Genomic DNA, 72,089 nt, shown 5'->3' on the forward strand with positions numbered 1-72,089 from the left:
GAGTGAGTCCAATCCTAAAAAGTGTTTTTTGGTGCTAAAGTAAAACTTAAACTCCAATACTACTTGCATCTTACAATCAAATAAACTAAATTTTGTCTGTCTCTACTAACTTTTATAGAGAGTCCACCAACATGCATTTCATTTATGATTAATTAGTTATATTGTTAGATACATATATGCATCCTTGGTTTCAAATTTAAAATCAAGTATGCATCTACGCATATTTTCATCCAAACAGAACTCCTTTGGAATTGTGTTCTCTAACATTAGTTTTCAAATGATAGAAATGAAATCAATTTCAGCATTGCATTGGATTTGCTCTAATGGAAAGGAGAGTGTAAACGAAAGATAAATGTAATAATTTTTCATGACCGTGCATGTGTAAATTTGAATATAAGACAAAGTGAAGAATTTATTTGCTAAATGATTTGGTTCAGTGTGCATATAGTCCAAAATAAGTTTGATTCTCTTTTTTGGTTAAATTAACCCAAAACATGTTTCTCTGAGTTTTGGTTTCATATGTACCAGAGAATTCATAGCGCCAGCTTTAAAATGATGTGCCTTCTTTGGACGCTTCTCTCTTGAGATGTACACCAGATGGGGAACACCTTCCTCCGCTGTTATTATCTGCAATATGTTTATATTTATTAAAAAGTTTGCTACATATAACTAGCTGTAAAAAAAATTCAGAAGCTAGCAGGGGCTGAACCACGAATAGAGTTTAGGGGGACTGAACCGAATAATGTTCAAGCTAGCTTATTCTTCTTCTCCAGTTGTTACATATGCTATCCATAGTATATACTACTACTATACTATTATACATAACAAGCTTATACAAATACCCAGGTCAGTAATAGTAAGTTCACTGCATATAACATATAGTCATATATACATGACTTGGTCAGAAAAACAAATTAAAGAATAATGTTAATATAATTCGGTCATCGTTTAAAACGTGTTCTAATTCTAATTTGTCGCTTTAATATATTGTAACTAATATATTATTTGGCTAATTGTTTTTCTAAAATATGGTACGTGCGTATATGCAATCACAATTTAGTAGTCACGATGAATCTACGTATAAGCAGTACACTACCTTTACTATGGCGGGATGGTTCTTTTTGTCCATCTTTGGGTAATCTTTGCAAGGAGCACAGGTTTTTGACGCATCTTCAATCTTTTGGCATAACATTTCATACTCATCCTACAAAACAGTGCATATGAGATTAACGGCCACCTCTAGCACAAATGTGTTTCTGCTGTAAGAGTGACAGTTAAAAGTGTAACAGAAGCATAGAGATGACTAAAATTAGTTATAGGAAGAATGAATATGTGTATGTACTCACCTTGACCATTTTCCATTCCTGTTGAAACTCGAATGAATCATCTTGAGATGGTATGGAGGAGGTAGCAAAATACCGAAAGGGAGCTCTCATGCTGATATCATATTTCTTACAAAAAGGAAGCCATATCTTGGCGAATTTTGAGGTTGCAACAAGAGCGTTATATGTTAGAGGTGAAGCACCATCGTCGGACAAATAGCATGCTAATTTTTCAACTGGATAATCAACTGCTAACAATGACAATACAGTGTTCATTGTCAGTATAGGTGGTTCTAGTTCAGCGTCAGCAGTTGTAATAAACATGTCCACAGCTGGTAGCTCAGTTTTCCTACAGCCGGTAAATACAAAGCATTAGGATAATCCATAAAAAATGAATATGCTTGTTGAGAAATTTTTCAGCGTCAAAAATTCCTAAATTCCAGAAGATGCATAATCTTAATTGCATACAGTATCAGCAGTCGATGCATATTCTTTACTTGATACATAAAATAAAATCATTCTCCTATAAATGCAACACACACTCATATGCTTACACACTCTTCGGTCTACACTATGTTGCTAGCATGTCTATAATGCTGATTTTCAGAAATAATAATACACTACACTAACTGTTTCAAGAGTCGATCCGGATATTCAATGTATTCGATTTGATTCCATTTGATATTAATAACGAGAATCCATATGCAAGTGAAGAATGACTCGCATAGAAAGGCAACTATGGAAGGAATTCCATATTGTTTTAGTGAGAGAAAGCGATAAGTGAGGAGCGAGAAGAGGAGAAAGAGGAGCAAAAGCTCTAGTGCTAGGGATTTGTTGTTTCTAAGATTAACTCTTTCATAGAGTGTTAGAGAGCTCTTGTTTGCCATTGTTCAACTAAATATCTTTCGTGTTTATACTTGGAGCACCCAGACTCTTAAGGAAAATGTAGCTGGAGAGCAAAGTTGAATCCTAGAGGTGCTAGAGATTATGAGGGGTGTATTTATTCAAGATTTTAAGGATTTTTTAGGATTTTTGAAATCAGGGCTATTCAATTTGGATTTTGAAAAATCCTTTAAAATCTGATGGTATTCAACTAGGATTGTTTAAAGTATTTTCAAATTTGAGGGTATTCAATTTAGATTTTAAAAAGTTCTTTGAAATCTGATGGTATTCAATTTGGATTTTAAAAAATCCATCAAAATCTGATAGTATTCAAAATTTCATGGAGTTTTTTTTATTTGATAATTTTGTGGATTTTGATGAATTTGCTAGTACATTTTTTATCCTTTGAAATCTCTCTGAGATTTTGATGGATTTGAGAAAAATTTAACTAAAACCATCAAGACTCTACAACATTTTCCATCAACTCTCTTAATCAACTCTCTTAAAATTCATGTAGAATTAAAATCAACAAAAATCTTTCAAAATTCATAGATAATTATCGATCCTTTAAAATCTAGATTGAATACACCCCTATCCCTATAGATAAAAAATAAGAAACAGGACAATAAAAATCAAATTTGCATCACTATCTGGCTCCCATCTAGAAGATCTCTAGGACTGGCCAAGTAAGATGTTCAAAGCCTATAATTGAGAGTGGACCACTATGAAGAAGTAGAAAGATTATATATGAATGGTCGATATGGAAGCTTATGATTTCTTAATACATTCGAAAATTGATGATGTACATGATGATGTCACCCTTTCCGGAAGATAACATACCAAGTGATTTCCCCCACCACCTAAAAACTCCACACACTTATCACAGGAATCGCAAACAATATCTAAAATGCACAATCATGTTATGACATCTTGTAGAAATTTCAGAGCCAACAATGAAGGAATTATACCTCAGAGATCTTAAATTGTTGAACAGTTCAAAATTTTACGCGTCCATTACATAAAAATGGTTACAGAACAGAACAATTATTTGCAACCAATCATGTAAATATATCAAGGTATTAATAAATCCTAGCGTGTCGCTTGTGAGTAGTCCAGTAGTCATATACCACCAGTATTAGTAGTAACTGAGTAAGCTGATAGCATAGGCAAAATAAGAGAAAATGATTACGCAATCCGAGGTCAAATAGGATAGAGTTTGTTAGAAGAAACAACAAATAAGATCATAAATGAAGTAGCTGACTAATCATTTTCAACTGCAACGACTACATATAATGTAGCAGGAGATTTATAAATGAAGTTACAGAGAGTTTGTAGTAAAGAGAATTCAGGTGAGCTGGACATTCACCGAACATCTGGCCTGCAATATCAGAATACACATCAAACAAATAAACACTTGATCCAGGATATCAAGAGTTTGGATGATTATTATGGGTACGTGAATCGTGAATGAGAACGGAATAACGAGAACGGGGATAAAATATTTAAAGATATATCGGGGTACCATAAATTTTAGTTACCAACATAAAATGAAAATCGGCTCCCATTTCTTACCTGCAAACCGCTAATTTTTTTTTCTACAAAGTGTACATAAATATTATTTAATTATATACACTAATCCCAAAGAAATCAAGTAAAATTATAGAAGTTAAATTGTAAATAAATTTTTATGTAATTATAGGGAATTGAACTATGGTAAAACTAAATAATTTAAATTATATAATAAATTTTGAATAATACGTAGTTGTGAGAAATTAAATCCAAGATTGTTGTGAGTTTAATTAGTATATGTACCATATTGTTCTCATCCCTAAAAGAAAAATCGCCAATATATGGTCGATCTTAGGCCAATATCTCTTTGCAACATCAGGTCCAAGATAGTTTCTAAGGTACTAGCTATGTACCATATTGTTCGCATCCCTAAAAGAAAAATCCCCAATATATGGTCGATTTTAGGCCAATATCTCTTTGCAACTTCAGGTCCAAGATAGCTTCTAAGGTACTAGCAAATCGTTTAAAAAAAGTGATTGATCATATCATCTTTGAAGAGCGGAGCGCTTTCATTCCAGGCCGCATAATTTCAGACAACATCATGATATCGTTTGAGATTATCCACTACATGAAACGCGAGACTCAAGGTAAAAAAGGATGGATGGCTTTGAAGTTTGACATGAGCACAGCATACGACGGGGTGGAGTGGAGTTATGTCCGAGCTATGCTTAGCAAATTGGGATTTAATAGCTCAGTTATTAATCTTTTTATGCAATGTGTAACTACAGCTCGATACAAGATCATCCATTCTGGGAAGAAGTTTGGAGACATAATTTCGCAAAGGGCCACCGACAACGCGACCCCCTATCATCGTATTTGTTTCTAGTGTGCATAGAGGGATTATCAGCCATTATAAAGTTCTATGAAAATCATGGTTTGATAAAAGGAATCAAAGTAGCAAGGGTCTTCAGTGTCACACATATTTTTCACGGACGATAGTTACATATATCGTCACGCCACTAGAAATGAAGCAATGCAAGTTATGAAAATTTTAGCAATCTTCGAACAAGCCTCGGGACAAAAAATTAACACGGGCAAGTCTAGTATTTTCTTCAGCCGTAATGTAAAGCAGGAGGTAAAGGATGAAATTTTGCAAGTGTTAGGGTTTTCATGAAGCAGACTCAAATACTCAGTACCTCGGATTACTGAATTGTATTAGTAGAAATAAAATAGTAGCTCTGGGGTACCTGAAGGATAGAGTTAGAAACATGATTCAGACTTGGGATGGAAGTTTGCTAAACAAGAGCACAAAAGAAGTCCTCCTCAAGACGGTAACTCAAGAAATCCTTACTTATGCAATGTCAGTCTTCCTTCTTCCTATTGAATTATGCAAAGATATGGAGAAGTTAATGTGTAAGTACTGGTGGAAATCTAGAAAAAAAAGAGAAAAGTATAAACTGGATGAACTGGGAGAGAATGAGTGTTTCAAAAATGTACGGGGGACTTGGTTTCAGAAATCTTTATGAATTTAATGTCGTTATTTTGGGAAAACAGAGTTGGCGCCTCGTTACAAAATCAAATTCACTTGTTGCTAGGATGTTTAAAGAAAAATATTACCCAAACGACAGTTTCCTGAGTGCCAAGCTAGGTGCAAATCTGATTTTCATTTGGCTTAGTATCTTAGCAGCTCAGAACATTCTAAAGCAGGGTATGGGTTGTAGAGTAGGAGATGGCAGCTCAATGAGCATAGTGAATGATTCATGGTTGCCAAGCAGTGACAACCCGTAAGTCTTGACTGAAAGCGAAGCCATTCAAAATTATAAAGTATCATCATTAATGATTCCAGATGAAAGAAGATGGGATGAGGACATGTTAAAGGATATCTTTATCCAGCGTGATGTTAATATTATCTTATCCACGCCTTTATTAGAAACTAACAGGGACAGTTGGTATTGGAGAAAAGAGAAAAATGGAAATTACTCAGTCAAGGCATCTTATATTCTAATACAAGAAGTTAAATCTATAGTGAATCAGTATGGCAATCATTGCTTGTGGATACGATTGTGGAATTTAATTACAATTCCACCAAAAGTAAAGAATTTCATGTGACGAGCTATTACGGGATGCCTTCCAACTGAAAGGAATATGTCCTAAGTCCAATCATTAATTAGGATTTAGGAATAACTCTTTATGTAATCTGTTTTGATTTCATTGATATTAATAAAAGACTGGTTTTGTTTTTATTACGGGCTTTATCTATTTAAGTGTTTAAATAAGATATATCATAGTTTAGAGTAAAGCTTTTTATGGATTATGATGAGATCATAATAGTGAGACCTAAAAAGATGATAACTCTAAACTTAAATAGTTCCTGGTCATAGGATTACTAACTGGTAATTAATAATCCGTAAATATCGGTACATACTATGCTTGCTTCATTATGAAGGATGTCTGTTCTCATAGACATTTGTGTGGTGACACTATAGCTAGTATGTAGGTGCTTATTATAGAATAAGTTCACTGAACATGACTCGCACAGCTGAACAACTGATGGAGTTCACTCACGTGTTAGCAGTTGTTCACATAGTGATAGTTGTACAAGTATCCTTAGACTTGAGGTCATCATAGTCATCTTGTGTACACTGAACTATGCTTTGGTTTAGTTCTTAGTCTCCGGGGACAATTATTAGGGCTCTTCTGGGTATAGGAATTTGTACACGAAGATAGTGTCTGATAAATAAAGGATCTACCCCTTCCAGTGAAGGAAGTGAATGTTCAAGGCTGATCCACTTATGCTAGTTCAGGAATCTCTGGCCAGAGTGAATGAAATTAGAAAGGAGTTTCTAATTTGCATAGAACTACGCATAGTAAATGGTAAGCAAGTGATTAAATTAGATAGGCTTGACACGAGATCCATGCCTTGTATTTAATCGGGACATTGTAGGGTACTAGGGTAGAATGAGTTTATTGTACGGTAACTATTCACTGAATAGGTTCTTGGTATTCTAAGCAGTGAATTCATATTATCCGGATAGTCGCGATATGCTGAGAAGTATCCCTCACGATGTAGAATAAATGTGATTAATTAATTAATCATATTTAATAAATTAGAGAATTTATATAAAAAATGATAAAATAGTTTTATTATTATTTATTTCTACTACCGGCTTAATATTGAACCTACAGGGTCATACCATAAAAAGAGAATGATTTAATGGTGGAGGAATTAATTAATAATGGCTAAATAATTATTTATTTGTGAAATAAATAATTAATTGGCAAATTTAATAATTGATTAAATGAGATTTAATTGATTATAAATTAATCAAGAAAAGTTCTTAATATTATTAATTAAAGGATTTAATTTTTGGAAATTAAATCAAGAGAGAGAATTATTTCTAAAGTGTTTAGAAAAAGGATTAATAATTAAAAGGTGTTTTAATTATTAATGAGAATAATAAATGGGATAATAATAATATTATTTATGGGAAAATTTCAGCTGAAAATTTTGCCTATAAATACACTATTATAGACCCTATTTTTATTCGAACCCACATCAAACCCGAAAACCCAAAAAGTTTGGAAAACCCAATTCTCTCCACCTCCTTCCTCCTCCTTAACATCGTTTTCTTGGTGGATACCGGTGGAGTGCTTCACACTTGAGGAGCAACTGCTAAGGATCTCTGATCGTTGTCTCCGAATTATTTTTAAAGGTTAGATTCGATCCCTCGAATTTTTATTCACGATTTATATGCTTTTATTTGGATTTTGTATGTGTAAAAGTGTTTTGCCATGGCCCCGCTGCGTTAAAAATCAAACAATGGTATCAGAGCAAGGTTGTATGCATATAGATCTGTGGTAAAAATTTCAGAATTTTATATGCTTGTATGAATTAATTATGATTTTTACAAGTTATATTATGGATTAATTTTGTCTGATGAGAAATCGTTTCTCAGAATAATTTTGAATGTTGATCTGGGTTTTACAAGTGTTGTAGATCGTCTGGGTATTTTTTTCATAATTTTATGATGTATAGATTTTTTATTATGAATTTTTGAAGTTCTTACAATTAAATTCGTAATTAAATAAATCATATATATATATATATATTATCTGTAAGCATATATATATGTACATCTGTAAGTCATCTGTACTGTTGTCTGCTGCTGTCTTGTCTGTCTGGAATGTACGGTTGTCAGGTCAGGCACGGCGTTCGAGGAGGTAAGCTGTCGGCGGCTGCAAATAAAAAAAAAACAGGGGTGTAACGCATTCCGGGAATGCGTTACACACCTGTGGCGCATTCACGGAATGCGTTACACCCTTGTAACGCATCACCGGATGGCGTTACAAGGCTTGTAACGCGTTCCTGTAATGCGTTACAGCCCGTCTGTTGATTTTAAAATTGATTTTCTGGGAGTTTCGTAACTCCGTTTTAGGCGTGCAATATACCGTTGGATTCGTTTTTTCGAGACGGATCTAATGGAGTGATCAATTTTAGTTTATATAAAAGTTTTGAACTGTTTATATTTCCGGAAGTGTTTTAAAGCTGGTTTTAACTGTTTTAATTGCTTTTAAATGCTTCATGTGATACATAGAGATGTATAATGCTTAGACTAATGTGCTAGATGATGTAACATGCCTACCTTTATGTTTATTCATGTTGATATATGTGATATATGCTTAGTTTATCATGCGATGATAGATTTAGGTGAACTTAAATGAACATAAGGCGCTTGTTAGACAACCTAGTATAGTGAAATAGTTTCATAACCTTAATAACAATATTATGAATACAATCATGAGATTCTTGTGTTTGTGAAACACGTAATTGAATATGAATTTTCGATATGAGAGAAAGGATGATTCTGTCAACAACAGATTTCTATCTGTAAGAAAGGGTTATTAAGTGACGCCTCTTGACAATGCTCCACCCGATCTGGGAATCATCTGATTATTGATTATTGACTTGAAATATTTAATTTAAAAGGAAGAATCTCTTTATAATATGATTATGATTGTAACGTAATATAATCCCTCTAAAATTAAATAATATCAAGTAGTAATTGGCCAATGATACAACGGGCTTGTGTCGGTCATAGCCTTCCAACATGATAGAAAGTAGTTCTTATTTTTAAATCTTTGTCGTTTCGTGCCACAGCCGAGGGCTTTGATTTTGAAATAAGAGATACTTGTCTATTACATAGAGATGTGTACATTGAATAAGAATCTAAAGGTCGTTACGTGCCACAGCCGTGGGCCTTTGGGGACTGATTCAATTGTACGGAATGTTGGGTTAGACTTGACTTAGAATATTGAGTTTGTCGTGCCACAGCCGTGACTCAATTATTCAAGAGGTTAAAGTTTGATTAGGGAATAACATTAGATGTAATTGACAAGAGTTGTCTGCCTATTGAACATTACATGGCGTTTCGTGCCACAACCGGGGTTGTGTAATGGAAGGTAGGATCCCTATTCCCACTAGCATTATGAATGCTTAATTTTTCATGTAGGGGGTTGAATAAATTAGGAAAACTAGTGGGAGCCACTTATGAATAAAGACCCGATTCATATAGTGTTTTGAAATGAAATCGAATATTTGCTAAGTGTTGTTATGTGTTTATCATTTACAGATTTACTTTGTACGTTATGTCTTCTGCACTATCGCTCAGGAGTACTAGATGCTCACAAATTGACTGGTCCTAATTATGCTGACTGGCTTCGAAACTTGAGAATTGTTCTCAGGATTGAGAAGCTGGAATACGTGATTGACTCACCTAAGCCTACTGAACCTGCTAGTGATGCACATAATGATGAACATGTTGTGTATCGTAAGTGGATAGATGATGCAAATGTTGCTCAATGCATCATGCTAGCTTCCATGAACATTGAGCTACAGAAGCAACATGAGCATATGGATGCTCACACTATCCTCATGCATCTACAAGAGTTGTATGATGTGGCGGAAAGGACAGCTCGATATGAGATATCGAAGGAGTTGTTCGGTTGTAGGATGTCTGAGGGATCATCTGTGAATGACCATGTACTTAAGATGATCAATTTGATTGAACGTCTTGGACAACTTGGTTTTGCCATGGATGGGGAGCTGAGCCAAGACTTGGTCTTGCAATCGCTTCTGAGTTCGTTCTCGCGGTTTGTTGTGAACTTTCACATGAATAAGTTGGATGTCAGCCTGCCTGAACTCCACAACATGTTGAAGACTGCGCAATCGAATATTCCCCTAAGAAGAGTTCTGTTCTTTAAATTGGTGAAGGTTCCAATCCTAAGAAAAGGAAGAGGAACCCTTCCAAGAAGAAGAAAGTAGGTGAGAAAATGCCGGTTCCACCAAAAGCTGAAGACCCCAAGAGCAAAGTTGTTTGCTTTCACTGTAATAAGGTGGGCACTGGAAGAGGAACTGCAAGGTTTACCTTGCAGAATTGAAGAAGAAGGGCAGTGAGACTACCGCTTCTGATTCAGGTATGTTTATGATAGAAGTGAATATGTCATTTCTACTTGGGTATTAGATACCGCATGTGGTTCTCATATCTGCAATTTGTTGCAGGGACCAAGGAGAAGTAGGACTCTTGAGGAAGAGGAGGTGATTCTACTGATGGAAATGGAGCAAGAGTTGTTGTTGTAGATATAGAATCATTTCATTTACATAGGCCTACGGGCAAGACTATTGTTTGAAATAATTGTTATTTTGTTCCCTCGATTGTGAGGAATATTATTCCCATGTTAGACTTGGCTGTATTTTCATTTATTATTGAGAATAATGAATGTTATATTCTTAGAGATAATATTCTTTATGGACGTGGTACTTTAAATAATGGTCTGTATAAATATGACATAATTTACTTCAGATTGAACAAACTAATAAAAGAAAAGGGATGATGAAAATCCCACTTCATAGTGGCACTGCAGTCTCCATTTAGTGGACATGGAGAGAGGGCTGCAGATTTGCTAGGAATGGTACACACAGTTGTATGTGGACCAATGTCTACGCAAGCCATAGGTGGATTTTCATACTTCATTACTTTCATAGATGATAGATCTGGATTCAGATATGTATTTGATGAAACACAAGTCTGAGGCCTTTGAAAAGTTCAAAGAATATAAGTATGAAGTGGAGAAACAACCAAACATAGTATTATAACTCTTCGATCAGATCGAGGTGGTGAATACTTTAATGGAGTGTTTCTAGATTATCTCTAAGTAAATGATATAGTCTCCCACTGGACTCCTCCAGATTGGTATCTGAAAGGAGAAATCGAACTTTGTTAGACATAGTTCGGTCCATGATGAGCTATACAATTCTTCCAGTATTCCTATGGGGTTACGTATTGGAAACCTCAGCATATTTACTGAATAAGGTGTTTTCCAAATCTGTTCCTCAAAATCCGTATGAGATATGGAAAGAAAGGAAACCGAGTCTTAAACACGTTAAGATTTGGGGATGTCCAGCTTATGTCAAGTAAGTTGACCCAGATAAGCTGGAATATCGATCCGTAAAATGTAGTTTTGTGGGATATCCTAAAGAAACTTTAGGGTATTACTTTTGCACCGATCATCGGGTGTTTGTCTCCAGACATGCTACCTTCTTGGAAAAGGAGTTTATCCTTGAAGGAAACAGTGGGAGCAAAATTGAACTTGATGAAGTTCAAGAAGCACAAACTACTACAGATCGAGTGGAAACACCTGTTCTGACTGAACAACCTTTTGTGGAACAGCCCATTCATAGGTCAGGGAGAGTGTCTCGCCAACCTGAGAGGTAATATGGTCTTGTCATTGAGAATGACAATGAGTTGTCGATCATTGATGATGACGACCCTGTGACCTATAATGAGGCTATGAGTAGTGTTGACTCGGAGAAATGGCATAGTGCCATGAAATCCAGAATGGAATCTATGTATACGGTATACAAAAGATAGATTATAGCAGATGGCCAGGTGGAGACCTTTAAGGCCAGGCTTTTGGCAAAAGGATTCAAACAAAGGCAATGGATTGACTTTGATGAAACCTTTTACCTGTAGCCCTGTTAAAATTAGTTCGGATTTTGCTTGCGAATGCTGCTTACTACGACTATGAAATCTGGCAGATGGCCAGATGGTTTTCTTTCCAAGGGAAATGAAAACCTAGTGTGTAAGCTACTGCGAACCATATCTGGTTTAAAGCAAGCTTCTCGAAGATGGAACATTCGTTTTGATGAGACAATCAAAGAGTTTGATTTTATCAAAAACGCAGATGAACCATGCGTCTACAAAAGGGTTAGTGGGAGCGCGGTAACATTTCTTATATTGTATTGAATTAGAGTTGACACACATAACAACATAGCAGACCCACTCACAAAGCTGCTTTATGAAAGTCACTTTGATCGTCAAGATGGGTATTAGATACCAGAGTGATTGGCTTTAGTACAAGTGGGAGACTGAAAGGAATATGTCCTGAGTCCAATCATTAATTAGGATTTAGGAATAACTCTTTATGTAATCTGTTTTGATTTCATTGATATTAATAAAAGACTTGTTTTGTTTTTATTACGGGCTTTATCTATTTAAGTGTTTAAATAAGATATACCATAGTTTAGAGTAAAGCTTTTTATGGATTATGATGAGATCATAATAGTGAGACCTAAAAAGATGATAACTCTAAACTTAAATAGTTCCTGGTCATAGGATTACTAACTGGTAATTAATAATCTGCAAAGATCGGTACATACTATGTGTGCTTCATTATGAAGGATGTCTGTTCTCATAGACATTTGTGTGGTGACACTATAGCTAGTATGTAGGTGCTTATTATAGAATAAGTTCACTGAACATGACTCGCACAGCTGAACAACTGATGGAGTTCACTCACGTGTCAGCAGTTGTTCACATAGTGATAGTTGTACAAGTATCCTTAGACTTGAGGTCATCATAGTCATCTTGTGTACACTGAACTATGCTTTGGTTTAGTTCTTAGTCTCCAGGGACAATTATTAGGGCTCTTCTGGGTATAGGAATTTGTACACGAAGATAGTGTATGATCAATAAAGGATCTACCCCTTCCAGTGAAGGAAGCGAATGTTCAAGGCTGATCCACTTATGTTAGTTCAGGAATCTCTGGTCAGAGTGAATAAAATTAGAAAGGAGTTTCTAATTTGCATAGAACTACGCATAGTAAATGGTAAGCAAGTGATTAAATTAGATAGGCTTGACACGAGATCCATGCCTTGTATTTAATCGGGACATTGTAGGGTACTGGGGTAGAATGAGTTTATTGTACGGTAACTATTCACTGAATAGGTTCTTGGTATTCTAAGCAGTGAATTCATTTTATCCGGATAGTCGCGATATGCTGAGAAGTATCCTTCACGATGTAGAATAAATGTGATTAATTAATTAATCATATTTAATAAATTAGAGAATTTATATAAATAATGATAAAATAGTTTTATTATTATTTATTTCTACTACCGGCTTAATATTGAACCTACAGGGTCACACCATAAAAAGAGAATGATTTAATGATGGAGGAATTAATTAATAATGGCTAAATAATTATTTATTTATGAAATAAATAATTAATTGGCAAATTTAATAATTGATTAAATGAGATTTAATTGATTATAAATTAATTAAGAAAAGTTCTTAATATTATTAATTAAAGGATTTAATTTTTGGAAATTAAATCAAGAGAGATAATTATTTCTAAAGTGTTTAGAAAAAGGATTAATAATTAAAAGGTGTTTTAATTATTAATGAGAATAATAAATGGGATAATAATAATATTATTTATGAGAAAATTTCAGCTGAAAATTTTGCCTATAAATACACTATTATAGACCCTATTTTTATTCGAACCCACATCAAACCCGAAAACCCAAAAAAGTTTGGAAAACCCAATTCTCTCCATCTCCTTCCTCCTCCTTAACATCATTTTCTTGGTGGATACCGGTGGAGTACTTCACACTTGAGGAGCAACTGCTAAGGATCTCTGATCGTTGTCTCCGAATTATTTTTAAAGGTTAGATTCGATCCCTCGAATTTTTATTCACGATTTATATGCTTTTATTTGGATTTTGTATGTGTAAAAGTGTTTTGCCATGACCCCGCTGCGTTAAAAATTCAACACCAACAAAAGACATGCTTCTTATAAAGCAAGTTAACGTTAATGTGTTTTGTTCTTTGTGTAACAGGGAAGCAGAGACTACGAGCCATATTTCCTAGAGTGCCCTTTTGCGAAATTATGCTGGGAGATAGTAGGTGTTCCTCTTAATGATGCTTCATACGACTCGTTTCAGGAATGAACTCTAAATATATTCAATGAGTGAAATGCAGCTAAATGACAAATTGGATCCATGCTTTGTTGGAATGTTTGGAAGTGCAGAAACGATTTAATATGGAATCAGAAGTGTTTAGAGGTGCAAGAAGCTGCAAAATTATCTAGAGTGGTTCTTAGTCAATGGAAAGAAGATCAAGACAAACTTTTCGATCGTTCTTGGGGATTATTAAACCAGAATGATGGAGATGAGTGATGGACCTTACCAACAGAAAATCAGACTCAGGTAAATACTGATGTTGCAGTTTCATTCCTTTTAATTTCTATAGCTATGCGTTAGCTTCAAGAAATCATAAGGGAGATTTAGTAGAGGCTCGATCGAGCTATAAAGAAGGTACCATTTCTCCAAATTATGCTGAGGTCGGGGGAATTCGAGAAGCGTTAATTTGGATTGAAACTAAACAAATGGAGAATGTGATAGTTGAAACAGATTGCTTGGTTGCAGTCCAAGCAATTCGAAGTAGTGTTGAGATGAATTCATACTTTGGTGCTTTAATCCAGGAGTGTAGAGACTTATTGAAGACTGTGAACGACAAAGGTGTAATCATTAAGTTTGTTAAATAATCTGCGAAAAGCTTAGCTCACGCTTTAGCTAGCTGTAGTTATTCTGTAGCAGACCGCATCTGAAAAGCGAATGAAGCTTACCCAGAAATCATTCATGTACTCAAAAAATGATTTAATTTAATAAAGTTTATTTCCCAGTTGGAAAAAAAAAATTAGTATACGTACCGAATTTTGTTACTTCTGTATTTTATATTTTAGGGTTCGATTTAACAGTTTTTGCTTATTAAATCAAAATCTAAATAAAATATAAGTTAATTCGTGCTAGTAATGAGATGGACAGTAACTATTAGAATGTAAAGTCAACAAAATCTACTGAGAATATTAGTCAAATTAGTTTTAATTATAATTTAATAATATAAAATCTAAAATTAATTATCTAATTATCTAATTCTTACAAAAATTTGATAAATTTGATACTTTTATTTTTCAAGTAAAACATAGTTCACTTGTTAATAAAAAGTATAGATTAAAAGATAAAATTTATAGAAAATAAAAATCAATTGGTGCGAACACTAACTATTATAAAACAAAAGGTATACTAGAATAGCTGGGGGATTGTTAGGAATATATTGTAGACTTGATGATAACTTACCAAAATACTCTAAGTAGATAAGTTAAATGTTAATTTGTAGTTTTTAACGGATGATCACGTTATTTATCCGTTGAAAGAGTAGCTTATATTAAATAAGTTTGTAACACATTCTGTATATTAGAATAGTTGGGAGATTTTGGAGTTTTAGTTATTTTTAAGTCATGTTGACTACTAGCAAAATATACAAAATAGGTGGGATAATTGTATATAGAAGATGCCTTGTAATTATGTATAAAAGAAAGAGTATCAACTGTTATGAAACAACTTCAACTTTAATCAACAAAGCTTCAACAAATGACCCTATAAAGCTCAACGGATAATTCTGCATACTTTCAACGGATGAGCTAGTCAAGTTTCAACGGATAACTCCTATGAAGCCCCAACGGATAACTCTTATGAAGCCTCGACGGATAATCAACTCAAATTGCAGTTTAAAGGGACTTGCCAGTCACATGGGTTGATATTATATAAAAAGAATGTGGCAGCCTGATTGCAGATTTTAGAAGAAAGTGAAGCATTTTCATTTTAATGCAAAATAGGGACGTTCAAAGATGATTTATCTAATTGGATTGCATTGGATAGAGAAATGAAGAAACATGTTATTGGGCCTAGCTGATAGATTTTATGTTTTGTCTTATTTCACATGTAACTTGGTGATATATAAACCAAGAGTAGCAAGTATTTAATTTCTAAGCATTACATTCAATTTAGAACAATAAAGTAAGGAAAGTTGTATTCTTAGTCTCTTAAATTCTAAGTTGTAAACACTTGTAAGCAGCTGTGTGCTAATTGCATCACAGAGATTTCTTCACATTTATATATATATATATATCTCTGGTGGAAATATCAATCCACCAGAAAGTTTTTAAACACCCGTTTATTTACTTTGTGTTCCTGAATACTATTATTGTTTATCCACACTCAAGCATATTCAAACACAGTTATATATATTTAGTAAGAAATTTTCAAAATTTTAAAAAGGTAACCAGAATTCCATTTAACCCCCTTCTGTAATTTTGTTGATAGATTGTTAGGGAATAACAATTGGTATAAGAGCAATCTCTTAACACGCAAAGAGTTTAAAGATCAAGCAATCTAGCAACATGAGCAGAAAAGATGTTGGAGTGAAGATCTCACTTCTGGATAAAGACAGCTATCATCACTGGAAAGTGATGATGCACCTTCATCTACTCTTTCAAGATGAAAGATATGTTGACTGCATGGAGAAAGGAACTCATGTTTCTCGCAGGGCTGCAACAGATGTTGAAGGAGCTGTTGAAAATGAGAAAACAACTATTTTGTTATTACAATTATCAGGTGAATATCAAAATGTGATATTTTGTTATTTTGGTACTTTTTGCTGTAATAAAAAATAATTTCGCTTATTAATAAAAAGGTCAGATACTCGTTAGGTTCAATTCTTTACGAGTACTAATTTAATATTGTATATGTTCGTATTTCGCATGGGTTATGAGATTCAATTTTTACAAATACTAATTTGAATTTATAATATTGGTTCATGCGAATCGTGCTTCGCACAGGACTAATTAATCAATAAATTAATAATTCACCCTAAATTAATATTTTAATGTAATTTTCGGGTCACGGGACAGGAGATTGTATATATTATTAATTTGAGAATAAGGAACGTTAAATATATATTAGGTAAGTTGTCTAATTAGATATTACGGTTGTACTGCATAATTTCCCTTATTCTATATTATTAATGTAACTTAAATAGCAGCGTTCACTTTATATTTTATATATAAAACAATTGAATGTACCATTAGTTTAGCGATAAAACATAGGCTTTTATGTATTATATCTCGAAAACGTTTTATTATGTACTTAGCTCACTGATGAATTAGCCGGTTCGGGCCGGTCCGGTTCCGGACCAGTGCGGTTTCTGAAAATTATATTCGTGCTCAGTTCGTTAGTATATACGATTCGAGTCGAATAATTATTCGTCGTTTACGAGTCGAATTAGACGAACTTTTATGAGTCGAATAGCGTACGGAGCCAAACCGCTCGTTTGGCCGGCTCTAGGTCTAACTAACTGCATGACTACAACACCGGGGCACTGACCATGCAATCTATTTATTTTGTAACTTCTCCTATATATTCATGCATATAAAAGTAAAAGAAAATTGTGTTATTTTCTTTGAGTCAAAGTGAAGGGAGAGATTGACAAGGGAAGGCGTAGTCGTCGAAGTTAAAGTGAAGACCTCGTAGTGTAAAATAGACCACAACAAGTAGAAAAAAGAGGAAGAGAAATGATCAGACCTTAGTTTCTGCAATATTATACCAAATCCAGATTTATTTCTTTTAATAACAAATCTAAACACTAAACACTCACCTTGTATTTGGTCTTCTCTTCTCCTTAGTCTCCACATTCTTAGCCGAGTCCATTGCACTACCGTTTCAAGACTCCCCTTTCTCTCATTCCATCACTTGTTTGCTTCTTGGTATAAATTTGTCCAATGCCTCAACTTAATTAGTGGACTCACCATTGATCATCTCTATTCACATTCTTCCCTCGTTTCGTTTTTCGTTTTCGGTACCACGAGCATTAGTATCTTCCTCACCACCACTACCACAGTGCTTATGGACTCGTCTCCACCATCCGAAACTTTTCACTTTCCAGTCAATCTTAACCGCGTAACAGATGATCATGAACAGAATAGGCCTGATGAGATGGACTTTTTTGCGCATAAAAGAGAAGATGATCATGATCATGATCAGTCTAAGGTGACAGACAACACTAGTGATGCTGCTAATCACAGAGCCTTCTCTCCTCCCCCTGATTTGGATTCCAACGTCAATGTAATTTCACTAAATTTGTTGTACTTGATCGTTTTATAAATTATTACATTATTTACGATAACAATCTTCATGGATTACCTAACGAATGTATCTCTTAATAGACTGGTTTGCATCTCCTCACGACGAATACATGTAGTGATCATTCGGTAGTTGATGATGGAATATCACCCAATTCCGAAGATAAAAGATCCAAAAATGAGGTACTTTACTATCAATGTGATGATCTTGTCATTAAAGGACTCATATATGTTAATACTGCAACATAAGATTGTTGATTTTGTTGTAGCTAGCTGCACTTCAGTCAGATTTGGAACGTACCAACATCGAGAATCGTCGACTGAAAGACTTGCTGAATCAAGTTACAAACAATTACAACACTCTTCAAATGCATCTAGTCACAATTACGCAACAGCAAGGTCAGAAAGCAGCTGACGATCACGAACTAGACCAATTCAGTGATCAGCGCGCTAACATCAAAGCTGACCTAACAAGGCAAAATAGTAGTACTAGTATGGTACCTAGACAATTTATCAATCTGGGGCTAGGAAGTCAGATTAGTACTGAGACAGATCATGCTTCTTCCCCTGAGGGCGGTGATCCTAGTAACATGGACCATTTATCTAAAGAAGATGATGCGGATCCAGGATCACACAACGTTTGGATGGGAGGTAACAAAGTTTCTAGGCTAAATCCTACAAAAAGTGTCGATGAAGCCACAGAGGCAACGATAAGAAAAGCTAGAGTGTCAGTTAGAGCACGATCCGAAGCACCAATGGTAAGTTTAGGTAATTAAATTCAATTGAATGATGATACCGAAGTAGAGTTTGTCCATATATAGGACACCCTTCATCACAATATATAATGTAAATTGGCTTGATGTCAGATGACAGATGGTTGTCAATGGAGAAAATACGGGCAAAAAATTGCCAAAGGAAATCCATGCCCTCGAGCATATTATAGATGTACCATGGCTGCAGGATGCCCAGTTAGGAAGCAGGTAGCCTTGATTTGTTATCTATATATGCTCAGTCATATTAAATTTTGAAAGATCACACTAATATATGTTGCACTTCCATACACTAGCAATATTTACAAACATGCAGAATCATTCGTAAATGGATATTAGAGCTATTTATGCAATTAGGTACAAAGATGTGCTGAAGACAGGAGCATCCTCATTACAACATACGAAGGAAATCACAACCACCCTCTACCTCCAGCTGCCATGGCAATGGCATCGACAACATCATCAGCAGCACGAATGCTACTTTCCGGGTCAATGCCAAGTGCAGATGGTATGATGAATCCAAATGTACTTGCCAGAACTCTCCTCCCTTGTTCTAGTAGCATGGCCACTATATCCGCTTCTGCACCATTTCCAACAGTAACTCTAGACTTAACACAAAATCCAAACCCCTTGCAACTCCAAAAGCCACAAAACCAGTTCCAGCTCCCCTTCAACAATACGCAACAAAATCCAATGGCAGGCATCTCGCCAGCTGCTCTCCTTCCTCAGATATTTGGTCATGCATTATATAATCAATCAAAATTCTCTGGCCTGCAACTGTCTCAGGATATGGAAGCTGGTACGTCGCAATTAGGCCAGCAGGCACCTCAGCTGGACCACTCTTTGACCGACACGGTGAATGCACTTACAACTGATCCAAATTTTACTGCAGCTCTAGCTGCTGCCATCTCATCTATTATTGGTGGAGGATCTCATCCAAATGGAAATGCTAGCAACAATGTCAATGCTACACAGTCAACCACCAGCAACAACAATGGAGTATAACTATTAGCAACAACACTACGCTAGCTACTAGCAATTTTGGCAGAAGTTAAGTTAGCATTTGGAGCTTTTAGATAAAGGAGAGTTGAAGATTTGATGTTTTTAGTTATCCACTAGAAATGTTGAACAGGGAACATAAAAGCTCATCATTTATTTAATTTTCTTCATTCTTTCTTATTTCAATAATGAGATTTAAACTGAAGATTGGCGCACAAAATATGTAAAATCCTCCCCCAAAAAAATATCATTCATCTTTTCACAATCTCTTGAATTCCAATTTGAGAATTGTTTAAAAAAACATTAGATTATAGAGTAATACTCCCTCGTCCCTTCCAATTGTTTAAATTTCTTAGCAAGTGTCCGACACGTATTTTAAGGTGTATAAAAAGTATAGTTATATAACTTATTTTTACAATTTTTATTTTCTGAATAAAAGTTGAATGTTTTAATTTTTATTCAGAAAAACAAAATTATAAAAAAAAATTACAGAACTATACTTTATATGCTCCTTAAAATGCGTGTCGGACACTCTCTAAAAAATGTAAACAATTAAAAGGAACGGAGGGATATATTTTTAAGTATACGAAATGGCAGTGTGAAAATGAGATTTTTTTTCCTTCAAAAGAAAATTTGTAATACATGCGGATTATGTCATAGAAATCGGAATTGGTCAAAAATATTTAATCGATTAATTACATTATCAATAAATTATCAGTAAATTATCTATTTTACCAAAAATTGTGTTATAAAGCAAAAATTGTTATTTCAACCTAATAATTTTTGATTTGCGAGATCTGTAACCACGGCTTGCCAGCAAAATTTCTAAAGTCTAATATTGTACTTGGTCAACTGCCCATCCAGGTGTCCGTTGTCCACCCAATAAATAAAGAAAGAAAGGAGAGCGTACGTGCGATGCAGAAGTTGGTATGAGTTTATGTTAAGCATGTGGAAATTATTAAGCATCGATATTGCTCCAATGAAGATGCAAATGATTAAAGAAAGTTTGTTACGTGAAACGGAAAGGCCCCGAATACGACACGTGACTTTATCTTCTCGTGATCATTTGCTACCTTGCAAACCACGCGTCATAGATCCTCTTCGACAGCATTTTTATGAATTAATATTCATTTACATACGTTTTGTCCAACTGAGTTCTAATTTTTTTAGGTTTCGTTGAGGTCCTTGTTATTACAAGATTGTTACTAATCATCTTTTTGATATATTAGTGTGATATATTTTGATGTTTTTCTATGATGGGTTATAATACTCCCGTAAAAACAAGATGGCGCGAGTGAATATCGCAAGAGCTAATATTTAACAATAAAAATTATTCATATCTTAGATGTATTTGTTACAGAGGTTAGGGGTGGCAGGCAGGTGCGGCCATCATCTCAAACCCCGGTATAATCATGAAATTAATATTAAAATTTACGGAAAAAATTATATATTAATATATTTAGTATTAAATTATCGTTATTTCTAAATTTCGTCCCCTCAAAAATATATAAATTTTATAAATATGGTACTAAAATTAATGATATTTACAATAATTATGAATTCGTTTACGTGAATTCAAGTATATTTGTATATTAAAATTTTTTAAAATAGCTTCTATTAATTTATTTAATATATTATCAATTATAAAAATATATTAGTTACACCCAAAAAACAATTCGCCCCCGCACCCTCTCATTTCTGGCTCAGTCCCTGTTTATTACTCTAATATTAGTTAAAAACCGATAATATTGAATATTGTGCTATCTGATGACATTTATGTAAAAATCAATTATAATGCTACTAGTTTCACAACTATTATAAGTTGAATTACTCGAGATGTAATTGTCATACTTCTTACATTAAACAATTTAGATATTTTATGGGTTAAGTGATGTGAAAATATACTGACTATTATTTTAACGTATTTTTTATTTCACAATTAATTGACAGTCGGGAGGTTTGCTCGCGCTTAATTATAATGAGCTTTTCACTTAGTTCGTACAAAAAAGACAATAATTGAAGATAACTTTTTGTTTGTTTCTCTGCAAGGAATGAAAGGTTTTGCTTGATTTTTATTTACAAAGAGATTGTATTTTAGTTTATGTTATTTTTATTTTCACTCCCTAAGAGGAAGATAAAGTAAGTAATGAAATATATGTATAGACGGTGTCTGATTCAGTTTCGAATATAAGGGTAATCAGATTTTTTTTTAACAAGTTCAAGTCGAGTATTTGGCATGTTCGGCTCAAAATAAGCTCGAGCTTGGCTCGAAAAAAAATTCAAAAATACGATCTTATATATTAGATTATTGAGAATATTTTCGGCTGAAAATTCTCTCTTAATTGTTACAATTGCAACCGTTATAATAATCGACAATTTTACCTACATATAAACCCCAGAATATCAATAACTTTGTGTAAGGTTATAATACGATCAGGGCGAACTCGCGAGCTCACCCGGCTCGAACTAGTTTTACTGGGCTCGACTTGTAAAATTAAACGAGCCGAATTCGGGTAGCGTTTTAGCCTCGATTTAGTGTAAAATTATACGAGTTGACTCACCCGGCTCGTTCAAACCGACTCGTTTAGTTAAATGAGCCAGCTCGACTTGACTCGTGAAAATTAACGAGTCGGTTCGGGCAGAGGTTTAGACTCGTTTAAACTAAACGAGCCGGCTCGACTCAATTAAACCCGGCTCATCCGTACCGAATTACACCCTTATCTTTATATTTTTCAACCATCTTTTGAGCGAGGTCAAGAATACTATTCAAATTTTGAAATTCAACTTTGGTTTTTGTGTCAACTATATAGTTAAAAAGCTGATCTTCAAATGATTAGAAGACGTATTTCATTAAATTCCGAAGGATAGAATTTTAATCAAAAATTGATAAAGAATTACGGGGATTAAGACATAATAGGCAAGAAATGAACTTCATATTAACTTCAATATAATTATATTAAAATTAAAATTAATGTTGTTAAAGTGGTTTAACTAGAAATACTCGTTCAATATATATTCATATCTTTTTTTGTAATCTATTCCTCAATTCTACTTTCATCTGTAACTCATAATATTTTTAAACAAAAAATGTATAATTTTCACTTATAAATGTTGACCCAATGAAAAGATTTTTGACATCAAGAAGTTTTTGCAAATATTAAGGAGGGTCATTTTTATTTTTATATAATTTGAATATACATATTTAACTAAACTAAAAATTTAAAAGGGTAGGATGATTCTTGGCTCCAGAGATCCGCCTCTGCATATATATTCTTGTATGCTAGAAAACAGACAAAAGCCCTATAGACATGCATTACATGTCCTTTTTACACGGCAGACTAAAATGTAAGGATTACGTGCGTCTAACATTCAAGCTAACATGAATGGGAGAAAGAGTGTGAAAAATGGCATATTTATGGATCTGTTATTCTGTCTATCATTGTAGTTACAACTCACAGCTTGTTGGTTACATCTCTCCGGGCCATGCTTTACTTGACAAACTTGGTGTTTGATCCTGCTTTGATTTTGTGTTGACTGTCGGCATTTGTATCATTGCTTTTCGAACCGTAATGTTACGCTAATTAAATTACCCCAACCCCAAAAATTATAACTTAAGTAAACAAATAAAGAGATACTCCTACAGTTGTTTAACAGATTTGGTCACTACTTACTTTCTCCTTCTGGAACCCGGATCACATATTTAGTGCCTTGGACCCTGTTAACTGTTAATCATCACACTTTTGTTTTTGGCTTACCGACATAAACATTAACATTAGTTTCTTTAACTATATCTTCGTAATTAGGATATATTTTTATACAAATAACGGCGACAAACATGTGATCTATTATATACAAAACCTAGAACCTCGGACTTACGCCAAATAAATGATAACATTTTTTTTAAAAAAAATACCGTTCAAATTTCAAAATTACTTGATTTTTTTTAGAAAATTGATAGTTACGAATAAATTAAAACAATGAATAAATGTTTATTTTATTGGAATAATGTAAATTATGTTTCTCTACAATTTTATTAAGTGCAACAAAATACAGCATAAATGAATGCAAAATTGCATTATCAGCCAAAAGAAGGAATATTAACAAATTAAACAATATTGTGAGGTTGAAGACATGCTCCTCAAATAAATAATAAAACTTACTTCAGTATCCTAAACAGATTCTTACATTATCCTTACCTTGGCATTCCTACACAAAAATAAGATTATTCAATAAATATTGAAACAATCCAATCTTGAATATCCAACTTATTTTTACCAAACTAAAAATCTAGAAAATGTACACTCAATAACTTTTATATAACCACATGTCCATTTCTCATTTTGCCAAGCAGTCCCTCCCCTAAATTCCAACTCCCCAACCACATATTGCCACGTCTCCTAACATAAGTGAAAAAGCACATTGAGTGGCCACCTATACATTGCCTACCCAACCAACCAATGGCACCAATTTGTTTTACATGCCCACTTATATATACTTTTCACCCTAACCAACTACTATGACATCAAACATTCAAAAACAAGTTCTGTTCACTGCAGGTTTCTTGTAATACAGAAAAATGGAGTGGAAAAGAGGCCGGACTATTGGCCGTGGATCTTCGGCCACCGTCTCGATGGCTACTTCTTGCGGTTGTAACGACATTTTCGCGGTGAAGTCGGTGGAATTATCTCAGTCAGAGTTGTTGCAAAGAGAACAGAGTTTTTTGTGCAATTTAGCAAGTCCTTATATTGTGAGCTACAAGGGGCGTGACATTACTAATGAGAATAATAAGCTTATGTATAATCTTAAAATGGAGTATATTGCAGCTGGCACGCTTGGTGATGTGATTCGGATGAAAGGTGGCAAGCTAGACGAGAAGACGATCAAGTGTTACACATACGAAATTTTACAAGGCCTGCAGTACCTTCATTCAGGTGGCATTGCACATTGTGACATAAAAGGCGCGAATATTTTAATAGGCGAAACGGGTGCTAAACTTGCTGATTTAGGTTGCGCTAAGTTGGTTAATCCGACTGTAGCAGCGACAATATGTGGCACGCCAATGTTCATGGCACCAGAAGTGGCGCGAGGCCAAGAGCAGGGGTTTCCAGCTGATATCTGGGCACTTGGCTGTACAATCATTGAAATGGCCACCGGGAGATCCCCGTGGCCTAATATTAGTGACTCAATGTCGATACTTTACAAAATTGCATATTCTGGAAAATCGCCTGAATTTCCAGAATCTCTGTCTCAACAAGCAGTAGATTTTCTTAGCAAGTGCTTCAAGAGAAATTCAAATGAGCGGTGGACGGTTGAACAACTTCTAAAGCACCCGTTTCTCGAAAATTCCAGCTTAGGCAGAAAACAGAATCAAGAATTCGACACAAACTCTCCAACTAGCATTCTTGATCAAGGGGTCTGGAATTCAATCGAAGAAGAATCAGGATTTTTCGTCCAAACAAGGTGTTTAAATTCATGTCCTGATAACAGAATCGGACGCCTGTCGACAAATTCAAGAGTGGCACAGTGGACATGGGAGGAAACTTGGATCACAATGAGAGGAAATAATGATGGAGATGAAGACAAAGGAGTTTGTGGGTCAAATAACAGCTATGGTTGGTGATGAAATTGAGCTGGAAAGTTGTATTGTTGGGGACTAGGAGATGTTAGTGTATTAGATATTTAATATCTTAGGTAAGAATGATAGTTGCAGGAGTAGTATGGTAAAAAAAAAGGATTCAAGTGTAAATTCAATTTTGTTCTTAATAATCGGATTTTAATCTCCTCATCGAAGTAGCCACCAAATTTAAAATCTGTCTTTCGAATCCTAAACTGAACTTTGCTACGACGTTAAAAAGTATCACATATGTATTCGAATGCAACTGTATTCGGTATACATTAGTCGGTGACGCTGAGTAAAAATGTGTCGGCACCTCAGAGATTAGTGACTTGTGCATTCCAACCTACAATAGACTACATAGTACTTGGAAATTTAGTCAGCCTTGAAAAGAGATACGTAAAGAGATTTCGTCTTCCGACACTCAATACTCATCATCAGGTCACAAATAACTACATTCCCAGGTTCATAAGTTTATTACAGAAAGCCAAGTACTACACTAGTAATGCTTGATAGTAACATTACACTGAATAACTGAGTATGCAAGTGACATGTCCAAATAAACAGTCTCAAATGTCGCATATCCTCTTGCATATCTGAATTTCCCTGTACCTGCAACTACCGAGACTTCTCTAACGTTATCAATCTGTCGGCTAGCTCCTTGCACTTCTAATGTACTACCGTTGAATTTACTGTTGGTAAAGACAATTGATATCAAAACATGAGTGTTGGAACCATCTAATGCAGAAGTCACATATATGCCTTGTGCCCTGGCAATTTCACGGGATGCCTTATCTAGTCCTTCAGTGATGGGATCGTCAGTGCAGAATATGCTTCCGAAGCTGAAGAAGGACCAAAGGCGGCCGGGGAGGCCCGTGATAGGGATCACAGTGGCGTTGGGCCCCGCCGACCAGTCTTGGAAGTATAAGGTCATGGTGGTAGTTCTAAGCTTAGAAGCTTCAGAATGTGAACATATGAAAATGAGTAAAAGCAATGGCAAACAGAGTTTGGTGGTCATTGTCAATAGGTTTATGATGCTATTAGTATGCAAGGAATGAATTGAGATGCAAATGGTAATTGTTTGATGTTTTTAGTTGTGAATTGAGGTGATATATAATAGACTGTCAAGGGTAGAGGACAAAAAATGGGATTGCCATATCATTGGTTAGAGTAACTGTCAAAGTAGTACATGTTAGTTTAGAGAATGTCTAACCAACATGCTTGTATATGCTACCCTCAATTGTTTTCATCTAATTTATGAGCTTTCTATGCCCATTTAAGGCCCGCAGGCCCGGCCGAACTGGGCCGGGCTTTTTTCCGGATCATGCTTTTTTCCGGAACGGATTGGTTTTCGGGTTTCGGATTTTTTAACATCTCTACTTCTATCAACTATACATATAAATGGTATATACAGTTACCTGTATATTTAGAGTAAAAATGGATCAAATACTACGAATTTAACTAGGAGAGGAACAAAAAATACCATGTCAGAGAATAAAAAAGGCCAAATACCAGAAACAATTTCACACCAGAAACTTTAAAAATGCATCTTCCTAAAATGTGGTATATTAGCCCTTGGGAAATCTCTTATTCTTTGATAAAACATGAAGCAACTGACTCAAATCAGTAAACTACTCATATTGATAAACAAAGCAAATAACCTGATAAAAAGGAACCGGAAGTAAATTGGCAACATAAAGCTGAACACACAAATAATACCTTATCGGTTTTCCGTCACTTTAATATTGACAAACTCAGGGAAGGCTATGATGTTTCCTCCGCTACTATTTTTGCACTCAAATACATTTTCTTACTGTAAAGCTAGTCATATCTCTCCGGTACGAATTACAGGTGGTCCCACATAACAAAATCTAAGGATTGGTAAAATTGATATAGAGAACTCCAAAGATTGGTAACATTGATATAGAGAACTCCACTTTTTGACACCGGGTATTACTTAAGTCACATGTTCTTCCCATCAGAATGTGATGAACCTTCAACAATAGACTGCAACTGATTTCGAAAGCTTTGGTTCTCTTCCTGCAACCGACAATGTTCTTGGAGAAAACCTTCAGACTGACTTTTGAGAGCCCCTAAACTGGATTCAGCAGATTTTACCTCTTTGTCTTTCGAGGCACATTCCAATTCTAGCTCTTTGATCTTTGCCCTCAAAGTAGAAATCTCTTCACCTAAACCTTTCACTTCCTCTACACCACTCTTGTTATCCTCGAAACTACGATTTTGTTTCTTTGCAGTTTCCATGGTTTTTCTAAGCAGGCGAAGTTCCCTTATATAATGGTGTAGTTTATCTATCATAAAAGATAAAAATAGCGAGAATCCTGCATGTACAAAAAATTCCAAATCAATGTGCAAACACAAATTAGTCAAACTCAATAAATTAATCTTTGTTTCTCCACCCATATAAATAGGCATAGAAGTATATTAAACTATAAGCTGTGTTCAATTTATAATTCAATAAATGACCAATAGATAATTGGTATATCTTGTACAATATAACAGCATTCAGAAAACATGCCAAAAGGAAAATTTTCGGTTGACACTCAGAGGACTAATTTTGTCGACCAGTAACAGATTACTGATGCACAGAGCTTCCCAGGTAAAATATTTGACCAAAAAAAAACAATGTGAATTTAAAAAAATAAAGATCATTTTACTATTGGGGAATTTAAGAGATGCGTTCATAATCCTTACTATTTTAATGTGTCATAAGATGTCCTAATTTTATTTTAAGCCCGCTACACCAATATTGGTCCAAATCTTCATCTCAAGAAATATGCGGCTCTTCAAATATTAGCTGAGGTTATTAAGAATATTTATAGCTTATACAATAATTGAAAACACATAATCTTTCCATCATTTCCTCCGATAAGAAGATTACACTAGGTTAGTGGGAACTTGAAGTGAAAAATAATTTTAAGCCGCCCTAAAATATTAGCAGGGGTGATTCTCACCTAACATTGGTACATAACCATCACAAAGGATTAAGCCCTGTTATTTTACTAGCTCGATAAGCTGTTTAGCTAGTGTATAAACTGAATTTTTGCAGACAATCTACTATGTGGTATGTACACTCTACTTGGAATAATATGATATCTATATGCTTCTCTCAGCTTATTTTATTTAGATCTTCATCCTTGATTCTATGGACCCAAGTAAGAGGCACGCCCTAATTTGAAGGAGATTATACTTCTTGATTAACAGAAATCGAAGTAAAGAGAAGACAATGCACCATGCTTTTTCAAGTGTCATGTACCAACAAGCTTTGTTCTCAAGTAAAACACATATAAATTCATTCAAAACTGGATTCAGTTATACTCACCAGACAGGCATCAACTCTGGAGCACGGAGATTATAAACACATATAAACATATGATATAATCAATTTTTAACTTTATTACAATAGTACATTGGTCAGTTATAGTAAACATGTCCTAGCGGATGAAAAATGTTTGGTCCTAATAACAAATTAAGCGGTGATGTGTAGGATGCCAATTCAGGTGTCTTATTAGACTCTTGGTTTTAAATTGTTATACTACATACATATGGAAAAATCTAAACTTCACAGTAGCTCATATTGTTGTTGTCCACATTCAATTGCATAACTATTTACTTCCGGAACCGATGCTCACAAAGGAAGAATGATTACACCTAAACTCGTAACATACAATGATCATCAGTCTGACAAAAAATAGCGATTTCCATAGAAAAATCCTAAATTAGACAAAAGAATAGAAAAACTAAAATGCACAAACAATTCACAAAAAAAATAGAGATAAAAAAAAAAAAAAGTTACCCATGAGAGAAGCTTGGAGCATATAATTAGCGAGGAGAATCTGATCAGTGGGATTAAGAGATTCAAGAGGACGTGTCTGAATGTCTCTAACAGCATAAACATAGTACATCATTATAACAAACAGTGTGGCGGCTACAGATTTAACAACAAGTGGGGCCCTTCCTCGTTTAGCACGATCAATACCCATGATCAGAAGCTTTCGAAGTGGGTTTCTGAATAAGAGTAACATGATGGAAGCCATTTCGGACAACATCAACGTGAACAACAACTGAATCATCTTGTGCTTGTGTTCTTTAAATTAATTAATTAATTAACCTAGAAAAGAAATAAGATGGAGAGGGTATGTGTATATATAGGGAGGATAGATAGATTCAGAGGAATCTAGAAGGGTTGGGTTGGTTTGGGTTTTGAATGACGATGGGATTAGAGATTTGATTTTGGGGGTAGGTTTTGCGTGTGTGCCGACGTGCTTGATTACGAGTTTTTTTGGTGTGTGTTCTTGTATTGTATACACGCAGGATGGGTCAACACGTGCCTTTCTGCTTTATGGACTTTCGTTTTAATTGATTACACTAATTTTTTACGAATTTTTTTTATAAAAAAATACCATTTATTCAATTTTTTTAATCAAAATACCTTGTTTTTAGAAAAAAATAGAAAATTTCATCATTTGAAACATAACCAAATCAAATATATAAAAGCACGGTCAATGGAAGATATGATATACGTCACATTTCCTTCATTCGAAAGAATCTCGAAAGGCCTCGACTTGTCTGTGAATATGTGTAAACGAAATATAATTTTAAATAAATTATAATACATAATACCAAATATTCACCATTTGAAGTCACTTTTATTTTATAAAAAAATATTTTTGATGTCTTGAACTCAATCTTGTTTAATTATATTCATAAAACTTCTGGTTTGTAAATTAAATGGTTGTTCAAAAAATTCAAAGACAAGACATGCTATTACCAAAAAAAGATTAGTCCCAATAATGTATAAATATCATAATAAAATAAAAATAAAATTAAACACAATAATAAAATGAAAACAAATAAATAAACTGACAATATATACTACTAACGCCTCAAAATACACAAGTCATCTATCACATAATGTAATTGACCACTCTAGTTCGAAACCTCCAAGACGATCTATCTAATATAATATCTCGCCGAAGGTTTAAAAAACATAAATATACTGAAAGTAGGTTATCCCAAATTCTTTTCGGTCTTCCTTTTCTTCTCACACTCGGTAACACTAAACCTTCCACCCTGTTAGGTAATGAATCACACACAGAAAGGGGGGTGAATGTTTTTTTCTGATTTTAGGCTTTTCTTGAAAGATAATGGTTGAACAAAGTAAATTAAATCTTGTATAGAAAAGTGTTCATGCAGAAATTAAACTTGCACAAAATAAAGAACACAGATCTTCAAAACTCACTTAATTTTTGTATTAAAAATTAAGATGTTTTGCTACAAAATTTCTAAGCTCTTCGAAGTTAAAGAGCTCAGCTTATTCTCAAGAGTGTTACAAGAATTTAGATCTAAATTGTTACAACTAACTAGAGGACCGGTGTTAACTTTATAACTCAGTTAACTGCTGGTTTACACAGTGGATAATAAACATGCTATTAACTTTTCTAAACTGTCACTTGTCATTTCTATTTATACAAAAGCAAATCTTCCATTTCTGGCTTAGCATATCTTTAGCATCCCGTGTTTACTTTAATTTTCCTCTGTCAGTTAATCTTTGCCATTGAACTTAATAACTCAGTTCACCGTTGTTGGATTGTTTGTTGATTGTTTATCTTGGATATTGAACTGATCTGCAATTCTGTACTTTGAGACTGTACTTCGAGATCTCCAGTTTGAATTATTAGAACACTTGATATCTCGATAAGTACAAAGGCTTATTGAGATCTCTAGTACTTCATAATGAGTTTGGCTTGTAGAGGTCTTCAGCTCATCGAGATCTCTAGCCTTCATAACTTCACTTGACTTGTAGATATCTCTGAGTTCTCGAATGGATATAGACTTGTCGATAACTCTGAGTTCTCTAGTGAAAGAATGACTTGTCGATATCTTCTTGAGTTCTCGAGTAGCTTTCCTGACTACTCTACTCCCGGTGGATATTGCTTATCCGTTAAGTAGATATATAGCTCATCCATCGAGTAGATATATAGCTCATCCGTCGAGTATTGCTCATCCGTCGAGTAGATGTTGTTCATCCATCGAGTAGATATATAGTTCATCCGTCGAGTAGATATTGCTCATCCGTCGAGTAGATATTGCTTATCCGTTGATACTCTCTGGAGTTTGAATGACTTCTCGATAAGTCATTCTGGAGTTCTCGAATGACTTCTTTATAACATTAAATCTGTGACTTGTAGAGATCTTGACTTAGAACATTTTTCTCCAAACAGATTTATTCAACTTCAAGCTTCTTCAAAATTCTTCTGAGGCATGATCTTCTTGATCTTCTTCCAGATAGAATTCTTAGGCTTGATACTGTTTTAGGAAAAAGATTTCAGTCCGCTCCTTTACAATGTTACAGACTTTAAGTGTTTCAAGTATAAAATACAAATTTAGATAACAATACAACTTACTTAGGGTTGACCCCAAACTTAACTTGATTACTGAAAATAACTGTTCATTAATCTTCTACTCAGATCATAGATGCTAATGACATTGTTAGCTCCAGTAACCTTTGACATCATCTATTATATATTACAATCTCCCCCAACTTGTTCATTATGAAATTATGCACAAGTTCTGATTTATGATGTCAAAACTTTATCTACATGCATAAACCAATCTTCCCATCTGATCTTCTTTTGTGAGTTGCATTTAGATTTACTCTTCCTTCTCCCCCTATCAAGAAAAGAATATTATTATCTGGCAATATCCATTAGCTGTTTTGGTATTTAGATATATTCTCCCCCTTTTTGACATTATCTTCAGGAAGAAAGATCCAGCTAGATGCACATTGTTCAAACTTTTGTTAATGTCCATTTAGAACACTATCAGCAGCTTCAAGCTTTAGTGAAGTCTGTAGTGATGAGTTCATCAAGTAGAATAGAATAGGAAATTCCTAAGCTTTCTGTTCTTTTGAATAAGCAGTCTCACTACTTCTCACTGCACTAGTCTCATGACTTTTAAGAGTCAGAGTAACCTCACAAGGATTGCTAAATCCAGATACTCATCTACCTCTCCTTTTTCCAGGAAGGATCATGCCTCTCTTATTTTCTGTTATTCTCTCAATCTTTTCTCACATTCTCACACGAAAGGATCAATTGTTATTTCTCCTACAGAAATAAGAGGTGGCTGAGAAGAGTTTATCTGTGATCATATGAGTAGGGGAAATCCATATAGGTCTAATCATACTCATTTCACCAGAAGAGTGAGTTCATAAACATCTGTGATTAGGGTCACACTTTGACTCACAGATTGCCTAGTGGTTTTGACAGTGTGTTGTCCTCTACTTATAGTGGGAACCTCCAATTGAATTGGAGGGGATTTGACTGGGTTACTGCCATGTGCACCAACCTCAAACCCTTGAATGTCTTGCAACATACTGGCACTTGAATGTGCTATGCTTGCCTTTCTCATGACATTATCATAGGCAATTGTACTTCTAGCTTTGGCTGCTGAGGCAACTTCTGCTAGAGTTGTGAGGGGAGTTGTTCCTCCATGAGAAACCTCCAATTGAATTGGGGAGGATTTAGATAGCTCCCCCTCAAAAGTACTACCCTCAAACCTATCAGTCTGTTAAGATTGTTTTGCACATAAAAGTGCATTAATGATATTCATGAAAAACTGATAAGTTTCCATGTTTGTGATACCATGTTTCTTTTCTCAAACCACAAAACAACTGAAAAACATTTTGGGGGTTCTGTCCTTTTGTAAAATAGGTTCCTTTTGAGAGTTATCTGAGTGGGATTGTGTTTGAGTTTATGTTTGTGTTGTTGTGCTTGGGTGAACTGTAATTTGATTTTGAAATATTTTAGCTGCAGTTTTAGCACTAATACCTGTGGATAGATTATCTGAATTCCCTGTTGTTGTCTGAGTAGATTGTGTTGGACCTATAATGCATTGAACAAAAGTATCTTTTTGGAGTTTCGTTAGACAAATACATTGTAAGATATTTTAGTTTCAAGCATTATTGCAGAGAAGACAATATTCAATATAGATATAAGCACATAGGAATCATTACACAAACAAGAGAATGCTTAGAGAAGAATTTGGATTTTCATTAATTATGGAAACAGAGTAAATTAAGACATAGATTCAACAAGTAAATCATAATCCTAACTACTCTAGTTTGGGATTCTTCTTCTCTGCCTCCAACCTCCTTGCCCTGCGCTGGTAAGCTCTGGACATGGAGTATGCAAGAGAAATGATTCTCTCCTGCAACTTCAAAGCATCAAGGCATTGCTGCTCAGCTACTCTTGCACGTCTCTCCTGCTCGAGAGAGACTTCCATTTCAAAGAAAAGGATGCTGAGTTGATCATCCCATGAGAGTTCATCAAAGATCTCTCTTGGAATATCAAAGGGGCTATAAATAACCCCCCTGAGATGAACACGGAGTCCGAAGGGATCAAAGTAAACTTGGTCTTCATCTAAATGATGAACAGGCTGATAAGCTCCATGAATAAGTCTGTAAAAGACCAGGGCATCCATTTGAGTGAGAAAGAGAGAGATGAACATGAGGTGAGTTTGAAATCAGATGTTTGTTGAGAATAGGAGAGTGATGAATGATAAAGAGTGAAGCATTTTAATATATAGAGGGAGTAAAAATAGAAACCAATAGACTCATGAGTTGCCCGGATAATAAGAGTAATAATCACATAAGCACATTTGACAGTTAGAAATGACTAGTTACTATTCCCCATGCAAGTACTCAAGAATATTAGTTTACTTTAGAGAGTGACTATTCCCCATGCAAATAAGCAAGTACTCCCTACACAAAAAGTAACTCCTCATATCAGCATTCAGTCAAATAAATTAACCACTATCAGCATACTCAAAATAACACAAATAATGTACTAGTCTACTAACATTAGACTAACCTATTTCCACATAAACAAGAAATCACATAAGCTTGTAAATGTGTCAATAAGTCAGAGAAATTAGAGACAAAGTATGTCAAAAGTATTTTTCTGAATAGAATTTATGAGTTAAATTTGTTCAGTTTTTTATACTTTTTGCTTCTTTTGATCTGTTATTTATTAACTTCATATACTGAGGATATGAAGTAATAAATATTCAGTTTACTTAGAATTTTGAAAAATTCCAAGTTCAAAATTAATCGAGAAGTCTGGGTATTTATAGTGAAAGTAGATGACTTGCCGAGAACTCAAAAATAGACATTTGGAATTGTCTATCGAGAAGTCATTTGGAGAAATGAAGTACATGTCGAGAAGTCATTTTAAATCACTCTTATAGAGAACTCAAACTTGACTTATCGAAATGTCAAATAAATACCCAGTTTGTCCCAAAAAAAATTGACTGAACTAATTCTAACTTTTACTTGAATAAATTCAAAATAAAATTAGAATGCATTTTCCAAAATTATTTTACCAAAATAATTTATCAATTTAAATTATCTCAGTTCTGAATTATTGATAAGTTAAACTTTGTACTTATAAAGAACTCTTGTGAATGATTACTACTAGAGAACTCTACAAAGACTTATGGATAAGTCATTTTGAACCTATCGAGAAGTCACTCGAGAAGTTAGTAAGTTGACTTATCGAAGACTCACTCGAGAAGTCCTAAAATGACTTGTCGAGAAGTCAATTTATACTTATCGAGAACTCAGTTCTCTAGATACTTTTGGTTATTGTAATTCTGCCTTGAGTTAATTTTACATATTAAGGATGTAAATTAATAACTAAGAAGTTTACTCAGAATTTGAAAAATTCCAAGTTAATTAAATTTGAAGAACAAATATGCAGAGATTTCTGAAATATTTATAATTCATATTTCAGTTAATTTCCAATTTAATCAAATTAACTTTGATTTACTGGAGATTAATCTGCTGCAAAACATTAGTTGAGTTCTTGTCGTAGGATGAAGAATTGAGTATTCCAATTTCACTTACAAGTCTAGTGAAAGTTGCTTCATCCAAAGGATTAGTAAAAATATCAGCTAGTTGTTTTTCTGTTGGTACAAAAATGAGCTCAATGGTACCATTAGTAGTATGTTCTCTAATAAAATAGTACCTCACATCAATGTGCTTTGTCCTAGAATGATTAACTGGATTAGCTACTATAGATATATCACTAGTATTGTCACACATGATAGGAATTTTATGTAACACTAGGTCATAATCCATTAGCTGATTTCAAGTCTTTGTCCAAGAAATTGACAGCTTCCACTGGTACTCTTTCTGTCAACCCTGCATCCAGCAAAATCTGCATCTGTGTATCCAACAGCTTCAAAACCAGTTCCCTTAGGATACCATAATCCCAAGTTTTGAGTTCACTTCAAATATCTGAAAATCCTCTTTACAGCCATTAAATGTGATTCTTTTGGATTGGCTTGAAATCTTGCACATAGACATGTTGCAAACATGATGTCTGGTCTGCTTACTGTTAAGTAAAGCAATGATCCAATCATCCCTCTGTAGCTTGAGATATCTACACTCTTGCCCTTTTTATCTTCATCCAACTTTGATGCAGTAGACATAGGTGTAGATGCAGGTGAACAATCAACCATTCCAAACCTTTTCAAAAGATCCTTGACATATTTAGTTTGGCTAATGAAGATACCATCACTTCTTTGGTTGACTTGAAGTCCAAGAAAGTAACTTAGTTCCCCCATCATACTCATTTCATATTCACTTTGCATAAGCTTGGAGAATCTTTGGCACAGCTTCTCATTAGTAGAACCAAAGATGATATCATCTACATAAATCTGAACTAGGATCATATCTTCACTATATTTCTTGTAGAAGAGAGTCTTGTCTATGGTTCCTCTAGTAAAACCATGCTTCAATAGGAAATCTGATAGAGTGTCATACCAAGCTCTAGGTGCCTTTTTTAGTCCATATAGAGCCTTGAATAACTTATACACAAAGTTAGGAAATTTTGGATCCTCAAAGTCAGGAGGTTGGTGCACATAAACTTCTTCTTCTAGCTCACCATTCAGAAAGGCACTTTTGACATCCATTTGATACACTTTAAAATTTGAATGTGCAGTAAATGCTAGAAAAATTCTTATAACTTCAAGTCTTGCAACAGGAGAAAAAGTTTCATCATAATCAATCCCTTCTTCTTGTGAGTAGCCTTTTACAACCAACCTTGCTTTTTTTTCTAGTAACTATACCATTTTCATCCAATTTGTTCCTGAACACCCATTTTGTTTCAATAATGCTTCTGTTCTTTAGTGCAGGAACTAACTTCCAGACTTTGCTTCTTTCAAACTGATTCAGCTCTTCCTGCATGGCAGATATCTAGTCAGGATCCAGTAGAGCTTCATCAATTTTTTTAGGCTCTACTTGAGACAGAAAACATGCATGTAGGCACTCATTAGCAGTTATACTTCTAGTCCTCACACCAACAGTAGGATCACCAATAATTGCTTCTCTGGAGTGACTTCTATCCCACTTCCTAGTGTGAGTTTGTTGACTTGTGCCTTCATCATTTTCTCCATTATTGGTATGACTGGTACATCCTTCTTCTCTTTCTCCCCCTGAGTTTGTACTATCAAGCTCAGGTGTTTGAGATGAGCTTCTATTACCATGATTTTCCTGTTCAGCAGACTCTTCATTCATCATTTATTGTGCATTAATTTCATCTTCTCCATCAGAATCACTGTCAGTGTTGAGGTTTTCAAATGCAAGGGCTTCAGCTTCATTATCATCAAGGCATTCCAAGCCTGTACACTTGTCATCATCAAAGGTCACATTTGTGCTTTCCATAATCTTCTTTTGATCAATCACATAGAATTTGTAGGTTGTTCTTTCCAGTGAATATCCCAGAAAAATGCTTCAAAGACCTTTGAGTCAAATTTTCCCATATATTCAGAATTGTCTTTCAAAATGTAACACTTGCTTCCAAACATATGAAGATGCTTTACAGTAGGATTTCTCTTAGACATGATTGAGTAGGGTGACTTTCCATGTGCCTTGTTAATGAGATATCTGTTCTGAGTATAACATTCAGTGTTGACAGCCTCTTCCCAGAAACTTGTTGGCAACTTGGCATCTTGCAGCATTGTTCTAGCAGCTTCAACCAATGTTCTGTTCTTTCTTTCAACTACTCCATTTTGTTGAGGTGTCCTGGAAGCTGAGAATTCTTGAACAAGGCCTTTGCCTTTACAGAATTCACTTAATGTAGCATTTCTGAATTCTGTTCCATTGTCACTTTTCAGTCTTTTCACACAATTGTAATCTTCAGCCTATTTTTCTATCTTCTTGATGTGCTCAATTATGATATATGAAGTTTCATCTTTAGAATACATGAACTCTACCCAAGTGTATCTTGAGAAATCATCCACCATCACAAGTGCATATCTGTTCCTTAAAATTGATAAGACATTTACCGACCCAAACAAGTCCAAGTGAATAAGTTACAAGGGTGCACTAATAGAATTCACAGTTTTTGACTTGTGACTAGATCTTTTCATCTTTCCTTTCTGACAAGCTTCACAGACTTCAGCTTGGGCATGTCTCTCACTAACTCCTTTTTGACTAAGTTGTTAATTGCCTTGAAATTCAAGTGAGACAACTTCTTATGCCATTGCTTGCTTTGTTCTTCTGATGCCTTGGTGTAGAAGCATCAAATACCATCCTTATTTATTGAGTCCAAGTCTACAACAAACAAGCTTCCATTCCTTGCTCCTTTCAGAGCAATTTCACCAGTTTTCTTGCCGATAAAGGTGCATTCTTCTTTGTTGAATAAAACTTCAAAGCCTTTGTCTACAAATTGGCTAACACTGAGAAGATTCACCTCAAGAGCAGCTACTAGTGCTACATCATCAATGACAACATTTTCAGAAACAATCTTGCCATATCCCATTGTGAATCCTTTGCTGTTGTCTCCAAAGGTCAACAATGGGCCAGCTTTCTCCTCAAACTGTGATAGCAGGGCCTTATCACCTATCATATGTCTGGAACATCCACTGTCAATGATCCATATGATATTCTTCACTTTGCCCTGCACACAATGAGATTCAGGTGTGTTTAGTAACCCAAGCAGTGTTGGGTACTTTCTTCTTGTAAACTGATTTAGCAGAAGTAGAGTGATTTGTTTCAGATAAAATAGAGTTCATGGTGTGCAGTTTCCCTTTCTGATGTAGACTCAATTTGTGTTTCTTTTAGGTCTACTCTCAATTTGTGACAACTCTTCATCACTTTCAAGTTACAAGGGATGCAATCAAACTTATCACAGATTGAGTAGGGATCATCTAAATCTGCTTCATTATATTTGCAAGTTCCTTCAGTTGGCTTACTAACACCCTTTTTACAAAGATGAGTTAGATGATTTGTAGAATTACATAATCCACACTTCTTGCCAGGAATATCTGCAATATAGGGCAGATTATTGCTTTTGTTTTTCCCCATTCTTCCACTTCTATTTTTCTTCTTCTTTCTTGCATCTTCAATCTTGGTTTCTTTAAGAGGAATCTTGGTACTTTGGTTGTCCATAAGATTTTTTCAGCCTTGGAAGATTGAATTAAATTTGCATTCTTCTTTTCATTATCCTCATCTGCAATTTCTTGCTTGATAATCAATTCTTCTTCACTGAAGTTTACCTCACAAGTCTTAAATACTGGTGACCCAATATTTTTCAGCGTTGCTGGAACGTTTTCACTCTTGGTTGCTTTTCCTCTGTCACCAGTGTTTTTCTTCTTGTTGTTTAAGGTATTATAATCAAGACCAATGGCAATATTTGCACATGGTTTATTTTTCTCATGGTACTGACCAACCAATTCAGATGCATTCTTGAAGGACTTCAACTTTACTTCACTTTTCTCCAGTTTTTCTCTCAGCACAGCCTCAATCTCATTTGCACACTTAAGCTTGTTTTTCAGATAGCCATTTTCTTATTTCAAGGCTTCAAGCTCCACAGTCAACAATTCAGCTTTTTATTTTTCACTTTCAAGCTTCTCATTTAACTTTGTTAATCTGCTAACTTCTTTATTAAAAGCAACCATGCTTGTATGAATGTGAAACATTTATGTGCTCATCTTTTCAACAATTTCCTTATATTGATTCACATTTAAATCAGTGGAGATAAGAGTTGGTACCTGTGATTTAGATAAGGATGATTCTCCTTGCTCTAAAACCATGAGTGTATAGTTTCCAAGTTCTTCATCTTCATCATTCTCAGAGTCATCCCAACTTTTACCTTCTGCAATATAAGCTTTACTTTGTTGTTTCTTCAGAAAAGCTTCATACTTTGATTCAAGTTCAAGATAAGCCTTATCCTTCTTTGCCTTTTTGGGTTTCCTGCATTCTGTAGCAAAGTGGCCTAGTTCATCACAGCTGAAGCACCTTATATTAGATCTGTCAACAGATCCATTTTTGTAACCACTTTTGCTATCAGGATTGTACTTCCCTTTCTCTTTCCAGCTGTTGTTTTTGTTGAAGGATTGTCCGTTATTCCTGAAGTACCTTGTCTTCTTTACTTTAATGTTAGAGAATTTTCTAGCCAGATAGGCCATTGACTGATCTAGCTCATCCAGTTCTTCAAAAGTATAGTACTCATCCTTTTTCAACTCTAGTATGACTTGCTCCTATGAATCAATTGTTATCTGGTCACTTATTGAGGCAACTGAGATATGAGAACTTGGTTCATCATTGGATGTTTGGCCTTTATTTACTATTAAAGCACTTGAACCATCTACAACACGTCCTTGGTCAGATCTCAACGATTGCCTTTGAATCATCTCCAGTTCATAGGTTTTGAGAATTCCATATAGAACTTCCAGAGTTATCCTGCTCAAGTCTCTCCCTTCCCTAATTGCTGAGATTTTCTGTTCCAAATGATGAGGAAGAGTAAGCAAGAACTTTAGATTCACCTCTTCAGCTTCATAGTACTTGGCATGAAGCTGCAAGTCATTTACCAGCTTATTAAATCTTTCAAACACTTCAGTAATGCTTTCCTTGGGCTTAGCCATGAAACCCTCATACTGTGAAATCAGTATTCTTCTTTGATTAGATCTAACTTCCTCAGTTCCTTCACAGAGTATTTCAATCTTCTCCCATATTTGCTTAGCAGTGTCGCAGTTGACAATGTTGTTGTACATCACATTGTCAAGTGACTCAATCAATATCAATTGTAAATTGCTGTCCAGGGAGACTTTTTCCTTTTCATGGTCAGAATACTCAGCTGGATCTTTAGAAGCATAATGAGCTGGTATGACCATGTCTCCATCTGTAGATTCCTCAACTCTTACCATAGGAGTGAAGGGTCCATTCCTGAGAATCTGAACATAGAGTGGATTGGCCATCTTGATAAACAACAAAATTTTCTTTTTCCAAAGAGTGTAGTTAGCTTTGTCAAAGGTAGGAATTTTGATGCTACTGATTTTCTGTATATTCATTCTTCCATGATCTTGAATCTATATTCTGTCAGATTTTGCTCTTATACCACTTGTTATGTAATGAATCACACATAGAGGTGGGGGGTGAATGTGTTTTTCTGATTTTAGGCTTTTCTTGAAAGATAATGGTTGAACAAAGTAAATTAAATCTTGTATAGAAAAGTGTTCACGCAGAAATTAAACTTGCACAAAATAAAGAACACATATCTTCAAAACTCACTTAATTTTTGTATTAAAAATTAAGATGTTTTGCTATAAAATTTCTAAGCTCTTCGAAGTTAAAGAGCTCAGCTTCTTCTCAAGAGTGTTACAAGAATTTTGATCTAAATTGTTACAACTAACTAGAGGTCCAGTGTTAACTTTATAGCTCAGTTAATTGCTGGTTTACACAGTGGATAATAAACATGCTATTAACTTTTCTAAACTGTCACTTGTCATTTATATTTATAGAAAAGCAAATCTTCTATTTCTGGCTTAGCATATCTTTAGCATCCCGTGTTTACTTTAATCTTCCTCTGTCAGTTAATCTTTGCCATTGATCTTGCACACACTTTAAGATGCTTTTTGTAGACTTATCAATCCAGCTGTTGGATTGTTTCTTGTGTTTATCTTGGATATTGAACTGATCTGCAATTCTATACTTTGAGACTGTACTTCGAGATCTCCAGTTTGAATTATTAGAACACTTGATATCTCGATAAGTACAAAGGCTTTTTGAGATCTCTAGTACTCCATAATGAGTTTAGCTTGTAGAGGTCTTCAGCTCATCGAGATCTCTAGTCTTCATAACTTCACTTGACTTGTAGATATCTCTGAGTTCTCGAATGGATATAGACTTGTCGATAACTCTGAGTTCTCTAGTGAAAGAATGACTTGTCGATATCTTCTTAAGTTCTCGAGTAGCTTTCCTGACTTCTCTACTCCCGGTGGATATTGCTTATCCGTTGAGTTGATATATAGCTCATTCATCGAGTAGATATATAGCTCATCCGTCGAGTAGATATTGCTCATCCGTCGAGTAGATATTGTTTATCCGTCGGTACTCTCTGGAGTTTGAATGACTTCTCGATAAGTCATTCCGGAGTTCTCGAATACTTCTTTATAACATTAAATCTGTGACTTGTAGAGATCTTGACTTAGAACATTTTTTTCCAAACAGATTTATTCAACTCCAAGCTTCTTCAAAATTCTTCTGAGGCATGATCTTCTTGATCTTCTTCCAGATAGAATCCTTAGGCTTGATACTATTTTAGGAAAAAGATTCCAGTCCGCTCCTTTGCAATTTTACAGACTTTAAGTGGTATAAGTACATAATACAAATTTAGATAATAATACAACTTACTTAGGGTTGACCCCAAGCTTAACTTGATTACTGAAAATAATTGTTCATTAATCTTCTACTCAGATCATAGATGTTAATGACATTGTTAGCTCCAGTAACCTTTGACATCATCTATTATATATTACACACCCTACACACCGGAACTGATATACGTCTCCTCCGTACATGTCCAAATGATCACAGTCTAACTTTACTTAATTTTTTTAATTATAGATGCAACTCGTAATTGTCTTCTGAAAAGGTCAATCAGTAATCTATCTAACATGGTTTAGCCACAAATCTAACGCGATATCCTCATTTCCTCTACCTCTAGTCCGAGCTTTTGGGCCTTCTTTACCGCTAACACTCAACCTTATACAATAAAATTGGTGTAATTGTCATTTTAAATCTTCCTTTTAATTTTAAAGGGACCTTTTTATCACAAAATACTACTAAAGCAACCATCCACTTTAACCATCTGGATTGAATACGATAAGTTACCAACTTTATCTTTATGAATCATAGATACCAAATACTTGAAATTTTCCTTTGGAACTAATAAATGCTCCTCCAATTCTAACATCAATCCCTCTTTATCTGGTTCATTACTAAAATTACAACACAAATATTCAACTTTTGAAAGGCTAACACGGAATTCCGAAGTCTCGAATGTCTCTCCATTGTTCTAACTTCTCATTAATCACCGACTTGTCTCTTTAACAATAACTATGCCCTCCGTAAAAGCATACATCTGTACATCATTCTGAATTTCTCTAATGAGTACATCTATAATTATTGTAAATAAAAATGGACTTAACGATGATACTTGGTAAAATACCCTTTGTACCTTTGCAATCATATTTGTAACTAAATAAATCACAATTTTAACTTCAAAAATTAGTAATTAAAAAAATATTACAGAATACGTTGCTTAATAAGTTGCCCTGATTAAATCAAATGCGATCTAAAATTCAACCAAAAATAGAATTTAATTATTTTCAAGAATATTGAAAAAATAGTTAATTATAGTTAATTTTAATTACAAAGGATATTTTTGCAAATATCTACAAAATTTTGATAAAATTACAAAAAAAATCTCAAAATAGTGATATTTTTGGTAAATTCTCAATCTTCTATTCCACATTTACTTTATTCTAATTGCAATTTTAAAATATCACACTTTTAACTTTTAGTTAGTATTTCTATGAACCAATATTTTTGCCTGATTTTTATAAAATAAGTTGGTACTTTGTTGGGTAATGAATACAACACAGAGGGGGGGGGTGAATGTGTTTTAGACAATTTCAAAGCTTTTTGAACTGTTAAGAATGGAGACCAAAGTAATCTGTCTTGTAGAGATTATATGCTTTAACAGGAATAATAAAATATGCACATGAATATTCTATCTTTCAAAACTCACTTAATTTTATATTAAAATCAAGTATGTTTTGCTACAAAATTTCTGGGTTCTTTGTTGATAAAGAACTCAACTTCTCTCTTGAGTGGTATAAGATTTTCTAGATCTATTTTTGTTACCCTTCAAACAAAGCATCTAGTGTTTATTTTATAGAACAGTAAACACTGGTTTTACACAGCATGCAATAGCATGTACTAAACCCTACTTTAAGTTAACTAAAACTTTCTATTTCTGGAATAGTGTATTTTTGCAAATCGTGCATTTCTGTGACTTTACTTTGTCAGTTAATCTTGACCTTTGATCTTGTACTTTTCAAGATGCTTTTGTAGACTTTTCAAATCAGTGATTGATTTGTTTGTTGATTAATAATCTTGGATATTTAACTGGTTTGCACTTTGTACTTTCTGTTTTACTTCGAGATCTCCAGTTTGTTATATATAAAACTCGACATCTCGATAAGTGTAATGGCTTATCGAGATTTCTCATTACTCTATAGTTGTTTTGACTTATCGAAGTCTTCGAGTTCTCTATAGGAGAATTTGGCTTGTCGAGGTCTTTGAATTTCTGCATGTAGAATTGACTTATCGATATCTCCAATCTTCATATCTTCATTTTGACTTATAGATATTTTTGAGTTCTCTAGTACAGAAATGACTTGTCGATATCTCAGAGATCTCTAGTGATACTTTGACTTATCGATATCTCTAAGATAGTAAGATCACTAGTGATAATTTGACTTGTCCATGACTCTGAGACTTCTCTATAAGCTTTTCTTGACTTCTCGATAAGTCATTCTGGAGTTCTCGAATGACTTCTCGATAATACTTAATCTGTGACTTGTAGATTTCTTCACTTAGAATGTTTTTCCCAAAACAGATTTATTCAACTCCAAGCTTCTTCATACTTTTTCTGAGGCATGATCTTCTTCCAGAGTTTATTTTTAGGCTTGAGACTGTTTACAAAAAAATGCTCCAGTCTTATCTATTTATATTTTTACATACTTAAGTGATACGATAAAAAATGTAAACTTAGATTATCATATAACTTAATTAGGGCTGTCAATTTGACTTAGTCTTGTTATGGCACATGCATGTCTTGTACAACAATCTCCCCCAATTTTTGAGAAGATTGCTTATCACAAATTCATGCCTGGTAACAAGACTAACCCCAAGCTTCAATGAACAATTAGACTTTACATACAAATTGACACAAATATAACATTCATATATTAGGTGATTTTTTGAGTTTAACAGATACACACTGTTAGGAATATGTGTATTAGTTTGATCATAAGTTAAACAAAATACTTAAGTAGAAATCTAGTGTTTGTAGCCTCAACGGATAAGACCATCTTGGCTATCCGTTGAAGGAGTAGCTTTACTTAGCAATAAGTTTAGTATTGTAGCACATTTCATTCTCTAGATTGAAGTTGTAATTCTTAGATGTTGTAGGAAAGTATCAGTCATGTTGACTACTAGTGGATATGCAAATAGGAGGGCTGATTGTAAATATTTCATGCCTTGTAATTTTGTATAAGTGAAGAAGTATCAACTGATATTGAAGACCTTCAACGGATAAGAAACAAAGCTTCAACGGATGTCTCTAATGCTTCAACGGATAATATCCATCAACGGATAAGTGCTTCAACGGATAAAGACTTCAACTGATAATGCATCAACGGATAAAGCTTCAACGGATAAGGCCTCAACGGATAAGGCATCAACGGATGAAAGCTTCAACGGATGCTTAGTTCATTAGCAGTTGATAGTGACAATTCACAAGCTGACAGAGGGACATCGGTTGACAGAGACAAACTGGAATGTGGAAGCCTCTTGGAGGAATCAAGAAAATGCAGCATTTCCATTCTGATGCAAACAAGGAAGTATTCAAAGATCTACAGTCAAGCCTAAATTGCATTTGATAGAGAAATGAAGAAGAAACATGTGAAGAATCTTTTTAATTGTATTTTACAGTTTTTTCTTCACTTGTAAACTTGGTGATATATAAACCAAGTAGCAGCTAGTAATTAGATATGAATTTTCCTGAGCTGTTTAGAAATATCCAGAGAGAAAATCATCTAGTTTGTACTAGGAAGCAGCTGTGATTTAATTCTTTGAATCACAGATTTTCTGAAATAACACATCTCTGGTGGAACAACAAATCCACCAGAAAAGTTTTTAAGTTCTTTGTGTTCTTTACATTTGTGTTTGAATATATATCTGTCTGTATTAGCTTCAAGCAATTCACACACATTTGTTCACTTAAACACTTAGCCTTAGAAACTACTCAAAACTTGAAAAAGTTTTGAGATTTACATTCAACCCCCTTCTGTAAATCTCATTGTTAGTCCACTGGGAATAACAATTGGTATCAGAGCCTGCTCTTAACATATAAAGAGTTTAAAGATCTATTCTGCTAACATCATGAGTAAGAAGGATATTGGTGTAAAGATTCCAATCCTGGAAAGAGATAACTATCATCACTGGAAGGTGAAGATGCATTTATATCTTCTCTCTCAAGATGAAAGCTACATCAACTGCATTGAGAATGGTCCTCACATCCCACACAAGGTGGCAACAGCTGCTACTGCAACAGTTGCTGTTGGACAGTCTATTCCCAAGCTAAAGGCATAATGGACTGTTGAAGATATTGAAGAGGTCCACAAGGACAAGAAAGCCATGAACATTCTGTTTAATGGCCTGGATCAAGATATGTTTGACAATGTCATTAACAGCCAAACTGCTAAGGAAATTTGGGATACTGTGCAGCTTATCTGTGAAGGCACTGAGCAAGTTAGAGAAAACAAAATGCAGCTTCTCATTCAACAGTATGAATATTTTCACTTTGAAGAAGGAGAATCATTGAATGATACCTTCAACAGATTTCAGAAACTGTTGAATGGATTAAAGCTGTATGGGAGAATTTACCAAGTCAAGGACTCCAATTTAAAATTTCTAAGGTCTTTACCAAAGGAATGGAAGCCTATGACTGTTTCTCTAAGAAATTCTCACGATTATAAGGACTTCACACTTGAAAGATTATATGGAATTTTGAAGACATATGAACTTGAGATGGAGCAAGATGAGCTGTTGGAAAAGGGAAAGAGAAAAGGAGGATTAGTTGCACTTGTAGCTGACAGTGAAAAAGTTGAAGCCAGGAATGAGGAAAAGACAATGCCAAGTCTCAAAATTGGCACAAGCAAATCATAATCAAGCAAGGGTAAAGAGCAAGTAGTTGAGGATGAAGACAATTCCAGTCAGGATGACTCTGATGATATTGATGAACATCTGGATTTTCTGTCCAGGAGGTTTGCAAAGATGAAGTTCAGGAAAAATACAAAATTCACTAAGCCAAACAAAAACATGGTGGACAAATCAAAGTTCAAATGTTACAACTGTGGCATTAGTGGACACTTTGCAAGTGAGTGTAGGAAGCCAACTTCTGATAAAAAGAAATTTGAGCAAGTTGATTACAAAAAGAAGTATTTTGATTTGCTCAAACAAAAGGAAAGAGCTTTTCTCACTCAAGATGATTGGGCAGCAGATGGGGTCAATGAAGATGATGATATGGAATATGTCAACCTAGCCCTGATGGCTAATTCTGATGAAAATGAAACTAGTTCATCAAGCAACCAGGTAATTACTACTGATCTCTCTCAGCTTTCTAAACATGAATGCAATGAAGCCATAAATGATATGTCCAATGAATTATATCATTTGCGTGTTTCCCTTAAATCACTAGCTAAAGAAAACACTAGGATCAAAGAGAATAATGTGTTTTTTAGTGATAGGAATGTTGTGTTAGAGAATCAGGTAATTAAACTTGAAAAGATTAAACTTAAATACTTGACTGTTGAGAGTGAACTAGAAGAAGCTGTTAAGAAGGTAGAAATTCTTTCTAAACAGTTAGAAAGTGAGCAAGAGGTAATCAAGGCCTGGAAAACATCTAGGGATGTCAGTGTTCAGATTGCCAAGGTTCAGGGAATTGAATCATTCTGTGAGAATGCCTGGAAGAAAAACAAAAAGGAGTTAGAATTAATTGATGGATTGTCAACGGATGTGGAATCAACGGATGATGAAAGTTATCCGTTGAAGGAAGAAAAGGAGCATCCGTTGAAGGCTCATCAATTAAAACAAGCAAGTAATTTTAAAAATAAAAATCTCAATAAGAAGAATGATTCAACTTTCAAGAACTTTGTCAAAGAAGGAGCCAACACATCCAAAGATGCCAGTAAGGTGAATATAGGACACATGACTTTAGATCAGCTGAAAAATAGGCTTAAGTTGGTTGAGGATAAGAAGGAAACTAAAAGAAAATCTAAAAGAAATGAGAAGGTAGGGATTAATAAACATAACAATTACACACCTGATAGGTATGCTCCTAGAAAAAGCTGTGTGCATTGTAAAAGTGTTAATCACCTATCTGATAATTGCAAATCTGTTAAAAATACTCCTATGCCTTCAAATCCCTCCATGCCTAACATGTCTATGTCACCTCTGCATGCCATGTCTGTTATGTCTCATCAGAATCCCCATGCACATTTTGCAAACATGTCATATATTAATAATCCTTATTTTACTGTATTTAGTATGCCTCAAATGCCATACAATATGCCTATGTGGAATAACATGTTTGCACAATCTATGCCTTATCAAATTCAATCAAATGTGCTAAATGATTCTGTGACTAACCCTACACTTCAACCAACCACATCTGAGATCAAGGTTGACCCAAAGTTACCTAAGTCAAAAGATGCAGGAGGAATGAAGTCTAGGAAAAAGACTAACAAGGCTGGAACCAAGGAAACTTGGGTACCAAAATCAACTTGATTGATTTTGTTGTGTGCAGGGAAAAAGAAGGAATCTATGGTACTTGGACAGTGGCTGTTCAAGACACATGACAGGAGATTTCACCCTGCTCACAGAGTTTAAGGAGAGAGTTGGCCCTAGCATAACCTTTGGAGATGACAGCAAAGGATTCACTTTGGGATATGGCTTGATTTCAAAAGAAAATGTCATCATTGATGAAGTTGCATTGGTTGATGGTCTCAAACACAACTTATTGAGCATCAGTCAACTATGTGACAAAGGGAATACTGTTTCCTTCAATTCTGAAGCCTGTATTGTCATAAGTAAAAAGGACAATAAAGTGGTTCTAACTGGAGTTAGAAAAGGGAATGTGTACTTAGCTGACTTCAACTCTACAGATGCAGAATCCATTACTTGTCTTTTCAGCAAAGCAAGTGCAGTTGAAAGTTGGCTATGGCACAAGAAGCTGTCCCATTTGAATTTCAAGACAATGAATGATCTAGTCAAAAAGGACTTAGTTAGAGGAATGTCTCTAGTGGAATTCACAAGGAATGGACTGTGTGATGCTTGTCAGAAAGGAAAGCAAAAGAAAGTATCATTCAGTAAGAAGCTTGAATCTACAATTGATGAACCATTACAACTGCTACACATGGATCTTTTTGGACCAGTCAATGTATTGTCAATTTCAAGGAAAAGATATTGCCTAGTGATTGTTGATGATTTCTCTAAGTTTTCATGGGTCTATTTTCTTGGATCAAAGGATGAAGCTAGTGAAATCATTATCAATCATATCAAGCAAGTCAACAATCATCCTGATTTTAAAGTAAGGAATATTAGGAGTGACAATGGAACTGAGTTCAAGAATTCAACCATGAAGTTGTTCTGTGAAGAAAATGGGATCATGCATGAGTTCTTAGCTCCAAGGACTCCACAACAAAATGGTGTGGTGGAAAGGAAGAACAGATCACTAATTGAAGCTGCAAGGACAATGCTTGAAGAGTCAAAACTCCCAACTTACTTTTGGGCTGAGGCTGTTAAATGTGCATGTTACACTCAGAATATTTCTCTAATTAATCAGGAAAAAGGCATGACTCCCTATCAATTATTCAAGAGAAGAAAACCAACTTTAAACTTTCTGCATGTCTTTGGTTGCAAATGTTACATCTTAAGGAATCAATCTGATCACAAAGGAAAGTTTGATGCAAAGGCTGATGAAGGAATATTTGTTGGTTATTCTGCTGGAAAATCTTATAGGGTCTACAATCTAAGAACCAACATTGTCATGGAATTTGTGCATGTTGTGTTTGATGATAAAAAGATTGATGGACTAACAGATGAGGGACATCATGAAGGACTCAAATTTGACAACATTGAGATATATTGTGATGATAGTGAAGATGAGAATGATGAAGAAGGCATCTCAAAAAGAATTCAGAATCTGCCTTTGGATAATACACAGAATGCTGCATCCGTTGAAAGTCATAATTCAGCTTCCGTTGAAAGGAGCAATGCAGCATCCGTTGAAAGATAAAGTGCATCATCCGTTGAAGTTCATAATGAAGCATCCGTTGATCACAGTCTGTCAACGGATAATCAATTCACTTCATCAGTTGATAGAGCTCCCAATTCCTTTCAAAGGATCAGCAACTCAGGGGGAGTTTCAACCAATCAACATTCTATCTCACATCATGACAATACTGAGGCAACCTCATCTAGAGCTAATCTACCACCTCAAAGGAAATGGACCAAGAATCACCCTTTTGAACTGATCATTGGTGATGCTACATCTAAAGTGCAAACTAGAAGGGCTACTCAAGATGAATGTCTGTATAGTAGCTTTCTATCACAGGAGGAACCTAAGAGAGTGGAAGAAGCTCTATTGGATCCAAATTGGATTTTAGCAATGCAAGAGGAGCTAAACTAATTTGAGAGGAACAAGGTATGGAAGGTGGTACCCAAGCCAAAGAACAAGAGTTCTATTGACACAAAATGGGTATTCAGAAATAAGATGGATGAAAATGGCATAGTCATAAGGAATAAAGCCAGATTGGTTGCTAAAGGCTATTCTCAACAAGAAGGAATAGATTTTGATGAAACATTTGCTCCAGTTTCCAGACTTGAGGCCATCAGAATCTTTCTAGCCTATGCAGCCCATGCCAATTTCAAAGTCTATCAAATGGATGTCAAGAGTGCATTTCTAAATGGGGAATTGGAGGAAGAAGTTTATGTAAGCCAACCTCCAGGATTTGAAGATCCAAACTTTTCAGACTATGTATATTATCTATTGAAAGCACTCTATGGACTAAAGCAAGCACCTAGAGCCTGGTATGAGACTTTGTCAAAATTCCTTCTAGATAATCACTTCACAAGAGGTACTATTGACAAAACTCTCTTCTTTAGAAATGTTAATGGCTCTAAAATACTTGTTCAAATTTATGTAGATGATATTATATTTGGATCTACAGATGATAAGCTTTGTAAAAAGTTTGCTAAGTTAATGCAAAGTAAAAATAAAATGAGCATGATGGGAGAGCTAACTTATTTTCTTGGTTTACAAGTTAAACAAGTTAGTGATGGAATTTTCATTAGTCAAACTAAATATATTTATGATCTTTTAAAGAAGTTTGACTTAATGGATTGTTCATCTGCAAAAACTCCCATGGCCACTGCCACCAAGCTTGAATTAAACAAGGCTGAAAAGTCTGTGGATATTTCAAGTTATAGAGGCATGGTTGGCTCACTTTTATATTTAACTGCTAGTAGACCTGATATAATGTTTTCTACATGTCTCTGTGCTAGATTTCAAGCTGACCCTAAAGAATCTCACTTAGTGGTTATTAAAAGAATCTTCGGATATCTCAAAGGGACTCCAAATCTAGGAATTTGGTACCCTAGAGAGTCTGGTTTTGATCTAATTGGCTACTCAGATGCAGATTATGCAGGCTGTAAAATAGACAGGAAAAGCACAACTGGCACCTGTCAATTTCTAGGGAACAAGCTTGTGTCATGGTTCAGCAAGAAGCAAAATTATGTTTCTACATCAATAGCTGAAGCTGAGTACATTGCTGCTGGTAGTTGCTGTGCACAGATACTATGGATGAGGAATCAACTATTTGACTATGGTTTGACTGTTGACAAAATTTCAATATTCTGTGACAACACAAGTGCCATTGTCATTACTGAAAATCCAGTACAGCACTCAAGAACCAAGCACATTGATATCAAGTACCACTTCATTAGGGAACATGTGATGAAAGGTACAGTGGAACTTCATTTTGTTCCAAGTGAAAAGCAGATTGCAGACATATTTACCAAGCCACTTGATGAATCAACATTCACAAGATTAGTAAGTGAGCTAGGTATGCTTAATTATTCATAAATTTATGTCCCCTATATAATCTGCATTGAAACCTGAAATGAATTTGCTGCAAGAACAAAGTTGGCTTTAAGAAAGACCTATCCTATCAACGGATATTCCCTATCCGTTGAAAGCCAAAATTGTTCTATCAACGGATGTTCATTATCCATTGAAAGACAAATACATTTCTGGTAATTTTATCCCTCAACGGATAAAATAGTGTTGGTCATCAACGGATAACTATTTACCTTATCCGTTGAAGTGTCACATCAGTTACTTTCAGTAAGTCACAACCGTTGATTTCTTTACTTAACCGTTAATACAGATATACATTGTTGTATGTATTTGTTTTAAAGGCAGTTTAGAATTTCTACAGTTTTATTTATTCTTGAACGGCTGTAATTTACTTAAAAGTATCATTTTATTTACGTTTTAATTCAAGAAAGTATAAAAGCCCATTGAACTTTTATTTTCACTTTACGCTTTCTTGCAATTTTCATTCTCCTTCTCTCCCAAAATTCTCAAGTTTTTCTCTGCAACCTCTACTCACAACAATGGCACCAGTAGTCAAAGTTATGTCTCAAACAGGATTTATTTATGAAAAGAATAATTTCGTAGCCTTGGTTGAAAAGAATGAAGCCCATTCTGATTATCACAAGATGATGGACTTCATCAAAAACTGCAAACTAAGCTATGCAATGCTGGAAGCCCCAACCATCTACTGTGAGGTGATTGAGGAGATTTGGACAACTGCAGAGTTCAACTCCATAGATATGACTATTGCCTTCTCTCTCAAAGGTAAGGATTATTGCATTAACTGTGATGATATACAGTCTTGCTTTAAGTTGCCTGAGAATAATGCCATAACACCACACACTGATAAAGATGTATCTGCTATGTTAGATTCCATAGGCTATGCTTTTGATTCTGCTAGTTTAGGTAGCATTAGAAGGAAAGGCCTTAGGAAAGAATGGAGTTTTCTTGGAGATGCCTTTATTAAGGTTTTCTCTGGGAAGATTAGCAATTTTGATGCCATAACTTCATCTCTTGTTAATATGCTTTATATGCTAGTTTCTGATAGGTACTTTAATTTTAGCAACTGTGTCATGCTAGAATCAGGTTCCAGATTAGGTAACAAAGCTAATAGACCACATAACATCTACTATGCTAGATTTTTTATATTATTGGCTAACCATGTTGCTGAATGATTGGTTATATCAAATGAGAATAATAAACTCAAATGCTGGGCACAAGAGAAAAGGGTCCTTGCAGACCTTTTGAGAATGAACCTCAACAGCCAGGTGCCATTGGTATATTTGCCAATCATGAATGCACCACAGGTAAGTGAGGTAAACACTTCTATAACTCCTACTATTTCCAACCCCATTGTTTCTTTGTCTTCCAGTGTGGCAATGGAATCTGTGTCTTTGTCCAAACAGGTTCCTACCAAAGCCACCAAAACTAAAGTTTCAAAACTCAAGTCAAAGAAAACTACCTATGTTGTTTCTCAAAAGACAACAGTTATAACAACTACCATAAACCCTGAAGGGAGTGAACAGGGTGTGAGTGGTGAGGGGAGGGGTGAACATCAAGAAACCCCCCAAGATAAGGTGGGAGAGGTGAGTGGTACCCAAGCCAGTCAAGCCACAGTCTCTCAAAAGACTGTGGTGGTTCAAAAGGAGTCTAACACATCCCTAGTTGCATCCTCCCAAAAGGATGCAACTATTAAAAATAGTCCCCAACCAGGGACACAGACCAAAAGAGGGAGGGACACTGAAGCCACACATTTACTAATTAAAGCCTTTTCAAGGAAGAAGAAGGCCAAGACCCTAGTTTCCACACAAGGGGCACACACAGCACAGATACATCCACCTGTATCTGTGCCTTCTCAAATTCAGCTTGATGTGATTCCAGCAAATGTGGAGTCACAACCCCATTCTCTCATAATAGAAACACACCAATCATCAAACTCTCCATCACCCTCTATGGATGTGGATATGATATTCACATCAATTCCTGATTCTCCCTCATTAAAACTCAGGGAGGAGCCCCACTCAAAACCTGATGATCATCATCTTTTAGATGATTTGTTGGATCATCAGCCAATTCTTTCAGATGTAGTTGAAGAATCTGTGTTACCTCACTTAAAATCAATTCACACAGATTCAACAATTATGTCACTTTCTATATCTACATCTTTTCCTTCTTCAACGGATATCTCTCATCCGTTGACAAGTGGTTGTTCTTCAACGGATAAGCTTAACAGCAGTTATCCGTTGATACTATCAGTTTCCACTTCAACGGATACTCCCTATCTGTTGATGGTCTCTACACACTTAACAGAAACAATTCCAACTGTAGAGGACATGGTTACTGTACAATCACTTTTAGGTTTGAGGGAAGGGAGTGATCTTTTGAGTAAGAGGCTGGGTTGCTCCCAGGCAAAAGGAGAGGTTGAGAGTCACTATATGCATGTTATTTCTTCCAGCATGGCAAAAGTGAGTGAGGGGAGTGCCACCTTAGAAGGTGAGGGTGAGGGTGTGAGGGTGTGTGTGAGCCAGGGGGAGCCCCTGATGCAAGAAAATAGAGAAAATGAGAGAAAGGCAGGTACAGAAGCTATAAGGGTGGATCCAGCCATTGCTAGTGAGTCAATGAAAGTGGATGATGCAGAAAAGGAAAGACAATTTCAGCAACATTACAAAGCTGTAATTGATAACATTTCCTTGGATGCTGACACTTTTACTCATCCTGTTTCAGCCTATCAATTATTGGCTGCTCAGGGCAATGTGGAGGCAGAACAGACTTTAAACATTGTACACACTTCAGAATCTCTTCTCAGAGACAAAGCTGCTGTTAACAAGCTGCCTTCTCAAGCTGGTGAGCCATCCGAAGAATTTGGAGTAAATTGTAATGACGATGACTCTGATTCTTTGGATGAGAGCATGAACTTAGGGGGAGTAGCAGGCCCAAGTTCTGTTCCTGATCTTCCTGAATGGGCATGGGCAAAAGCATCAACACCAGGAGAGTTTGGTGTCACTTTGGATAGACAAGTCATGACAATTCAGAAGGCCCTTCAGGAGACTACAGATGCTGGTACCAAGGCAATTCTTCACGCTCATCTGGAATCTCTGCATCTCTTGCAGTTGCAGCACTTCAGACAGAATCTAAGTGTGGATGAGCTCAAGCAGGACATTGCTGATCTGAAATCCTACAATACTGAGAAGTTGGATTCAGTCATACCTTATGGTACTATGCAAGATTTGTTGGGGAGACTGAGGAAAGAATCTGATGCTGACAAGAGACTGGCCAGATTGGAAACCAGAGTTCAGATCATTGAAGACTCTATGGTCACTATTCTTCAGAATCAACAAACTCAAACAAATCTACTCATGCAGCTGGCAAAAGCATAAGGCTTGACCCCTACCCTTGATGATAACAAAAAAGGGGAGAATAAAGGGGAAAGGGAAGGAGAGCCATCAACAACAGTTCAAATATCTCAAGTGCTAGTTCCTGCCATCACCACTTCTCCAATTGTTCAAATTAAAGGAAAGCTTGATGGAATTGATCTAATCCAGATAGCAGCAGCTGAATTACAAGTCAAAGAGCAAAGGAAGAAGATTGATGAAAAGATGCAACAAATTTTTGGTTCTACAACTTCTCAATCACAATCTGTGAAGCATAGCACAAAAATGGAATCAATTATTATGGAGCTCAAGCCAGTAGGGAGGAATAAGGTTGGAGAGACTTCTTCCAAGGATCTGAAACCTATGGTTCTCAAGCCCAACAACAGATCCATTAAGGACTCTACAAAAAATCCTCTGAAAGAAGTGGATTTTCCTCTTCCAAAGGCTGATGAGGACAAGCTTTTGGGTAGAAGTATCTCAAAGCTCAAAGAGACCATGGATGTGGCTTAAGGAGGAACATGGCTATTATCTTTAGAGAGGGAAAGAGCATATGTGTGATGCAAGGACATCCCAAATTCTCAATAGCCAAGAGGGAAGAAACCAGAAGGTTGAAGGAAGAAGCCAAACAGCTAAAGGCTGACAAAAGAGCACAAGCAAAGCTTGAAAAACAGCTAAAGTCAAGTCAGGCTGAAGAACAGAAAGAAATTGAAGATAAAAGTGAAGATGAAGCTATGGGGGACATGGTTGATACTGATATGGAAGAGAGAAGTAAGGAAAGAGAAGAATGGCAGAAAGGGAACAGAAAGAAGGCCAATGCAAAGAGAAAGATGGTAGATAAGACTGAAGAAACCCAATCAAAATCCAAACCACTACCCTCTATTCCTGAACCCATTGTGCCTGACCCCTTCATGAACATTCATGGTGAAACAATCATTCCCAAGGAGGAACCAATTGATTGGGACACCATCAAATTGCCCACCTTCCTAACCTCTTCTCCACCATCAAAGAAGCAGAAAAGAAGAATCAAATCAACACCCTCTAAAGCCTTAATCAAATTCACACAGAAGCCTAAGCCTAAGCCTCAAGCCTCTAAGGATGATTATGTTCACATCTGTGACATAAAAGAATTTTCAGACATTGAACTCTATCTGGATGAGCTGGAGGAAGTAAGGGGAATAGCTGCCTATAGACAACTACCAGAAAGACTAGTGTTCAAATACAAAGGAGATGGGGAAAGAACTTGGCCTCTTTACAGAATTCTGAATGAAGGCTACTCTACCTTGATTAGAGTCTACTCAGCCATACAAAGGGATTCTGGCTTTACCAGGACTGCCAAGACTGAGATTCTCAACAAGATTGCCAATATAAGGAAAACTTGGAGGGAGCCCAATGCTTTGCCTAGAACATTACTCATTAAAGAAATAGGAATTACAATTCACAAATCACCTCATTGGTTGATGGAGTTTAGAGACAACAAAGGAGTCAGAAGATTTTTCAGAATTGAAGATCAGCTCAAGATTGCCAGTAATGAAACTCTCAAAGATATGCAATCTAAGTTGGACATCAATGAAGAAGATGAAGCTGAATTCTACAGACAACTTCAACTTCAAATAGAGGAGAATGACAGGAGGCTAGGAAAGAAAACAAGGAATCAAAGGAAAAGAAACTAATCTGCTCAGGCTAAAGGAGCACCCTTGGAAACAATGTAATTCTTCAATTTCATTTCAGCATACACATTTTTGCAGCACTTTTGAATTTCTGCTTTATTACAGTTTATATATTTGTCAAGTGTTTTGTTATCATCAAGCTAAACCCAAATTTATGCCTACAGTTCTAGTAGACATAAATAGGGGAGATTGTTAGGAATATGTGTATTAGTTTGATGATAAGTTAAACAAAACACTTAAGTAGAAATCTAGTGTTTGTAGCATCAACGGATAAGACCATCTTGGCTATCCGTTGAAGGAGTAGCTTTACTTAGAAATAAGTTTAGTATTGTAGCACATTTCATTCTCTGGATTCAAGTTGTAATTCTTAGATGTTGTAGGAAAGTATCAGTCATGTTGACTACTAGTGGATATGCAAATAGGAGGGCTAATTGTAAATATTTCATGCCTTGTAATTTTGTATAAGTGAAGAAGTATCAACTGATATTGAAGACCTTCAACGGATAAGAAACAAAGCTTCAACGGATGTCTCTAATGCTTCAACGGATAATATCCATCAACAGATAAGTGCTTCAACGGATAAAGACTTCAACTGATAATGCATCAACGGATAAAGCTTCAACGGATAAGGCCTCGACGGATAAGGCATCAACGGATGAAAGCTTCAACGGATGCTTAGTTCATTAGCAGTTGATAGTGACAATTCACAAGCTGACAGAGGGACATCGGTTGACAGAGACAAACTGGAATGTGGAAGCCTCTTGGAGGAATCAAGAAAATGCAGCATTTCCATTCTGATGCAAACAAGGAAGTATTCAAAGATCTACAGTCAAGCCTAAATTGCATTTGATAGAGAAATGAAGAAGAAACATGTGAAGAATCTTTTTAATTGTATTTTACAGTTTTGTCTTCACTTGTAAACTTGGTGATGTATAAACCAAGTAGCAGCTAGTAATTAGATATGAATTTTCCTGATCTGTTTGGAAATATCCAGAGAGAAAATCATCTAGTTTGTACTAGGAAGCAGCTGTGATTTAATTCTTTGAATCACAGATTTTCTGAAATAACACATCTCTGGTGGAACAACAAATCCACCAGAAAAGTTTTTAAGTTCTTTGTGTTCTTTACATTTGTGTTTGAATATATATCTGTCTGTATTAGCTTCAAGCAATTCACACACATTTGTTCACTTAAACACTTAGCCTTAGAAACTACTCAAAACTTGAAAAAGTTTTGAGATTTACATTCAACCCCCCTTCTGTAAATCTCAATGTTAGTCCACTGGGAATAACACACACATCAGACAAATGTCTCATCTCATGTTTCTTCTCTAATGAGGTCCTTTAAATTTACAAGAATTTACAGTTCCTCAATGATTGGTGTTCCTCTTAAAACTTCCACAAGTTTGAGTTTGTCATGTATTGAATAGCTACTTAGTTAATCAATCCTAAATCTTGAGAATGTGTCAGCTTTGACATTTAGAAATTTTCCATCCTTGGTAACTCTGCTCATCCCTTTTGCCTTGAGATCTTCAAATTTTTTAATGTACATTTATATCTCCTCATCATACTTTCTCTTCATCTCCTCGCTTTCAGCCTTATTTCTTGCTCTTCTTTCTTCCCTTTCTACCAACCATTCTGCCAAAACAGATCTCCATGCCTTAATTGCAGTATCCTTATCCTTCAGTAAACTTATCACTCTCTTGATCTCTGTGGGTGAAAAGGTGTCCATTAAATTACTTCCAAGAAATGTGAAGGATCCATCTTGATAGTAGATTCTTACTTCCCTTAGTGTTACAACCCAAACTCTGACCATTTTTTCAGCTAGTTGCTGAAAGTAGTTTTCATCTATAATGCACCAGTTTAGAGGTATAAAATCACTTTGATTATAACAATTCCAGATGGCCCTCTCAGTAACTTGCATTTTCTTAGATTTTCTCCTAATAGACTTGTAGTGAATTTTGGTTATTAGCTTAAAAGAAGGTAGGTTTGAGATTTTCTTGAGAAATGTTTGGTTTGAGGTGACTGGTATATTCAGAAAGGTGTTAGCAGTTTGTTTGTACAAGTATTTAGGCTATGAGGTATGAGATGATTTAGTATTTGAGTTTGTTGGCTTCATAGGTTGAGCTTGGTTAATTTGGATTGGTAGGGATTGTTTTTGTGGTCCTGAGCCATCTTATTTCTTCTTCTTCTTCCTTCTTTCATCCCTTTTCTTCCTCTCATCTTCCTTTTTCTTTTCATCTCCTTTCTTCTCCTTTTCTTTCTTGCCAGTTTCTCTAGAAAATTGACTTGGATTTGAGCCAGAAGGTTTTTGTTAATCATGCTTCTACTCATCATCATCCTTGTCATCTTTTAAATTGAATTGAGAGGTTGGCAATATGGTGTCAACATTCAGTAGATACATGTCCAGAATCCTTATCATCTCCACATCTTCAGCCATCTTGCTCTTTTTGTACTTTAAATCAGATTGAATAGTCATGATCAGCATCATGTTTTATCTGACACAATTTTTAGGAACAATAAGCTGTTTACATTATTTAGTTTTTGGACAGATGTAGGCCACCCCTTTATTTAGATATAGATAGGCTTCAGGAAAAGCCGCTATCTGTGCATTTTTAAGCTCATGAAGTAGCTGGGTGTCCTCTGTGATGACTATATGTACTTTGTCAATCACAACATCCAGTTCAGATCCTCTTAGAGTTCTGAGATTTGAAAGAAAAACCTGAAGACATTTTTCCACACCACCATCATTAATATTCACAACAATCCTTTTCTGCAAGTAGTTATCAACATTCACAACCACTGCCCTAATGGAGTTGATAGTCTTGGACAATGCTCTCTTGTAGGTGATGTAGTTGTTTTGAAGAGACATCCTCAAGATTACAAGAAGTTCACTGAATTCTTGATCTTGATTTGGTCCTTCTGCAGCCTTGTTGAGCTTGTCCTTTCCTACATCTTGAAATTGTTGAGTGTGTGAAGAACTTTGACCATGTTGAATTGATGTGATAGGCTCCTTAGATTTATATTTACTAGCATCCTTGGATTGTTGAATCCTAGCTTCAATCTCCCCCTTAGTCTTGGGAACAGGTATGATGAAGGGAGTTGGTAATTCTGGCCTCACAGACTCAGGAAGTGCAGGCAATGGAATATTGAGCTTGCCCATGATGGCTCCCAAAGCAACATAATTTTACATTTGTAACTGCTTGTGAGAGTCCACTAATGCTTGAATGTCTGTCTGTTGACTCTACACCAGTGTAGTGAGAGCATGCACTTGAGTTGTGAGTTTGTCATTGGAGGATTGCAGAGTTGAGACTTGACCTTGAAGTGCTTGAATTTGGAGATTTATAGATGTGGAGGCAGGTTGTTGAGAGCTTGAAGCTAATGAGGATCCAAAAGTTTCCTCCATATCTTGTTTAATACCCTCCATGAGCAGTGCAGAAGGCTCATATCTGCTTTGGTGAAGATGGTTCAACTTGAGTTTTGTATCATTTAAGCTTGTTATTTGTTGTTGAACCACCTCATACAGAGCAATGAAAGACTGTTTGAGATTTTTGACATCCTTTTCCATAGAAGTCAGATCAAATCTTGCCATTTGGTCAGCAAAATGTCGAAATTTTGAAGTGATCTTGACTTGAGAAAGTATGATCTCATCCATCTTCTCTCTCACCATCTTCCTTACTTTGTCTTCATGACCAACCAGCTTTAGTTCTAGAGCTTTACCAAATAGGTGAAAAACCTTGAGTTGAGTTTTGTAAACTTCAGTGATTGCATCATAGACATCTTGTGGAGTCAGGGCATTGGCATTACTTCCCAGAATGGTGACATATTCATCTCTAAACCTAGCCAAGACCTGATCCATCTCCAAATCAAAATCCTTAGATAACCAAGCATCAACATTTCCATCTTGCTCAGCTTAATTAATAATTTTCCGTTTCTGCTCTTTAACTTCTTTATTGTATGTTAGCAGAATGGCTTGATAATCTTGGTTGCTCATATCTGAAATAAGTAGACGTTGTGAAATGTTGTCTAGTCCAGAAATCTTCTCAACAAGAAGATCATCTACTGTTGTAGGTTGAGTTTCAGTTGTCTGCAGCCATTGTGAGATGAGGTGTGGTTGTTGAGGTTGAAAAGTAGAGGGTTGATTGGTTGGATGTGCTGGTGATAATGTAACAGAACCACTTGTGACAGGAGTCACAGTTTGACTCACATATTGCTCTATAGTTATGAAAGGGTGTTGTTTTCCACTTGTAGTGGGAACCTCTAGTTGAATTGGAGGGGATTTGACTGGGTTAATGTCATGTGCACCAGCCTTCTTGCAAAGCAGTCACATGAATGTGATGATCTTTCCTCTACCATAGCAGGATCATTGGCAATTGTACTCCTAGCTTCAATTGTTATTGCAATTTTAGTGAGGGTTTTGAGGGGAGTTGTTCCTGTGACAGGAATCTCCAATTGAATTGGAGAGGATTTAGATAGCTCCCCCTCAGGAGTACTACCCTCAAACCTTACAGCCTATGAAGAATGATTTGCACATAAAGGTGCATTTGTAACCATCATGGGGTCTTTAGTAAAAGCTGATGAATCCCACATGTTTGTGATGGTGTCATCAAGGTCTACCCCAGCTAGTAGCCTCTCACCATCTAGATTTGGTGTCTGGGTGGTGAACAAGGTTTCTTGAACCAAGTCACTTGAGTGAGATTGCACTTGAGAAATAGATTCGGGTGTTATGTAGGAAGAAGAAATTTTAGAGATAGTGATTTGTTGATCATAAATGTGTGTTGGAAGCTCCCCCTGAAAAGATGAGGGAGCTTGAAGGAATGTGCTCTCCTTATGTGTTTAATAGAGACATCCTTTTGAGCAGACTCTATACAGGGTGCATTTGGGCTAATGTTTTTTCAATAGAGACATCCTTTTGAGAGGGTGCCTCTAGAATCTGTTTTAATCTCTTGTTTACAACTGCATCCTTTTGAGAGGATGCAGATGTGGCTTGAGTGGTCAGCTCCAAGTTTTTAGCCTTCTTTGGTTTCTTGACCAAGGGTGACTCAGTTTATGTGTTTTCCTCACCATTCTCGTTTATGATATTTAGGTTTTCCTGCTTTCTCTTCTTTTTACTCACTTCACCCATTTGAGAGGATGAAGTGGTTGGTTTCCTAGCTTCTACTGGTATAGAAGAAGTGGTCTCAGTTTGGGAAGGCCCCTATTGGTTATCCTGTATTTGTACCTCTACAGGTTCAGGGACCATAGCTGTACTAGATTGTGGATTTGATCTCATGTCAGGCATGGGGTAAGGGTATGTCTTAAACCTCTCCATCATAAATGGAGTGATTTTTAGACTCATAGTTACCTTGTTCTTTGTAGTAAGTGAGCCAAATGTAATTTTGGATGTTTGCTTACAATTCCCTATTTTTGTGCTATTTATACCATTCAGCAAATGTATATCTGATACTTTATGATTTAAAGTAGACATAATAAATATAGGAAAGAAAATTTCCTTACCTCTTGGATCTAGGGGCATTGTTAGCCTGGTAGCAAGTTCTTCCAGGATCAAAAGACAAACATTCAAGTTTCTGTTGTGGGCTATTGAGAACACCGGCTTCTGCACCACACTTGAGATGTTGTCATATCTTGTCTTTCTGCATGTGAAGGCCCTCAATATAGAATCAGACACAAATGACCATTCCTTCCTTAGGTTTGTTTTGTTCAGACTTGTCAGATTTTCCTTCCATCATAGTTGATGAAATCCATGAACTCAGCAAGCTCATCCTGTGTTGGCACCTCCACCAGATTTGCAGTTGGAAGACCCAAGGCTGCATTCACATCTTTCTCATTAAACTCTAATTGTTGGCATCCAATTGTGCAAGTCACCACCATGTAACATTCCTTACTACATCTATTGTCCAGAACTCATGCAGGACATCCAAGTACAAGATTGGGTTAGCAGTTAAAGCACCTGCAAAGTAAGATTCAGACAAAAATTTGACAAACCCCTTGAAACTACAACTTTTATTAGCAATTACAGTTAGTTCAAGTAAGGAAGCGAAAGATTCAATAGAAAAAACAGTCAGGGGCTTGATTAGCATCAGTGAAAACAAGGTAGTTGGTTCCTTGTTTGGGGATTTCAACTCTAACAAGATTGAGTGCCATTGTTGTTGAGTAAAATGGAACGGGCAAGAAAAATGAGAGAGAAAGAGCTTGAAATGAGAGAGAAATCGGTTTGGAATTGAAAAATCTAGGTCACTTAGAGTTCTCGAAGGCGTAAGTATGTGTATGTCGAGATGTCTGAGTATTTATAGTAAAAACAAATGACTTATCAAGAACTCAAAAATAAATGTTTGGAATTTATTTATCGAGAAGTCATTTTGAAAAGAGACTTACATATCGAGAAGTGATTTTAATTTACTCTTTTAGAGAACTAAAACTGACTTGTCGAGATGTCAAATAAATCCTCAATTTGTCCTAAAAATGGAATGAATAGTTTTCAATTTTTATTTGAATAAATCCAAATGAAATCAGAATAATTTTTCCAAGAGTATTTCACTAAAATAATTTATTGAATTAAATTATTTCAGTTATGAGTTAATTATAAGTCTAAAATTGTACTTGTAGAGAACTCTGTGAGTTAACACTTATAGAGAACTCTACAGTGACTTATCGATAAGTCATAATAAAGCTTATCGAGAAGTCCTTCGAGAAGTCGGAAAATTGACTTGTCGAGCACTCACTCGATAAGTATTAAAATGACTTGTCAATAAGTCAATTAAACTTATCGAGAACTCAATTCTCTATATACTCTTGATCACTAAAATGCTAATTTTACATATTGAAAATGTAAATCAACATTTACACATTTTTCTTAGAATTGAAAATTTTCAAGCTAAATTTTAAATTTTTGAAAGATAAATATGCAGAGATTTTTGAAATATTTATAATTCATATATCAGTTAATTTCTAATAATCAAATGAATTTTGATTTATTAGAAATTAATATGCTCAGAACATTAGCTGAGTTCTTGTCTTAGGATGAAGAATTAAGCATTACAATTTCACCTACAAGTCTAGTGAAAGTTGCTTCATCCAAAGGTTTAGTAAAAATGTCATCTAAATATTTTTCTGTTGGAACAAAAATGAGCTCAATGGTACCATTTGTAGCATGTTCTCTAATAAAATGGCACCTTACATCAATGGGCTTTATTCTAGAATGATTAACTGGATTAGCCACAATAGATATAGCACAAGTATTGTCACACATAATTGGAATTTTGTGTAACATTAGGCCATAGTTCATTAGTTGATTTTTAATCCAAATCACTTGAGCACAGCAACTTCCAGCAACTATGTCTTCAGCCTCAGCTGTGGAAGTTGAGACAGATTGTTGTTTCTTGCTATACCAGGATACAGATCTTTGTCTAAGAAATTGACAGCTTCTGTTAGTGCTCTTCCTGTCAACCCTTCATCCAGTTTAATCTGCATCTGTGTAGCCAACAGCTCCAAAACCAGTTCCCTTAGGATACCATAATCCCAAGTTTGGAGTCCCCTTCAAGTATCTGAAAATCCTCTTCACAGCCATCAAATGTGATTCTTTTAGATTGGCTTGAAACCTTGCACACAGACATGTTGCAAACATGATGTCTGGTCTGCTTGCAGTAAAGTAAAGCAAAGATCCAATCATTCCTCTATAGCTTGAGATATCTACACTCTTGACGTTTTCATCTTCATCCAACTTTGTAGTTGTAGACATAGGTGTAGATGCAGGTGAACAATCAACCATACCAAACTTTGTCAATAAATCCTTGACATACTTGGTTTGGTTGATGAAGATTCCATCACTTTTTTGACTAACTTGAAGTCCAAGAAAGTAACTTAATTTCCCCATCATACTCATTTCATATTCACTCTGCATAAGCTTAGAGAATCTTTGGCAAAGCTTTTCATTTGTAGAACCAAAGATAATATCATCCACATAGATCTAAACTAGGATCATATCATCATCATGCTTCTTGTAGAAGAGAGTCGTGTCAATAGTAACCCTAGTGAATCTATGCTTAATTAAAAATTCTGACAGTGTATCATACCAAGCTCTAGGTGCTTGTTTAAGTCCGTAGAGAGCCTTAAGTAACTTGTATACAAAATTTGGAAATTATGGATTTTCAAAGCCAGGTGGCTGTTGCACATAAACCTCTTCCTCTAGCTCTCCATTGAGGAATGAACTTTTCATATCCATTTGATATACCTTGAAATTTGAATGTGCAGCAAATGCAAGAAAAATCCTTATTGCTTCATGTCTTGCAACTGGAGCAAAGGTTTCATCATAATCAATTTCTTCTTCCTGTGAGTAGCCTTTTGAAACCAACCTTGCTTTGTTTCTGGTAACAATTCCATTTTCATCATCTTGTTCCTGAACACCTACTTTGTTCCAATAATACTTCTGTTCTTTGTTGCAGGAACTAATTTCCATACTTTGCTTCTCTCAAACTGATTTAACTCTTCTTGCATAGCAGATATCCAATCAGGATCAAGAAGGGCCTCCTCAGTTTTCTTTGGCTCAACTTGTGATAAAAAACATGCATAAAGATATTTATTTGCAGTTGCACTTCTAGTCCTCACTCCAGCAGTTGGATCACCAATAATTGTTTCTCTAGTGTGACTTCTATCCCACTTTCTGGTGGGAGTTTGTTGACTTGAGTTTTCTGTGTTTTCTTCACCATTGGCATGACTTGCAGAACCTTCCTCTCTTTCTCCCACTGAGTTTGTTCTATCAAAGTCAGGTTCATGAGATAAGCTTTCATTCTCATGATTCACTTGTTCAGTTGACTCTTCATCTATTCTGTGATTTGTGTTGATTTTAGCTCCATCATCAGAATCATTATCAATGTTAAGATTTTCAAACTTTAGGACTTCTACTTCATTTTCATCAAGGCATTCCAAGCCTGGGCACTTGTCATCATCAAAAGTACATTTGTAATTTTCATAATTTTCTTTTGTTCAAGTACATAGACCTTGTAGGCAGTTCTTTTTAATGAATATCCCAGAAAAATTGCCTCAAAAACTTTAGAGTCAAATTTTCCCACATATTCAGAGTTGTCCTTCAAAACATAGCACTTGCTTCTAAACACATGAAGATGCTTCATAGTAGGATTTTTTTAAGACAAGATTGAGTAGGGTGATTTTCCAAGATTCTTGTTAATGAGATATCTATTTTGAGTATAGCATGTAGTGTTCACAGCTTCTTCCCTAAAACTAGTTAGCAACTTTGCATCTTGCAGCATTGTTCTAGCAGCCTCTACTAGTGTTCTATTCTTTCTTTCAACTACCCCATTTTGTTGAGGTGTTCTAGCAGCTGAGAATTCTTGAACAATACCTTTGTCTTTGCAGAATTTAGTTAAGATTGCATTCATGAATTATGTTCCATTATCACTCCTCAATTTTTTCACACAATTCTGATTTTCATCCTACTTCTCAATCTTCTTGATGTGCTCAATTATGATGTGTGGAGTCTCATCTTTAGAATGCATAAATTCTACCCATGTATATCTTGAGTAGTCGTCCACCATCACCAGTGCATATCTTTTTCTTGAAATTGACTAGACATTAACTGGTCCAAATAAATTCATGTGAATAAGTTGCAAATGTGCACTTATATAATTTATAGTTTTACTTTTGTGACTTGATCTTTTCATTTTTCCTTTTTAACAAGCATCACAGACTTCATCTTGAGCAAACTTCAGATTAGGCATGTCTCTCACTAACTCTTTTTTTATTAGAGAATTGATTGCCTTGAAATTCAGGTGAGACAGCTTCTTATGTCATAGCTTACTTTGCTCTACAGATGCCTTGGTGTAGAAGCAACAAATTCCATCCTCATTTGCTGAGTCCAAGTCTACAACAAATAAGCTTCCTTTCCTTGCTCCTTTCAAAGCAACTTCACCAGTTTTTTTGCTGATAAAAGTGCATTCTTCTTTGTTGAATAAAACCTTGAAACCTTTGTCTGCAAATTGGATGATACTGAGAATATTCACTTCAAGACCAGCTACCAGTACTACATCATCAATGACAACATTTCCAGAGATCAATTTGCCATATCCCATTGTGAAAACTTTGCTATTATCTCCAAAAGTCACTAATAGGCCAGCCTTCTCCTCAAATTGTGATAGCAGGGCCATATCACTTGTCATATGTCTTGAGCATCCACTGTGTATGATCCATATGACTTTCTTTTTTTTATCCTACACACAATGCGTTTAATAGTGTTTAGCAACTCAAGAAGTGTTGGGTACTTTCTTCTTGTTAACAGATTTGATAGAGGTAGAGTTTGATGATTCAGAAAGAATAAAGTTCATTGAGTGATGTGCATTGTCCTTTCTAGCTGAAGATTCAATATTGATTTCCTTAAGATCAACTCTCAGCTTATGGCAACTTGTCGTTAATTTCATGTTGCAAGGTATGAAATCAAACTTGTCACAGAATGAGTAGGGATCTTCATCTTTTGCTTCATTATACTTGCATGCTCCTACTCCTGGCTTACTAACAACCTTTTTGTAAATATGAGTTAGATGATTCACAGAGCCACATTTTTTACATTATTTTCTTGGAGCATCTGCAACATAAGAAAAATTGTTGCTCTTATTTATCCCAATCTTTCCATTTATATTCTTCTTTTTCTTTCTTGCATCTTCAGTTTTCATTTCCTTGACAGGTGTCTTGGAATTTTGGTTGACCATGGGCTTCTTTTCAACTTTGGAAGTTGAAGTTATTTCTGCATTTTTCTTCTCATTATCTTCATCAGCAATTTCTTGCTTTATGGTCAACTCTTCTTCACTGAAATCTTCTTCACATGCTTTGAACATAGGTGAACCAACCTTTCTCAGCATAGCTAGGACATCTTCATTTTTTGTTACTTTTCCTTTATCACCTACAGCTTTCTTGTTTCTATTCAAAGCATCATAATTAAGACCAATAATTATATTAGCACATGGCTTGTTCTTCTCATGGTACTGACCAATCAACTCAGAATTTTAATTTTAGTTGGAAAGGGATAAAGCATTCCTGAATGATTTCAGTTTCACCTCATTCTTCTCAATCTTTTCTCTTAACACAGCTTCAATCTCACTTGCACACTTCAGCTTATTTTTCAAGTATTTATTTTCTTGATTGACTGATTCAAGCTCCACAATCGGTAGATCCATCTTTTGCTTCTCACTCTCAAGCTTCTCATTAGCTTTTGTTAGCCTACTCACTACCTCAGTAGCTGCTACTAAGCTAGTGTGTATATGAAATATCTCCACACTCATCTTTTTCATAGTCTCCTTATATTGACTAGCATTTAAATCAATAGTGGTTAGAGTTGGTACCTTTGATTTAGAATTGGATGCTTCTCTATGCTCAAAAGCCATAAGTGCATAGTTTCCAACCTCTTCATCCTCATCATCAACATCAGTATCATCCCAACTCTTTCCTTCTACAATATAAGCTTTTCCAGACTGCTTTTTCAAGAGAGCTTCATACTTTGCTTCCAGTTCTAGATAGGCCTTATCTTTCTTCACCTTTTTAGGCTTTCTGCATTCAGTAGCAAAGTGACCCAACTCATCACAGTTGAAGCACCTTATCTTTGATCTGTCCACATATCCTATTTTGTAGCCACCTTTGCTAACAGAATTGTACTGAGCTTTTAGTTTCCAATTGTTACTTTTGGAAGACTGTCCCTTACCTTTGAAAAACCTTGGCTTCTTGACTCTTATATTGGAGAATTTCCTAACCAAGTAATCCATGGATTGGTCCATTTCATCTAGCTCATTCAAGGTATAATATTCATCTTCCTCCAGCTCCAATACAACTTGCTTCTGAGGTCCTTTGTTCTTTTGTTTTATAGCTTGAACAGCTGAAACTTGATCATCTTGCCTCATCTTCACTTTCTTCTCTGTCATTCACTATCAAAGCACTTGAAACATCAACAACATGACCATGATGTGCTTTTAATGACTTTCTTTGCATCATTTCAAGTTTATAAGTTTTCAAGATTCCATACAGAACTTCCAAAGTTATTCTGCTTAAATCTCTTCTTTCTCTAATAGCTGATATTTTCTGTTCAAGATGGTCAGGAAGAGCTAGCAGAAACTTTAGGTTAACCTCCGAAGCTTCATAATATTTATCATGTACCTGCAAATCATTTATCAATTTATTGAATCTTTCAAAAACTTCATTGATTCCTTCTTTTGGTTTAGCCATAAACCCCTCATACTGAGACACCAGAATCCTCCTTTAGTTTGACCTAACCTCCTCTGTTCCTTCACATAAGATCTCTATTTTCTCCCAAATCTGTTTGGTTGTGTCACAGTTGACAATGTTATTGTACATTACATTGTCAAGTGACTCTATTAAGATCAGCTGCATGCCACTATCCAGAGAGACTTTTTCTTTTTCAGTTTCATTATATTCTAAAGGATCTTTAGGAGTATAATGTGCTGGAATAACCATGTCCCCGTCTGTAGATTCCTCAACTCTTACCATGGGGGTGAAAGGCCCATTCTTGAGAATTTGAATGTATAATGGATTGACCATCCTGATGAACAACATCATTTTCTTCTTTCATAGTGAGTAGTTAGATCTGTCAAATGTGGGGATTTTGATACTGCTCAGCTTCTGTGTATTAAATCTTCCAAGATCTTTAATCTGTTTCTTTTCAGATTTTGCTCTGATACCACTTGTTGGGTAATGAATACAACACAGAGGGGGGGTGAATGTGTTTTAGACAATTTCAAAGGCTTTTTTGTAATATCCCATATATTTTCAAATATTATTATTATTATTCGGAATTGTTTATGTGATTTTATGTGAAATTTTTTGGTGAATTATCTGAAAAGTAGAATAGATATCTGAATGTTATATGTGACATTATTTGAATATTTGAATTTTTATATGTCCAGAATAAAATATAGATAATTGTGGTATTTTTCTGGTAATTTTTGGAGTGTTATATGATTTTATAATGATTTATGAATTATTAATTATTTTCAGAATAATTATAAAATTATTTTATAAAGCCGGGAATCTTCCAACTTCAACCGTTTTGCGTTTTTACAACCCGAAACTCTTCCGAAAACTCCTTCCTAACCTAATCTGGTAATTCCGGACATTTTCCGTGTCTTGACTTTTTCGATCCGGATTACGGTTTGACCCGTGCGCGGCCCGGCGCAATATTTTCGATACGATAGTTATTTCGGTAATCAATAAGAACCCGTAATCTCGAAAGACGGGATATTTTTACGTTATGTTCGTATATGGTGTTTTATAAAAAGCTCGGTTTTGATAATTATCCAATTCTGGTATTGAATTGTATCGTTTTTACAGTTACTTAGCGGCTAAGCAACTAATTTAACGATCCAAAACGATCCAGAACGATCCAATATTCCATAAATATAAATAGCCTAATTCTTATTTCGTTTATTTCGTTTATTTATTTGTAACCAGTTAAAATACCGTAAAAATAGAGAAAAACCCGAGAAACCGATACGTTTCCGAGAATCAAACACACGAACGAAGGCGTTATCGAACTCCGATTCGGGCGTGCAGCATATCAAAACGAAGCTCTCGAAATCTTCTTTTTGAATCAATCATCAGTTTCTGCCCAGAAATCACAGTAATTTTCTTATTTAATTATTTATATTCGAATTATTTGATAATTAAATGATGAATTTTTGTTCTTGATGTTGTTGATGTGATTTGATGCTTCCATGTTGTAGAGCATGTTTTTCTGGTCAATTTGGTATATTATACGTCAAAAACTGAGTTCAATATCATATAGAAATTAAGGTTTGATTTTCTGAAAATTTTCTTGAATATGTGTTCTTGGTGTTCTTGAAGAATTCTGAAAATCAAGGTCAAATTTGAGGGTGATGCAGACTTCAGAATTTGAAGTATGAGTAACCAAAACGTTCATATTTTCATGTTCTTTCTGTTTAAGCCATCAAATCATTCAAACGATTAGTAATTTTCAAAATTCGATTTTAGGGTTTTTATTCGAAAATTAGGGGTTTCTTATTGGGTGGTTTTTGGATTATTTTGATGATATGAACTGATTATACATGTCTTAAGCTTCGTTTTAAGATGTTAATTGATGAATTTGGTTCAGAAATGAAGGAATTCGGATTTTCGGCGGAAATTCAAGGTTCCACCGGTTTTAATGGCGGTTTCGGTCGGAATCTCCGATTTCGGTATTGTTTATTAACGTTGATGGGTGAACAGAGTTGTTGGGTTGTGGTAGGACTGATTAAGATCGAAAACCAATCGATTCTGAGTAGTTTTGGGGCTCGCCGGAGTTGTCAACCAGCCGCCGGATTCTGGGTTCCGGCCGGCGGTTCTTGGCAACCCGGTTTCAACCCGTTTGGGTTATTTCCCGACCCGGGTTTGATCCTCCTTTTTCCCCAAAACCAAAACAGAAAACTGTTTCTGAATTTCTGATTTAAAAATAATTCAAAAATCATATTTTCATTTCTAAAAATTCATTTTTAATTCCTAAAATTATTATTTTAATTCCAAAATTCACTTATAATTCAAAAATAAATCTGAATTATTTTATTAATTAATTTTAATTAGTTTTTAATTATTTTAATTAATCGATTTATTTAATATTAATTGATTAATTAACTTTATTAATTATTAATTGATTTAAATTAATTTAATAATTAGATTTCATTATTTATTATTGATTTAAAAATTCTGAAAAATAGTTTCGAGCTTTAAAATATTATTTTAAATTATTTTCCAAACTCGATAATTTTATAAAATTATTTTCGAGTATTCGAGCCCTATTATTTAATTATTAAATGATTTGGAGACCCGTTTTATTCCGAAAAATGTTCAAAAATTTATAATAAATCAACCGTTTGTCCGTTTAATACGAAACAAACGCGTACAGACTCAGAAAAATATTGCGCTTTCAATAAAAATACTTTTGAGACCTAATTTCTTTTGTATTGCAATGTCATTTGATTTATGTACCCGCTTGAGTCGGTATTTGATCGATAAATGCTAATATTGACCTGATTTTCATTCTTAACGCACTGAGGCGTGTCTTGTAATGATCTTACGTATGTGTTACATGAAATAGGTGATTATGTGTTAAACAAAGGTCATGATTATGTGTTATGTGATAAGTATGCTATATGTTTACAGTTTATTATGCCATGCTTAGTTATAAACGGTCGGGTAGATGTCAAGACGTAGAATTACGTCGATTGAGTTTAGTTCTGTCACTTAAGATAATCCTTTTGTTTATAGAATCAAGTAGCTAGAAGTGCAGTCAAGTGTTAGACGAAGATAGTAGCCAGCAGTTAGA

General features: G+C 35.2%; 4 protein-coding genes and 1 pseudogene across 4 annotated transcripts in view; 2 read left to right on the forward strand and 3 right to left on the reverse strand.

The window, feature by feature from the left end:
- The window catches only part of LOC141697751 (cellulose synthase-like protein H1), a 4,703-nt gene extending 2,399 nt beyond the window's left edge, over nt 1-2,304 (reverse strand). The window contains exons 1-4 of the mRNA XM_074502285.1: nt 1,953-2,304; nt 1,347-1,671; nt 1,097-1,204; nt 526-627 (exon numbers count right to left, since the gene is read on the reverse strand). Coding sequence (XP_074358386.1) covers nt 526-627; nt 1,097-1,204; nt 1,347-1,671; nt 1,953-2,209 — 792 coding nt within the window. The 5' untranslated portion in view covers nt 2,210-2,304. The remainder of the gene's footprint in view (nt 1-525; nt 628-1,096; nt 1,205-1,346; nt 1,672-1,952) is intronic.
- A 15,239-nt stretch (nt 2,305-17,543) lies between these two features.
- LOC141697839 (WRKY transcription factor 6-like) lies at nt 17,544-19,978 on the forward strand. Its single transcript, XM_074502395.1, has 5 exons — nt 17,544-18,012; nt 18,114-18,212; nt 18,299-18,787; nt 18,896-19,009; nt 19,157-19,978. Exons 1-5 carry the CDS (start codon nt 17,794-17,796, stop codon nt 19,802-19,804), a joined length of 1,569 nt encoding a protein of 522 aa, XP_074358496.1. The 5' UTR covers nt 17,544-17,793; the 3' UTR covers nt 19,805-19,978.
- Nucleotides 19,979-24,097: 4,119 nt separating this feature from the next.
- LOC141697902 (mitogen-activated protein kinase kinase kinase 18-like) lies at nt 24,098-25,597 on the forward strand (annotated as a pseudogene).
- Nucleotides 25,598-25,911: 314 nt separating this feature from the next.
- LOC141695321 (dirigent protein 2-like) lies at nt 25,912-26,430 on the reverse strand. The gene has a single exon (XM_074499577.1). It carries the CDS (start codon nt 26,428-26,430, stop codon nt 25,912-25,914), a length of 519 nt encoding a protein of 172 aa, XP_074355678.1.
- A 683-nt stretch (nt 26,431-27,113) lies between these two features.
- Nucleotides 27,114-29,736, reverse strand: LOC141697406 (uncharacterized). The gene is made up of 2 exons (XM_074501770.1): nt 29,227-29,736; nt 27,114-27,751 (listed from the first exon to the last, which is right to left on the reverse strand). The coding sequence occupies exons 1-2, from the start codon at nt 29,501-29,503 to the stop codon at nt 27,375-27,377; spliced, it is 654 nt and encodes a 217-aa protein (XP_074357871.1). The 5' UTR covers nt 29,504-29,736; the 3' UTR covers nt 27,114-27,374.
- Nucleotides 29,737-72,089: the final 42,353 nt, after the last annotated feature.

Source organism: Apium graveolens, chromosome 11, assembly GCF_009905375.1.
Source record: "Apium graveolens cultivar Ventura chromosome 11, ASM990537v1, whole genome shotgun sequence".
Taxonomy (NCBI): Eukaryota; Viridiplantae; Streptophyta; class Magnoliopsida; order Apiales; family Apiaceae; genus Apium; species Apium graveolens.

Coding starts and splice junctions, on each gene's coding strand:
- LOC141697839 (XM_074502395.1), top strand. CDS start 17,794: ATGGACTCGTCTCCACCATCCGAAACTTTTCACTTTCCAGTCAATCTT. Junction 18,013..18,113: donor ATTTGGATTCCAACGTCAAT/GTAATTTCACTA, acceptor ATCTCTTAATAG/ACTGGTTTGCATCTCCTCAC. Junction 19,010..19,156: donor GATGCCCAGTTAGGAAGCAG/GTAGCCTTGATT, acceptor TTATGCAATTAG/GTACAAAGATGTGCTGAAGA.
- LOC141697406 (XM_074501770.1), bottom strand. CDS start 29,503: ATGATTCAGTTGTTGTTCACGTTGATGTTGTCCGAAATGGCTTCCATC. Junction 27,752..29,226: donor GCTCCAAGCTTCTCTCATGG/GTAACTTTTTTT, acceptor TTGTACATGCAG/GATTCTCGCTATTTTTATCT.
- LOC141695321 (XM_074499577.1), bottom strand. CDS start 26,430: ATGACCACCAAACTCTGTTTGCCATTGCTTTTACTCATTTTCATATGT.